Source organism: Dasypus novemcinctus, chromosome 25 (genome assembly GCF_030445035.2).
Source record: "Dasypus novemcinctus isolate mDasNov1 chromosome 25, mDasNov1.1.hap2, whole genome shotgun sequence".
NCBI classification, from domain to species: Eukaryota; Metazoa; Chordata; class Mammalia; order Cingulata; family Dasypodidae; genus Dasypus; species Dasypus novemcinctus.
In genome coordinates, this window is record NC_080697.1 from 56,993,946 (window position 1) to 57,066,034 (window position 72,089).

Below are 72,089 nucleotides of genomic sequence, written 5' to 3' on the forward strand. Positions count from 1 at the left end.
GAATGCAGGTACCAGAAACCTAAGTCATACTCTCTGACACAAAATATTGGCTTCAAATCATCAGAATTTCAAAGAGGAAAATGCTTTAGACACAATTTCTCATGAAAGCTCATATTACATCTATCATTAGACTGTGGATTGAAGAAGCATAAAGAAATGAAGTCCTCTGCTGAAGGTGATCATATGAATAATTATAAATGTTGGTAAAACTTTTTTGCATTGTTGCATATATAACTCCATTTTTCACTTCTTACACATTCTAAAATGCAAATATTAAAAAGTGTTGATAAACTTATGGATTTGTAAATGCAGTATTTAAAGATGTAATATGTGATAAGAACAACAAAATGTGAGGGAACAGATTGGTATAAGAACAAGAGTTGTGTATCCTATTGATTTAAGTTTGTATCAAGTCAAATGATATTGTTATAAATACAAGATGCTATATTTAAGCCTCCTCATAACTATTAAAGAAATATTTGAAATACAGACACAGAAGGAAATGAAAAGTGACCTAATCTGACTTACTACAAAAGATCAAACAGATACAAAAGAGGCTTAATGGAAAAATTGAGGGACAAAAATGGGATAACTTATGAAGACCCCATAGAAAAGTCAGAAGAAAGTCATACATTGTTATTAGTTATTTTAAATGTACATGGTTTGAATACGGGTAAAAAAGCAGTGATTGGTAGAATGAATAAAAGGCACAAACCAACTATGAGTTGCTGATAAGTGACTCACCCTAAATTCAAAGACACAAGTATGTTGAGAGTGAAAAGATGGAAAGAAATATCCCATGTACATAGTAATCAATTGAGAGCTGGGGTGTCTATTATAATGCCATATAAAATAGAATAGAAAACTATGACAAGAAACCAAGGAGGACATTATAAACTGATAAAGTGGTTATTTCCACAGGAGATACTGCTCCCTCTCCCTCTCCCTCTGTGTGTGTGTGTGTGTATATATATATGCACATACTTGTAAAGGCACAAATATGAAGGGAATTTTGACAGATTAGAAAGGAGAAATAGATGGCTCTATTGGATAAACAGGAAATAGAAGTCAAAAAAGTAAGAAACCACACAAAAAAAGTGTTCCTCAGAAAACATCAATAAAATTGACCAACATTTAGGTAGCCATAAAAAGCAGAAAAAAGAGAGGACACAAATTTTAAAAATTAGAAAATGAATAGAACTCTACTGCCAGGCTCACTGAAAGAAAAAGTATTATAAGAGGACACTATGAACTACTGTATGCCAACAAATTACAAAACTTGGTTGAAATGGACAAATTCTTAGAAATGCTCAACTACCTGCATTGACTCAAGAAGAAACAGATCAACAGACAAATAACAATAAAAGGCATTGAACCAGTTATGAAAAATTGGTGAAGACAGAAAAGCCTGGGGAATGGATGTGGCTCCAGTGGTTGAGCCTCTGCCTCTCACATGGGAGGCCCCTGGTTCAGTTCCCAGAACCTCCTGTACAAAGAAAAACAAAATAAATGAAAAAAACCAACCCAGGGAAGCTGATGTGACTCAGTGGTTGAGCACTGGATTATATGAGGTTCCAGATTCATTCCCCAGCCCCCAGTACATGAAAAAAAAAAAGAGAGAGAATAAAATGAAGATGTGGAACTCACCCAGCACCTGCCTCAGTAAAGAAAGAAAAGCCCAATTTTGATGGCTTCACTAGTGAATTTAACAAACATTCCAAGAAGAACTAGCTCTGCCAAAAGTCCTGACCCCTAGGTGACCTGGGATTAGGACTTGACATCTGCCAGCTGCCTTCACCCTCCACATCTAAGCCCCTGCCCCAGCCAAGCATCTCAGAAGACAATCTGTCTAGGCCAAGGGCTGGCTCTCTTTTCTTTTAGAAGTCATCCTAGAATGTTTCCAAGTTGCACTGTCCACAGTCATGAGACAGTGACCTAGTGGCCACATATATTCCCAGTAAAGTGGACCCTGCCCTAAGAGAAAATGGGAGGACAGCCTTCCAGTAACCCCTTCCAGCCAGCAGGAGGCAGCCTACACTTAGGAAAGTTGACTCAAGAGGAACAGCGCTGGGCTTCCCTGAGAAGTGGTGCTTCCTCATCAAATTTTTGTCCTTGCACTCCAGGGGCAAGCATTATAACATTAGTCCCAAATCAGGTGCTACTAAGGAAAAACCAAGGAGATTCCATAACCAATACAAGAGGTGAGCAGTTCACAAAAGTCTACTATCACCAGGAAGGTCAGAGTTGAGTTATCAGAGCACTTCAGTTCTTAGGTGACCTAGGAGGCCTCTGCTGACTCCAGATGCCAGACTTTGGAAAGTGCACATCTGCTCTCAGGCTCAAAATACTTCTTCATGAAATGTGAATAATAATATTCCATGGATTACCATGTGCCTTAGTTAGGATAATAAGTATAATGTTCTTAGCACATGGTAAGAAACAATATATAATTCATTTGATTTACCTATGTCAAGAACAGTAGGTTTGTGTTTTTCAACACCACACAAAATATGACAACAGTGCTGAAGCACACATACTTTATTTGTGAGAAAGCATATTTATGCAAAGCCATGTGTCTAGTGTGTGCGGGATATAGCACTGAAGTTCATGTCTCCTGATTCCAAATCCTCCAAAGAGCTTATAACATGAGGAACTTTAGTCTAAACAGCAGATAACAAATAAGAGGTGTCCCAAGGAGGTTTATAATGAATTAAATTGTGGCATCTTTTACGCTGAATGGATTTTGGGATTATCAACAACCTAAGTGTTCAAGAAACTTTAAGGTCTGAACCAAGGAAAGAACATGGCTTTCATGTTTGGAATAAAAAAGAAGAGATAAGAGATCCTCTCCCAGCCCTGTTTGTAGAGGGCAGACTTCTCTGGCCTGCACAAGAACCTCAGTGAACCAAAAGTGACAAAAGACCAACCAGGGAAAATTCCTGAGGAAATGCAATCCCTTCACTCCTCCAGCAAGCTGAGGGCTGCTGGGCTCAAAGATTTCCCCATATGCCTACATTTGCCATTGTAATGGAGAGGACAGCTGGTCACTAAAGAAAAACTTTTTCAACATTTTGATGTTAGCAAGGGCTGGGATGCCAAAGGAAGCCCATCAGCTCTTCAGCACAGGCATGGGGACCCCATGTTTACAAAGACAGCCCAGAGCCTTGAGGAATAAGGAGCTGTTCTTTTCTCCATGAGTTTTAATCTGATTTATCTCCTAGAAAAACTAGTATTTGTTTGTGGGAAGTGTGGCTGTGTCTACTTTAATTGATAGTAGACAAAGGAATGAACTGGCCTATTGATCTTCCTGGTGGAAATCTAGAAAAGGAAAGTCTACTTGAAAAGTGCACATTCAGCTTTATACATGCACCTGCGCCAGAGCCAGTGCATAGCTCAGGTTATGAGTCTGTGTTAGGGGAAGAGAAGGTTCCAGGGAGGGCAGAGCGCTAAGCTGAGAATCTTGAAGAAGGAATCTGGTGGGTTACAGCCTGGATAAGAGGGACCCAGGCTTGGTGGGTGCATGTGCTTGAGCGTCTTCTCACTGGAACGCCCTCCCTGTGTAGGCCCAGGACTTGTCTTATACGCCTTCCATCCTGAAATCAAGCAAAAAGTCCACTTTGTGAGACATTTATCCTTGTCCTTCTTGAGTTGTAATTCTATTTTGTAATTTTCCCAACCATATAGCACAAGAACCCAAATCAGAGCCTCTTCAAATTGAAATCTGAACCAGCTCCTGGGGGAGGTCACAGCTGCTGAAGCAATGCCCACAATTTGAGGAGCACGTACAGGGAGGATGGAAACTGCCTCTTTTTTCTCCTTTCTCACCAGCATCCATGCACACTCATCCACAGCTTCCTCCAGAGTGTTCATCTTGTCAAGACTCTTTTTTCTGAGGTACTGGGAGCAGGGATTGAATCTGGGGCCTCATGTGTGGGAGGCCAGTGCTCAAGCACTGAGCCACATCTTTTGTTTGCTTGCTGTTGGCTAGTTATTTGCTCATTTGTTTTAGCTCATTGTCTTCTCATTTATTAGGTTTCTTTTTGCTCATCGTTGGCTCATTTTTTTTTATCAGGCAAAGGGCTCTATGATGTCATGACTCTCATGCATGCTGAATGAGCTGCAATATTTTTTTCCCCAGGGTCATCATACCTGGCTCATCTAGGGTCCCTGAGAGCATGACAAAGTTTGGTTGTTGGACGGTGAGTAGATCATCATCCCAGTTAGCAGTGGTAATGCAGTTGGTAAGGTTACAGAGGGGGCATTCTACCACAGAGTAAGAACCCTGGAAGGAGATATCTACATGGCCCACTAAAACTGCACATGGGCTGGGGACACAGGCCTTCAATCCATGTCAAAACTGGAGACCATGGTCTGTGGTTCCAGCACCTGTGAAATTGACATGATGGGTCACAGCAACCAACTGCCACAGCCTATGTTGCAAAACAAACTTTGGAGAAGTGATGACATTAGCAACCAAAACTCCTGCTGACATATAATGAAAATTCAGATGCTGGTGGCCCACACGGTGGGCCCAAGTGCATAAAGTACCCACGCCTCCTGAGATGTTATGAGCACAGGCTGGGACATAAGCCCACGAGACCCAAGGAGAAAGCCCTTAAACTCTAAAGTTGTGCTTTTAGTGCAGAGTGGCAATGGGGGACATTGGTGTGTGGCCAGTGGGGTGTCATTACCAATTCCCCATTTGTTTACAGTTTGGATGTATTCTTAGAGACCCCATTGGCCAGTGACATTGGCTACACATCTGCCTCCATAGGCTGTCTGATTTTCCTGCTGGGTACATAAACAACCCACAGTTTCCTGGGGGGAAAAACAAAGAGGCACTTCAGCAGTGAGGCCACTGTGGATAAATGAGATAATAACATGAGGTTTGATATGATCCCTCAATGAGCCTCCTATCATGGCCATGTCATTGACAAACACAGCACAGGTGGGTCATACCAAGTGACTGGGTGCAATAGGGGAGGACTGGAAAAAACATCCAATAGGAATAAGATGCCTGGACCCAGGTTAACTGCAGCAACCACAGCCACCAGCCTCCTTACCCAGCATCCTGCTGGTCCCTTTCCTGGTTTTCAGAAACTTCTCCTTCAGCTCGGGGCAGGGTCACTGGTGTTTGGATTGGACTGCACAATCAGGAACCCATAGCAGCTGATCTGCTGTTTCAGGAAACACACAACAAGAACCTCGACCCCATAATAACACAGGTCAGGATCATGTCACAGGCCCGTAAGGAGATCCTTCCACAGAGTGAGCCCTTTTGTGCCCTGCTGGGTCCTAGTGAAATGCCGTTGAGCCGCAGAGGTCCCTGAAGCATCACAATTTAAAACATTAAGGGTAAAAAGGGCAGCAGCTAATGGATACTGTGAACTCTTTACTGCCTCCTCATTTCCCTCCTCTTTTTGTTTTAAGAGCTGCATTTTTAGGGTGTGATTAGTCCTCTCAATAATTGCTTGTCTGGTCAAATTGTATGGAATGCCCATTGAGTGGCAGATACCATAAGGAGTAAAAAAATTGTTGCAGTACACAGGTGCAATAAGCAGGAGCGTTATCAGTTTTCACGTGATGGGGCAAACCCATAACTGCAAATGTTGGCAAACAGTGGTGGATAATGCACTGTGCACTTTCTCCCGTTTGGCAGGTAGCATAGAGAAAATGGGAGTGAGTATCCATAGTTACATGAACCCACTGAACCCACCCAGAAGGGACAAAATAGGTGACATCCATTTGCCAGAGGTGATTGGGGCACAGGCCATGGGGATTAACACCAACAGTGAGAACAGAACTGACAGGAAGACATAACATTGCTTTTCAATCTGCCAGGCTTGTTCACAGGTTAGCTGAAATTGTTTCTGCAAACTATTTGCACTTTGATGGAACATCACATGTGAGCATTGGCCTTGTGAAACCTTGTCAAAGGTGGGGGCTACTAAATGATGGGCTCGGGCATGACCTTCCACTAGGGGTCCAGGTAAAGACATGTGTGCACGAAGATGACCTAAATATCAGGGAAGAGATCACTGGCAGATAAGAATTTGCAAATGAGAGAACAAAACAAAAAGTTCTCCAGACTGTATCATTTTTAAACAAGCAGTTTCCATTCATAGGACCACACCAATCTCATAGCAGCTGTCAGAATAAACGTTAAGGGGCTCATGCAAAAAATATTGCAGAGAATCACAAAGCACACAGAGCTCCACTCACTGGGCAGAAAGGTAAGGTGTTTGCCAGACACGAGAGAAGGAAGATGAAACAATGGAAGCCCGACCCAAACTGGAACCATCTGTAAAGACAGTATATATGCAAGTGGTATGGGACAGGCAGAAGTATGACTGGGAAACAGAAGAGGGTTTAACAAGAGAAACTGTAATAGAGGGTGTTTTGGATAATGATTGTTAATTTGTCCTGGGAATTGCACCAGTGTGCACTGCCAAGGGGTGTGCACTGCCAAGGGGTGGAGAACATTATCAATTGATGAAGCTGGGTTTTTTGAGTACAGAGCAACAATCTGCCGGGGTTCTGTGCCAAGTAACTGAACTGCATGAGCACAGCCCCTAGGGACAATAGTGGCAAGCTCTTCTGTGTAGGGCAACATTTTTTCGACTATGAGACAGATGAATCCACTCCAGGATGCCTATTGATTGCACAAAACACAAGTAGGGGGAAAAGTAGTGACAGAAATCGTAATTCAACAGGCAAGGTAGTATCAACTCGTGTTAGTTGGGTGTCTGCTCTTTTTTGCTCCATGAGATATAAAGTTCAGCTTCAAGTGACAGTGTCTGTGGGGACATGGGATCAGAGTCTTCTTGAAGAATGTCAAATAAAGGGGTTAAATCACCTGTGGTTAGTCCCAAAGAGGGTTGCAACCAATTAATGTCCCCTAACAATTTTTGGAAATCATTTAAAGTAGCTAAAGGTGAAAGAGAAATAGTCAGCCTTGTTGGCACTACTCACCGCTTTTCCACTAGATGACCTAAGTAAGCAAAAGGAAGGTCTTTTGACCTTTTTCTGAGGCAATTTGCAGTTCCCACTGGGTAAGCAACTGATGCATTTCTGGAAAAAATGAAAGCAGCTGTTCTTCTGTTGCACAAGCCAACAAGATACCATCCATATAGTGAAAAATATAGGCAGAAGGGTATTTTTCTCGCACTGGTGTCAGAGCCTTAGCTACACAAGCTTGGCAGAGAGCAGGACAGTTGGCCATGCCTTGAGGCAGTATGGTCCAACAGAACCAGTATAAAGGTTGTTGAAAATTAGGGCTCAGCAAGGAAAAGGCAAAATGGGAGTGGTCGGTAGTTTGCAAAGGAACAGTGAAAAAGGCAACCTTTAGGTCTACTGCAAAAAGGTGATATTGTGAAGGGATAGTGCCTGGAGACAGGAATACAGGCTGTAATGGACCCATAATTTGCCTGGCTTATTTACTACACACAGATCTTCTAGCAAATGCCAATTTCCTGATTTTTTTTTTATAACAAAAATGGGAGTATTCCATGGACTACAATTTCACAGAGATGCCCGTCAGCTCTCCGTTCATTCAGTAGCATTTCTGCAGCAACTAACTTCTCCTGTGTAAGGAGCCACTGATCCACCCAGCCAGGTTTGTTGTATATTCAAACTATGGGTGCTGCAGTTGACTGGATTGGAGTATCAGTGACCCCAGATAAAAATGTTGGTACCCTAACCCTTATCAAGGAGGATGAGTCTGAGTTTGCACAGGTTCCAACAAACCCTGTTGTTTTCCCAGGCCCTTTTTATGGTCATAGTCCTGTTCTAACACCATTTGTGTAACAGCAGATGATGGACTAACAAGCAAAAGACCCAGATTAGAAAGAATGTCTTGTCCTCATAAATTAATAGGTAATGCTGGCTGGACAAAAGACTGAAACCAGTCTTTATGTCCTTCTTCATCTTCTCATTGAATGAGTTGGGTGCTCTGGAAAGGGTGATGCATGATGCCCAACACTTGTAAGGTACCTGGTGCTGTTTCCACTGGCCAAGTTGCTGGCCAGTGCTGCTGGATGATGACAGGTACATCAGTCCTTAAAGCCATTTCCCAGTGGCTGTACAGGTTGTCCCAATGCAGTGGTCTTAGGCGCATTCACTTGCCCAATGCTTGCCTCAGTGCAAGGAGGGCAAGTGCTAGGTGCTTGCAGTCATGCATGCAAAGGCAATAGCGGAGAAGGATGCAAAGCCACAGAAGGGCAGTTGTGACAAAAATGTCCTGGTTGTTGGCACTGAAAAAAAAAAACAGCTGAGAATTTGGGTGGTCTTTTTAAGAGCAGCTGCTAAAACTTCAGAAGAACCAATATCTGCACAAAGCCAGATGTAGGCTGTGATGATGGCAGTTTTTTGGTAAGGTCTGATAGCATTTTTGCAAGCCGCATTAGCATTTTCAAATGCAAGCTCTTTCACCACAATGCCCCAGCTTCAGGATCCGGGATCACTCACCCTACCACCTTGAAAAACCAGGCCACAAAGTCAGCATAAGCCTTCTCCTGTCCCTGCAAAATTTTGGATAATTCTAAGGACTTCTATCCTTGTGAGGGCAATTGTCTCCACATGGATAAGGTGCAGAGACTGATTTGTTGGTAGGCCTGAAGCCCAAACAGCAACTGTTGTTGGAGAGGGTCATATGACCCATGCCAGTAGGTGTTTCCATGGAGATAGGCACACCATGCACTCGACTGTGGTCAGTCAGTGCTCTAGATTCCTCAAACCAGTGATGTTTCCACATTAAATAATGCCCCACAGAAAGACAGGATTTAGCAAGAGCTGTCCAGTCCTTTGGTCAAAGGGCATCAGTACCCATGGATTCCCAAAGGGACATAGTGAAAGGTTAAGTAGGACCGTAAGTACTACAAGTCATTTTTAAGTCTTCCAGCAATTTGAAAGGAATGGGGCCATGAGAGTGCAAGACCTGACCAGGATTATTAGGGTCTGGGTGCTCTCTCACAGGGAACAACCAGAACCCTGTGACATCTTCCCCAGCAAGACACACCATGTACCCTTGCTGCAGTGGGGACACCAAAGGAGCCTCTGCATTGTGTGCAGGCACTGCAAGGGCAGAAGGGAGAGCTACAGCTAACAAATTCTGATCCTGCACAGACAATTGTGGCATCTGGCATTGTAGTCCCCTAATCCAGAGCCCAAGGGCTTGGTAATCTTTTCCCCCTCTTCCTCAGAGTCCTCGGCAGCAGCTGGAGAGGACTCCTTTAACCCTTTATTAACTGTGGATGCTAAAGCTTCAACTGTATGTTTGCATTCCAGCTCCTCAGAGGATCCAGGGCGTCCCTTATTAAGCCCCACAAAGTAAACATGCACACTGGCATGCCCTGTCACCCTTTGGCAGTGTAACAGTCCTGAAAGCATTGACCAAACTTCTGCCACATCTCTTCATTTACGGTGCCTTCACTGGGAAACCAAGGGCAGGTATGTTGCACCAAATCTAAAAATGTTTCCAGTTGTGAGGTAGTCACTTTTGAACCTCTATCAGCTAACAAAACTTTCAATATTTGGACCTACAAACTAAACCATGATGAACCATGATTCCCCATTTTTTACACCCAGTGTATGAATTTACCACTCTTCACAGGGGATTCCTCACCTTCTCATGATATTCCTCCATAATCAGGTCCTTGTTCGAGTGTCACTTGCCACAATCTATGTGGGTGAACAGAGAAGCTGAGATGAGGAGATGGGAGCTTAAGAAAGACAGAGACAAAGACAAGTTTAGAGGAGACCAGGTGGGCCACGGCTAGCAGATGGCAAAGCCAAGGCCCTTGCTGGTACCACAAGCTTTACTTAAAACATTTAACTGGGTCACTGTTCTCAGAGCAGGGGCCTTCAGGCATGAAGTTCTTTGAGAAGGGTTTTTTTAGTTCCTTCTTATCAGAACATGAGCTCTTTCTGCTTAATCAAAGGTACAGACATGGTTGATCACACCCAACCTCTCTGCTCACATTGATCCTCACTAGCAACATGGCTTGAGCACTGCACATGACTTCAGGGACCCCTACAGTTCCCCTTGCTCTCTAACCCTTGTGAAGAAGACAAAGCAGACAGTTCCAGGGAAAAAAAACAGGTATGAAGGGACAAAACTATGGCTGTGGCTCTAGAAATTCATCAGTTACTTTGGGACTTTTTTACAGTTCAGATTTTACTCATGAAATAGCCTTTGAGAGCCTCCTTGGACAGGTGCCTTCTATACATGGCCACAGCCCAGCGTCCAGCTGTGGACTTGCTATGAGTACTCAAGCCAGTCACATCAGCAATCGACTTTAATCTCCACCTCTGCACAATAGGGTGACTGCTGCCTCAGTGCTCTCAATGATTAAGTGAATGAAGAGGCATGACCGTGCTTTGCATAATCTCCAGGTATCGAAGGGGGAATTAGGTGCAGATGGTTTGGAGCAGCACAACTGCCTGAGTTTGAGGTGAGGAGCTCCTGGGAATTCCTCAGGGCCCATGTGGTCTGCCTGATAAAGGCCTTTGTAATTTTTCCAAGTTGCATGTTAATCTTCTCACATTAGATTTAAGCAGATTTTAAGCCTTCAGGGCCAATGGGAGAATGGCGGCAGAGAGAGTGATGGCTCTCTCTGCCTAGTGGCTATGGGCCACCTGGATGTCAGTATCCTGTATAGGGGAACAGGAGCATGAGGAGATACCAGTTTTGCATTTATGAGTCAGAGCAGAGCAGGATCAGAGAGAAATAAACTACTGAGAAGGGTCTGTCCTCAGGATGTTTGATGTGCACTTTGCTGAGGGTGAAGGAGCCTGTGGGTTGGATGGCTCAAACCTCCAGTGCTCCTCTGGTCTAGGAATAGCTGCTCCACATAAACACCTGCTGTTTGTGTTTGCTAAAGGCCCATAAACTCTCCTTCCCTGTGAGCTTGACCATTAGCATCACAAGGGGCACAGCTGAGCATTCTTTGTTTTCTGACTTGCCTGGAATACAAATTTCTCCCAAAGCACCTTTTGTAGCTGACTAATCTCTCCTTTCACATGATATCCCATTCACTTTACTACTCAGCACAGCCACATTGATTTTCTTCCTATGTTTATAAGTCATGGGTGATTGGAATTCATGCCATCTGTAAGTAGGTTTCCAGACATGGGTGGGTGTGATACTTCTGTCCTGGCCCTGAATTAGGAGAGACAAGAGTAGGTCAAAGTAGAGGATGAGAAGCATGAGTCTCTAGGCTTTCTTTTAAGTGACCTCAAGCATGATATTGAGGACAGTAGGCCATGGATGCCCTGCTGACAAAGAGAGGTATTTTATTCTTATTTACTATTAATACGCACATTATAACACCAAACAATTTTCCAAATGCCACTAGAGATCCCTAGAAATACTTCTCCCAGAAAGAAGCTGAGGAGAGGGAGGTTCCAAGGCAGGGCTGTGTTTAAGGCTGAAAGGTGAGCTGAGAGTGTCCTGATCCCAAACACATGGGTTCACAGGCACCTTCTGGTTTGTGGGAATCCTAGATTCTACCTGTTAAAGGCCTGGAAGTTAAAAATTTTCAGTTATCCATTTTTCTTTCCAGATTATAGACTCACCAAATAAATTGGGTGAGGGAAGGATGAAGAAAGCTGAGATAAAATTATACCTACCAAAGAGGAATCTCGGTGATGAAGACTCACATGGTAGAAAGCATGGGGTACAATCATAACTGGGATAAATTCCCCTTATGCATGTCCTTCTCTCACCCACCCTCAACTCAGCTTGTGAAGACTCAGAAAATGGCAAAGAGATGCAGTTTGGGAAGCAATGTTAGCTGTGTATGCAGAGGTTAGAAATGGAGTAAAAGGAAGGGGAAGGCATGGTATTTTGAGACAGTGACAACTAGGTGTCCATGCCTAGTTGAGTAAGGGTAGAGTAAGGACCACACAACCAGACAGCAGGAGTTGAGATTACGGGCACTGAACCATGGTCATTGCTCTCCATTCATGATTTTAAATACGTATTCGAGGCATGGCTGTAGCTCTTCCTTGGTGCCAACCATTACCTTAGTGTTTACATTTCAGCAGATGATGCTGATGATGACAAAAAGAATAGCAATGATAGGAATATATTTTGAGTTATCAGGCACTTCTCTAAACACTTTACACAGTTTTAATTATTTAATGCTTGCAACAACAAAATGTGAATGAAGATAAGAATAAAAAGAAAGCTGAGGGGCAGAGCAGTACCTTCCAAAACTAACACAGATAAGCACAAAGATCTCAGGAGACAAGTTCCCTGCCCTCACAGAACTTTCAAGCCAATGAAGAGAAAGGGAATTGCACAGGCAGGTGGTGGGGTGAACAGCCTTCCTGGCATTTTGTTAGCTTTTTTATTATAATTCTTATCATTTTTCTTTCTTAGTTAAGGAGAATGAATTGATTTCCTTTTCCTTCCTTCATATCTTTTCTTCCTTCTACTGCATATTTTTATTTATTATATATCCTAGTTGGACAGACTTAAGTTCATCAACATTACAGCTTTTAACATATATTTGACTGTCTTCATATTGATTTCACCATTATCCATAATCCCCACTTTCTCTTTTTCTTGATAAATTTCCAAGTTTTGTTGAATATTTGGGGAATTATAATTCTAAGTGCCAATACATATATTATTTTAATTCATTCTAATTTTTAATATTTTTAACAACCATATTAAAATGTCCAATCTTATCAACCATTAGTGGAAAAATAATCTAAACAAAATATAAACAGTTTTAATGAATCTTTTTTAAACTCTATTTTGCTATTCCTATGTCTTCTTCTTACTTGGATTCTTCATTTTACTGAAGTATATCCTCTAGTAATTTCTATTTCAAAACTATTCATATACTGTGCATTTCCTGTATCTGTGAATATCCCAAAAAAGACCATTTGCTCCTATAAATATGAATTATACATTGTGTCAGCATTCAAGTTCTTTTTCCTCAGAAATGTAAAGAATGCCATCTAGTAACCAATATTACAAGTGAGAAGTCCAGTGCCAGTTTGATCATTGCCCCTTTGAAGCCATTTTTCTCTTTTTCTACAGTTTACAGGCATACACATGCAAATATTTTTCCTTGTAAATATTCAAACAGATGAGTTAGCAGGGAGGCATATCAAGTTCCTAACAAGTATCATTATCTGTGAAAAACAAACATGGACCCCAAGCAAATAGGTGTTTAATGTAAGTTGAGGGAAAGCTAGACAAGGAGAACATCAAAGTGACTTGGGTGACAGGAGGACCTTGGGCTGGCCATGCTACCCTTGAGTATTGACACATTTAGGTACTGACACATTTATAAATGCAGGATTGAACCTCTTCCCTCTCTACCACACTCAGCCACCTGCTCTCCTGTCCTGGTCTGACCCCAGGTGACTCTCAGCCATGAGGACCCTTGCTGTCCTCTCCACTGTTCTCCTGTTGACCTTTCTGACCCACGCTGAACCCCTCAGAGAAAGCACTGATGAGCTTCCAGCCCAGGAGCACCCTGAGACCCAAGATGAAGAAATGGCCATCTACTTTGTGAGGGACAAAAGGGCCACTCGAGAAGCTTCAGGTGAGAGCCTTGCAGTGCCACCAAGTCATGAAAGCATTAGGAAGTGAGGGTCTTCAAGCTAGAGACTCTTCTAGGGTTCTTGGAACACCAGAGGATTGGGTTCCAGGAGGTGTGAGTGGGAGCCTCAGCAGCTTCAGGGTCAGAGGCTAAACCAGCCTCTTCAAGTTGCTCCTTAGCATCTGCAGGCTGGGCTCAAAAGCTGGTGTGTTTGGATGGGTTGGAATGAGAGGTGAGTATTCCTGAAATGGGGAGCTGTATTTCAGGGGGCATCATAAGATTGTAAATGATAGACTAGAATGGTCAAAGAATGAAATCCTTAATGAGCAACTCACAGTAAGATTACTTCTGTTTTATGACAATTATGTGAATTCTCTCCATCCTTTTATGATTGGTTTATATTGGTTGATTAGTAACAGACACTTCATTTCTTAGAGTATCTTCCCTGCCCTGGCTTTGCCTCTCCTCTTTCCCTCCTTTCCCACTCTCTCTGACATACCCCTTCTTTTCCCAGACCCTCTGCAGGGAACCACCTGCCTCTGCAGAACAGATGTCTGCAAATTAGGTGAGATCGACTTCGGGACCTGTACTCTCAAGGGCACTCCTCACAAGCTTTGCTGTAGCTGAGCTGTGTCAACTGAGATGCAAAGCAGTGCAAGAACCAATATGAATATCTTGAAATGAGCGATTTTATTCTGTATACTTTGTGCTTTCTTTTACTTCTCTATCCAAAATAAAGTTAAAGCATTAGCCTCAGGATGTTTGGTCTTTTCTTATGTTTGTGTGAGTTGGCATATGGTGTATTTGTGCTGTCCAATTTTATTGTGAATTCATCCTGAATGGTTTACATTATGAGGAACCTGCCTTTCCTCCCCAATAATCCACAATTTGTACATTAGACATCAATTTTTAAAAAAGCAAACAGAAACTAATGCATTAATTGGTCCATTGGAATCTAAAGAAATCTACATGTTCATAATGCTATTCAAAAGAGGGCATCACTATAAAATTTACAAAAAGTTTGTTGTTGATTCAAAGAAAAAGTAGATACAATAGATTTAATTTTCATTAATTTTAATTAATAGCAAGTCATTTATACTTATGGATATTTTCCTTATTTTAAGCAAATGCATTTGATATATAAATTTTTTTCAATGTGTATAAATTGGACAGAGCAAACTGAAGCCTGTTGAATCACAGGCAAAGAAAAAATGAGACTCATTCTAAGTAGTAACAGCTGACCTGCCTAATAATTTCAATTATTAAGTGGAGAGGAGAGCCCAGAATCATGTCAATGAGGTGATATCAATGACTAGTGAAATAGAGGGTACCCTACACACAAAAAGATAAATGAGTGAGTTCAGTGCCCTAGAAACGATCTCATCTTATCCCTCCTTTTGAAGGTATTAATTCTATTAATTATAATAACCCTTACTAATTTTAATAATATGCTGGCAGGAAATATATATGTGTTTATAATGCCAGTGAACTAAGTCAGCATATCATAATGACAAGACAATTACTTATAAACTGACTGTCAAGCAAAACTTAAAGAACACCTTATTTATGGGAAAGGCATGTTTTCAATATTAAAATTTATATAAAAGGCAATAATTTAAGACTACCATGACATGAAAATGGAAAATATGTTTTATTTTGAAAATAATCTGTCCTTGGGGTTTGAATCATCTTAGAGACACAACCAAGCCCAGCAGTCAGCTATTTGACACCAAAAACTGCAACTTCATCTACTCTCCTCTTGGGTTTGGTAAGATTACAAAACCCTAGAAAGGAGAAAAATCAGGACAAATGAGAACACAGTTAACTTCACTTTTGTGCTGTTCTGATATAATGGTATTAATAAGGTTGTTATTGTTCTTGATTATGTTTTTCTGCCATTTAAAGTGTTAGAAATTTTCAAAATAAATCAAGCATAGTAAACTTATTATCTGATATAAGTTGCTTAAGAGAATTTAAATAATCAAATTTGTATCATATTTAATTCCCCAAATAAATACTTTTGGTTTTCAAAAGTATTGATTGATATCAGCTAAGAGGGAGGTGGGGATGGTCAACCACCACACCAGGGAATCAAGAGAGTCTACAACAGCAAGCAGGAGAATCCCATCCACCAGCCATGTGGGATCTAAGCCCCCTCTCAATTTAGTGGTATGTCATCATACCATGGTCCTCAGGACAGAGGAATAAAATATGGATTAGAGTGGACTTAGTGGTATTCCTCTATAGAATTACTGTGACTGGCATTGAATGAAGCTGTATCACTGATGTGGAGACAATGGCCATGGGACTTGCTGAGGGCAGGGAGAGGGGAAGAGATGTGATATGGGGACATTTTCAGGACTTGGAGTTGTCCTGAATGATATTGCAGGGACAGATGCAGGATATCATCTATCCTGCCATAACCCCTGAATGGACTGGAAGAGAGGGTAAACTACAATTAAACTCTAATCCATGCTATGTAGCAGTGCTCCAAAATGTGTTCATCAAGTGCAATGAATGTGCCACACTGATGAAAGGGTTTGTTGATGTGGGAGGAGGTGTGTTGGGGAGTGGGGGTATAGGGATCCTCCTAGATTTTTTAATGCAATATTTTGTATGATCTATGTATCTTTAAAACAATAAAATTTAAAAATCTATTTTTTTTAAAAAGTATTGATTGAGCATTAAATGGTGCTAATAGTGGCAAGTTTTTTTCACAGTGCACTAAAGTTCTTCCAAGATGTTAAAGAATCTACAATTGACTCCAGCCTGGTCCTTCTGGTCTCACAAATGTTCTCTCTTTCTAAGGTTTGTAATGGTTGCAGGGGCAGCCATGTCCAAAAAATAGAAATTGTGGGTCAGATTAATAGGCTTTGTGCTTCTGTCTGTGTCTGTCCTGTGCTGGTGTTTTCAAAGTTTCGTGTCTCCAGATGATAATGTTGGATTGTGCAATTGCATGAAATAGTGAACTCTAGTTAAGCTGGAGTCCTCCCTTGCCATTAGCAAAGGAGTGAAATGATTGTAGTTTATAAGACAAAACCACAGAGCCTGAATGTTGCACATGCTCTGCTGTCTTGTCTCTGGGCGCATTCCATTTGCAGGGGCTCAGGGGTCATCCATGTCCATGCTGCATGCTAAAGTTTATTGAAACTGAACCCAGTCAGGTTAGCTGGTGAAACCAGTAACTTAAATCACAGCCCTTCCAGGGTAGGGGTCCCCCAGGAATGCCCCAAGCATGGTAAGTTCTTTTTTTCAAGCCATTTTAGCAGCCTGGAACTTGCTACCATCACATTCTCCCCCTTCTCCCTTTAGCAGAAGTAGAGAGCTGGGGGAAGGGGGAGTGGCTTGCCCCTTCCAGTGAGTCCATGCCTTCAATTTGTAAGCCATATTCCTATCTAATCACTGATCCAGCCCAGCTGCCTGGAAGGGGGGAGGTGAAGTGGGAACCTTTATGAACCTCTCCTTGCAAGTCTATTTAAAATGTTTTAAAAACTGTAGAACTGATAAAGTACCTTTGTCTAAAGGAAGGAGGCTATTGCCTGAAACAATAAACCTCTAATCACTTGATAGCCCTTTTAATGGTTTAACTAAAAAAACTGTCAGTAGTAAGGGTCATAAAAACTGGAAAGAAAAAATCAGGTAAATCTAAAGCCCAGAAGCTTCATGCCATGTCTCCTTAAATATTAAGAAAATAAACTTCGAACTTTTCAGTTTAAACTCAATTTGCCTGTAAAAAGTGTAAATAGTAATCAAAATAAAACCTTATGAGGAGGGAAGCAGATTTGGTCCAATTCATAGGGTGTCTGCCTACCACATGAGAGGTCCAAGGTCCAAATCCAGGGCCCTCTCACCCATGTGGAGCTGTTCCATGCACAGTGCTCGTGTGTGCAAGGAGTGCTGTGCCACACAGTGGTGTCCCCCACAAAGGGGAGCCCCACACACAAGGAGTGTGCCCCGTAACGAGAGCCGACCACTGTAAAAAAAATGCAGCCTGCCCAGGAATGGAGCCACACACATGGAGATCTGACACTGCAAGATGACACAACAAAAAACAAGACACAGATTCTGAGTGCCACTGACAAGAATACAGGCAGGCACAGAAGAATGCACAGTGAATGGACACAAAGAGCAGACAAGGCTGGAAGGTGGGGAAGGGGAGAGAAATAAATAAACAAATAAATCTTTAAAAAATAAAATAAAAAACCCCTCATGTCCCATCAGTTAAGGTCAGGGAGTTCCTTGAAATGCTAAAGATATGAAATTCTTCTGTTTTAATCGCTGTTTAACTTTGTGTTCAACTTTAATATCTGTGTTTGGCTTTTGTCAGTTTACTTGTGCCTAAGAAATCATGGTGAAAGGTAACTTAAAAATGAATTTTAAATGCCATTGCTGTCTTGCTGGTGAATTGAATGCATAGCTCGCAGATAAAATTTGTTTAGATACTAGGGAAAAACAGGGAAGCCGAATGGGATTGTTACTAATAAAGTTCTTGTAGCTTAATTAATGAAGGTATCCAATTCATCTTAAAGTAAAAACATGCTAAGACCTGTAACTAAGAATTAAAATCATTTTATAACTACCTTTATAGATAGATAGATAGATAGATAGATAGATAGATAGATAGATAGATAGATATAAATTTATAACAAAGCTATTACAATGGAGTAAATGTGGCCTGGATTTTGGCTATTGTGATAGTAATATTAAATGTATTTGCCTCTGTTTATGGCTATCTTAAGTTTATCTAGTACCTATTATAATAACAGTAATTATTACTTGAACTTATCCTATAGTTATTTTATAACTAATTTCATCCCTGGTCTTCAACTATTGAAATAGTAATTATAAACTGCCTTTGCATTTGCTTATGATTCCTGTAAATCTGGCCCACCCTTTAACAATTCAACTTGATAACTGAACTTTAAAAACTTATAGTTAAATTTTAAAAAGGGGTAGAGGTTGTGCATACCATTTTTATGCCATTCTAAATAATTTTTATCTTCTCATTACTTCTTTACACTTTTTTTAAAAAAGCTTTTTCCTTAACCTTTCCAAATGATATAAATTAATTCTAATTGGCAATTTCCACCAGGAATCAGAAATAACTTTTGCCAGGTTTTCCAAGAGTAAGCAAAACTCGTCCCAGTGTACCAGGACTTACTAAGCAACCCCCATTATTCAGGCTGTCTCAGGAAGAAAAGTGATTCAAAGCTACCCAGCTTCTTCTTAGTCTAAGCAAAAGCCCAAATGCTTGCCAGGTTCCCTCCAAACAGCAATGTAACCAGGAAAGCCAACAAAGAAAAGATTTTAAATAACTAAATGGTGCTTCTGTATCAAACTATTCATGTCTGCCTATTTGCTCAAATTATTAAAGTTAAATATGCAGTTATATAAGTAATATATATTCCTAAAACCCAAATTAAACTAAATGGTAGAATAGGTCATGCAAAAATCAAAATAAAAATCTGTGGAAAAGTTATAAAATCCTTATTAAATTATAATTACAACAGGCTACATAATTACTTTATATTACAGAGCCTAAAAGGTAGTATGCTTTTGAAATTATTCATAGTTTAAAAATTATCAAAACAAAGGTTTTAAGCCCCTGTAAAAGGGTAAAACAACATTCTTTGTTTAATCAATAACAATTCAACTTGTTTAGCTTAAATATTATCTCTTGGGTTTATAAAATACCAGGTTAATAAGTTAACATTATATGTGTTAAATCTTTAAAATAACAAAAACTTATAATAATAAGCTTCTGTTTAATAAAATTAAAGTAAATCTAAAGCTCCTATCTCTTAAATGCATAAAGTAAATTCCATTGGTAACTACTTATAATCTAGAATAAATTTGCCAGTCTGTAACTGTGGTCAATTATAAAAAGTTCATAAGAGCATCTTCCAAACTGAAGCATTTCAATGGCACTAATTCTAAAAAACCATTATTAACTAAAAACCTGGATTAATATTAATAGCAAGATGTAATTTCATAACAATGAAACCTGTCTAAAAGTCACTGCAAGGTGCATATTTAAGTGATGGTAATAAAAAGTAGCTTAATTCCATTGGAAATCTTCCATTTTCACTTTAACAATGAAAAATAATGTTTCCTCTACTATTAAAGTAAAATACCTGCTAATATCTTCATAGTAAATGTGTAAAAATAAACAAAGTCATTTGATATGTAAGATATTGTATTGAAATGTTTAGAAATGTATAAAAATCAAGGGATAACCTTCAACATTGTCAAACATCTAGTGCATTCACACAGGCCTTGCATACATTGCAGGTTGCCTCTCCATCTGAGTTATTGGCTAATTTGGTCACTGACATTTAAAACAATAAAATATGTACTACTTTTCTGGTCATGCTCTTGAAGTGGATGAAAACTACTTTGCAGTTTCAAGCTCCTGCAGCAGTCAATTGTGGCTAAGGACAGCCAAATGTACAGTGAATATCATCCTCAGACTGGCATTGTCTCATTGTGCCAGAGAGTGCTATGAGCCAGGCTGGTAAAATGTACTCCCTAGTTTCTCTCTAGGATCAATGGTACTGCAGATTTTGTGAAGAATGTATGAAGTGGAGCAATAAATACCAGGATACTGTAAGTAGAATTTAAACACAATTGGCATTTTGGCCTGCTCCCATGTAGAGATAACATGTAAAGTATCACAAACCTGAAACTTAAAACTATTAATTGCAACTCAGAATCCTTATACATTAAATAATACATTCATTAATTGTATTGTACAATGGGCTGTACCTTTATCCTGTTCTAAATATATGCCTAATAATTATAATGTTATTTTTTCTATTCTAAATCATGTACAAATGTACATTAGGCATGTTAAAATCCTGGTAAATTTCATTTTCTAAATAGTCAATAAACATGTCTATAAAATAGAATAGCCATCTTAACTAGAAACAATGGGGCCAACAAGGCTTTTATCTAAAGGCCACTGAACTAACTTAAAGGCCACCTCTCAGAGTCTTCATCCCAATTCAGGTAAAGAATGTGCTTAAGGCCAGGGGCCACCAATGGTTTACTGGTAACTGGTTAATTAATTCCAGGTTCAGCCACCATACTAATCTACTATACTCTGCCATGTAGCAAAGTGAGGCTTGCTTGCTAGCAATGAGTCACCTATTAAAGAGTCAAAATTACCAGAAATTATTCAATTAAAACCAAAATGTAAAAAAAAATTATTCTGTAGTTCTGATCACTCCCACAACTAAAAGAGTTTCCAACATTTTGCACTAATTCTGAATGAAACCAACTGCCCAAGAAAGTGCCAGTTCACCAGAAGCACCTTATGAAGCACATGAGCGCCAATCATTAACAGTCTGAAATGTGTCTGCAAAACAAAGCTAAGTACCTATTGCTGTTATCTATTATAATATCTCTCTGAACATAAAACCACTTAAAAATAAATGAAAATATATATATATATATATACAAACACACACTGTTTCACACCAACTTTTAAAAGGAGTGCCATCTTTGCCAGCACCTATCTCTATAATCCAGTGTCCTCTTTTAAAAAAACAAGTATTCCAAAATTCTAATTAAATATGTTTCTTAAAGAATGGACACCTTATTAGACATATGAAAACTTCATCCAGCTTCATACAGAATACCAGATCCATCTTCCTCCATTCAAAATAAAATAACAAAGTTTTTACACCTTGATAGGTAGGGACTATAATCCATGGCAAGCAGGAAGTAGTTACAGAAAAGAGATCATCTCCCTTCAGCACCCCTTTAAGATTAAAGGTATAAACTCTCTAAGGGTAAAATAAAATTAGTAGATGGATCTAGAGCTTGGCAAGAAATCCATGTAAACACCAGTAACCCCCATGATGGCTGTGAGTGCCCCCCGCCCCCCCAGGATTCTGCTGTCCAAAATAAGAACTTCTTATGAGAACAGGAAAAGCCCCAGATGTTACCCAGAGACTCTGTCTTTAGGCCCTCACTGAGAAATTGATAAGTGGGGTAATCAATCAAGACCACAAACAGCCATCCACCTCATAACTCCAACAATGTGCCAAAGTTAAGCAACTTAAGCTTGCATAAAGGGTGGAAATGATGTAGGCTATGGATGGGAGGCTATGCATCTCTTCATGGATAACCTAACCTGTGTGTATCTGACAGTGGGAGCTGCAGCACAGCCCTACTGTTTATAACCATGGCAACCACTCCAGTCCTGAAAGGGGAGAATTAAACAATGTTAGCTCTATAAACTTTAAATATTCAGGAAAGGTGTGAACCAAATGTGTTAAAAACTTACTTGGAATGCATAAGGTCCATGTTAAAAGCCTACTTGGAATGTATAAGGTTTGTGTTAAAAGCTTACCCAGAATATGGGGAATAAGTGTTAATTCAAATTTATTGAGCACTGAAACAAAGAATCTTTTAACTCTTCCTCTGTATAAAAAGAACTCAAAAATCTTATTTGGGGCTTGGATATTGGACAGAAAGCTCCCAAGCCTGGCTGGTCATAAATAAATTCATTTTTTTCCTTCCCAAAATTATTACTGGGTCCAGGCCTTTCCATATGCAATAATTGAAACTCTCTCAACATTTACAACAAGTACTTGACATTCATGATTCTCAACTTCTCAGGTATTCTGGGTCTAATTGATCATTGGGTACTTCCTGGCTTCTGTTATAAAACAAATGATGACCTTGGGTTTATTGTGGCAAAGTACCCCCCAAATATACTTTTTTCACTCAACTCAGTACTACCTCATATAATTGCTACTGTCAGGAAAAATTTTATGTTTTGTCAGCTCATATATAAACAACCAGTCAACCAACAGACTGACCTTAGGAAAAGGCTGCTCCTACTGCGGACAATGTAACAAGGTAGGTAGGGTCACAGCACTCTGAGCACATAAACAGAGCTAAAGACACTGCTTAGAAAGCAAGGCTCCAGAGGATTCCCAGAATTAGGCAGAAGAGCTATCAAATAGCTTGCTTTATGGTTCTTGGGAAGTTCAAGGATATAGATCTTAATAAAATATTTTCACCCTGAATTTTGCCCAACCTCAGGCTAATTTGCCCTTCACTTAATTCTTCCTTAACTGCAGACTATGCAACATCGGCATACTCTCCCTTCACCTTGTAAAACATGGGGATCACCCCTTTCTATGATCCTAACAATATGTTGGAGTTTCATCACTTTAGGGAAGGGGTGTTTCCCAAGGACTCAGATATTCAAATAATTGCAGAGGAAGAAAGGCTATCATCACTTATTGTTATCATACTAAATCAACAATAAATGAAGATATCAGGCAGCTAGAGATGTGTGATAAATGGAACTGTTAGTCCAGAGAGCCATCAAAGTGACATTGAAGGCAACAAATCAATGAGTCTTCCCAGTGCTCTCTACACTTGTATTCTGACAACACAGGTTGTCTAATTCTCCTAATAGACCAGTATAAACATGGACATAAGACACTTCCATTCTTCAGAGACTGTGCTAGGCATCCACTACTTCCCAACCTGGACTCTGTCATTTTGCAAACTCAGCACTTCCACATTTTTCTTTCATTACAGGAGACCCTAAATGTTCTCAATACTTCTTTGCTCTGTATTTTAGTTTCTCCCTTAGTGGCTTCTCTGATTTTATTCTGTCTTCTGATCCCTGCCTTTGCAAACAACTGATGATTCTTCCTGTACTGTTCAAGTGAAAAGTACCTGCAGCAGTGAATTTCATATATTTATCTAATCAACATGTGCTATTTTGTGCCCTGTTGGATAAAAATTGTGCATCATGTCACCTTCTATGTAACTGGTAGACCTTTGACACAGATGGCTATTGGGACAAAAACACCAATCCCTGCTGCAGACAATGTGACCAAGGAGATAAGGGAAAATATTTCTGAATAGGTAAAATGAGATGGAGCTTTCCAAGAGGAGCTGTGCTCAAGGAAAACATGCTGAGCTCACCTGCAAGCAGTAATTAAACCTATCAAATATGGGATGCTTCCAGTGCAACTCAGAAAAATTGTGATATGATAAAATGGTTTTGCCTTTGATCTTTTGTGGTTTTACCCTGATTGTCACCTAACCACAAATCAGGATTCATTTTAAAGATGTGTGCCATTATTCTAATATCTTTAGATGAAGAAAGAACCTCCTATTCCCATCACCTGGAGTGTCAATTTCTAGGGGCTGACACCTCCACCAAATCAAGGTTTCATCCTCTTGGGGAAGATCTGGAACAGGGAATAATTTCATAGTGTAATGTTTGCATCCTAAGCAAGCAGAGGTTTTAGTGTTTCTGACATTTCTTTATGGAAACAATGGTTTCTTGTTTGGAAAGAGGGAGAAGGAGAGTGCAACAGAGATTCAGGCAGATGGGAATAAGAAGGATTCTAGTTTCCATTAGTGAGGACACCAGGCAAATAGACCCATATAATCAGTAGACACATTAGGTCAGAGACCTATGAAAGATACTGCTCATTAAAGCAGCAGGAAGATTTCATATGGCTTAGCTCACCCACCAGACCCTGCCTCTATTCCAGGTAATTATAGGATGTACAATGACAATTTATCAAATGATTGATATGTCATTGGTGTACCTGCAAATAGACATATTAAAAATAGGGATCCCTTCATGCCTAAGAGATACATTGAATGCTATGGCCCCTCAGGGACCCTCATCTCCAGAAGCCTCACAGACATGCAGATCCTCATCAACCTCAATGTAAGTGGATTAAACTTCCCAGGTAACAGGCAGAAATTGCCAGAATGGATGGAGAAATATGACCAAACTTTACACTACTTATAATAGACTAACCACATAATGAAAGACACGATTAGGTTGAAAGTGAACAGATGCAAAAAAAAAAAAAATACACAAATACGTTTATATGGCTATGAGTCTCCAAAAACAGCTGGGAGGTTATCAGAGGGGTTGCCCTTATGCACACCTCAGCAGAGTCCCAGAGACAGATAAAGTAGATACAACCCCGGGTATTGGTTCTTCTGAGGGCTACAGAGGCCCACAGGTTCTAAGGTCATGGCAGATGGAGTTCAGTGCCATGTCAGTTGGCCCTACTTTGTAGTTGTTTCTGTGTGATGGAGCTGGACTTAGATGTGATCTTTGTTCACAAGCCTCTCCCCTTACTTTTACCGGAGCTGTAGTTGGTGCTGGGGTTTAATGTATACCCAGGGGACATAATTCTCTGGGATTACCATGTGATAGCCAGGCCCTGAGCCTCAGTGGACTTGCAACTCCTACACTCTGGTTTACTGGACTTACCCAACTCAGCTAACATGGAGGTGAAAATGGTCAACCACCACACCAGGGAGCCAAGAGTGCCTACAACTGAAAGCAGAAGAATTTCATCCATCATCCATGTGGAATCTAAGCCCCCTCTTGATATAGATGTGGAGTGGACACAACCATTCCAAGGTCCACAGGATGGAGGAATAGAGTATGGATTAGAATGGACTTACTGATATTCTATTCATGAAATATTGTGATAAGTAATCGAAGAAAATGTGACATTATTGCAGAGAAAGTGGACATGGTGGCTGCTGGGGGTAGGGAGTAGGAGGAAGAGATGTGATGTGGGGGCATTTTGGGGGGTTGGAGTTGTCCTGGGTGGTGCTGCAGGGACAGTTACTGGACATTGTATGTCCTCCCATGGCCCACTGGGTGGAACATGGGAGAGTGTGGGCTATGATGTGGACCATTGACCATGAGGTGCAGTGGTGCTCAGAGATGTATTTACCAAATGCAATAAATGTCTCATGATGATGGAGGAGATTGTTGTTTGGGGGGAGGAGTTGGGTGAGGGGGGTGGGGTTTATGGGGACTTCATATTTTTTTAATGTAATATTAAAAAAAATAAATAAAGACAAAAATTTTAAAAACCCTGCAAGTAGTAACTAAAAGAGTGTTGTGTAGTTATACTAAAGTCAAATCAAATAGACTTTACATTTAAAAAATTGTTATGTGAGACTAAGATCAGTGCGTAGTGATGGAAGTGACATGACATCATAATTACAAAAATATATGCAACTAATGGCAGAACTCCAAAAATATATGAAGCAAATTTGACAAATTTGAAGGGAGAAATGATTGTTCTACATTAATAGTAGTAGACTTCAATATACCACTTTTGATAACAGATAGAATATTTAAACAGAAGATCAATAAGTAAATAGAAGAGTTCAATGATATGTTGAATCAAGTAGAACTAAAAGACATGTATAGAACACTTAATCCAAAATCAGCAGAATAAACCCTCTTCTTTAGAAAGTCTATCTCCAGATTAGAACCCGTTTGGTCTCAAAACAAGTCTCAATAAAATTAAATACACAGAAGCATACCATACACCATAGATTTTCTCTGACCACATTATAATGAAGCAAAAAATTAAGTGTGTTACTCAGCATCCACACATTTGTGAATTTACTTTTTCCAGTCTATTATTGACTTCCAGCTTCATTCCATTATGATCTGAGACGGTACTTTGTATACTTCTCAATTCATTGAGAGTTGCATTGTGCCCTAACATGTCACCTATTGTGGGAAAAAAAGGCATGCTATTTCCATGATAGCAACTTACTTTCTGTCCACTGGGTCATGGTGTCCCTAGAGATATATGTGCAGGTGGCTAATCTCTCTGGGAAACATAACATACCAGCAGAACCCAGACTTGATATCTCAAGTAACCTGGGCAACAAGATTTATGAGTATATTTGTTTCAATAATATAATAGAGCATTATGAGCTTTGGTAACTATCTTATCCACTGTGCACTGTGTTTTCAAGAATGAGGTAATGGGAATAGATAGCTAGAATAGTTGCTGGTTCTCACGACTGCTTGAGGTATATAAAGAAGCCCCTGATATTAATAAACTTGTCTGATGAGCATAAGAAATCAATGCTCTCAGATCCCCTGATCCCAATCTCTCTTTGTCTTTCATTCCTGATACCCTTCGGGTCCATGACTCTGACATCTGGCACCCAACATGGGGCCCAAAGGAGTGACTGCAGCAGAGATTCTTCCACAATAGTATTGGGAACGTGGAGATGAAAACCTTCCTGAAAGGTTGAAGTGTCCATCAAAGGTGACTCAAGTCTAACCATATAGTGGTAAGAATTTTAATTAATCCTGTTTTCCACTAGCATCAGGGTATGGGTAATCAACCAGGATGGCTGGAAGAATATTCACAGGTACTGAAAACTCTTTTAAATACTGTCTGAGTCTGAGTTAAAACTGCTAATTTACTTCAACTTTTTGCTCTAATACAAAAACACTGTTATTGGTTTCAGTCGCAAGGGGAAAATCTTTTAAATCTTAAACAGTGGAAACAAGTAATAAAGGTGCAACTTAGAGCATACCAAAAATGAAAAGCTATACCCCTGTCGGTGTGGGCTTTAGGACAACAAATTGCAGCAGCCTTAGATCCTTTACAGTCTAAAGAAGGAAAGAAGGAAGAAATTACTACATTTTCTAAGCCCATAAGTAAATTTGAAATGAAAGAAAGTAAATTGGAACAAGAAAAGGAGCTTGAGGCGAATGGGGAACCATCAGGTTTTTTCCCTCATCCTGATATTAACCCTTTCATCAATAAAAGCTCAGTGAAGTGTCCTAATGAAATATCTTCTGTGTATCCAGTACAATCTTCTGCACCTACCGAATTGCCTTCTGTTACTAAGATTAAATTAGAAATGTTTTCAGATGTTGCCAATGCTTTGCCTTATGTTAAACAATTATTATCTGCTTTCCCTGTAACATTATATGTGATACCACCAGATACAAAGAATCTGCAAGGGAGTGTCGAGTTTCATCCTGAGCCAATACCTCTTAAACTATTGAAAGTTTTGAAACAGGTAAAGATACTAAATAAAGTCCTTGTTAGTGAAATTAGGCTTGTAAGAAAACTCTCTGTTAAAGTGTTAACTAAGATAAGAAAACTGTTCTGGCAGCAACTCTGCAAACCCCCTGCTGTCTACATGACAATGTAGCTGTGGGCTAGTGGGGGTTAATAGAGTTAAGCTACTGAAAAAAGAGAAAAACATGGCAACATTGGTGTTCTGCTTTGTTTCTATGCTAATTCTAATTGGGCTTATTTAACCAAGATAATAAAATTAGTACAAAATTTTTATCAAGGTTTAAAAAGGAATTTTCAGTTTTAAATAAATAGTTTACCCCTGAACCTCAAGTCTCAGTATAGTCTTACAGAATAATAATCCAAAAATGTGGGTTAACGGTCTGTCTAAACTGCTAAATTAGAGCTTAACTACATTTATGCTGCTCAAGTTATCTTAACTGATTGCTAATAACTAATAAAAATGTTTCAATGCACAAGCTTGTATGTTACAGGCAACATGGATTCCAGAAGAACTCTTAAAAAGTAATTTTAAGATGTGATATAATGGAGAACTTAAAAATAGCTATACCAAGAAAGTTAGAATTATGGGTTAATTGTAAACTGTATGCTTCTGTTAATGGGTGGTGATTGTTCTGTGTCTGTTTGTTTGTTCAATGTCAGTATGTATTTTGATACCTCCAGATGGTAATATTAATTAATAATTTTTTAAAAAAGAGCTCTATTCAAATGGCCAAAAATTAAATAGGTGCTTATATTAATACTTAAGTTTAAATGCTAATAAGATCTCTACAATGATAAAATTTGTAAGTCTTGATTAACAAATTACTATAAGTCTTTTTATAAAAAGTTGTTCTTGCCTAGATTGAAATGAATAGTTTATTTTTCTTCACAGGATAAAATGAAGGATGTAAAACTTAAATGAATATTAAAGAAGGTTAAAATTTTGTGGAAATGCTGACTGAAATTTAATATGTTTTCTCTAAAAAGTGTGTTTTATCCTAAAGTAGGATGGTTAATTTTCATAAACTCTTGGAACTTAAATTCATGTGGCAAGTTATAGAAAGTATTGTGGTAACTTTAAGTAAGGAAATGTGTTCTGTGAAGGTAAAATTTGTCTTAAAATAATATAATTATAGACTATATGGTTATACATAATTATAAGAAGCTTTATGAAGCATTGTTTAAATTAGTGTTTAAATGGCTAATTCCAAAAAGTCATTATTAAACAAACCTGAATTAATAATAATAATAAAAGGTAATTTTATAACAGGAAAACATGTCAGCTGCTAAACTCCCCTGCCAACTTGCTTCTAGGAGACTATTTCTAATATTGCATGCTACTAAGTATTTAAAGTTAAGAAAAGTTTATTATTTTAACAAGCTTGTTTAGTGTTGATGGTATTATATGTTGTAAAAAGTTTGCCTGATAACTTAGTATGTGGGCTATATGGAATGTGTTTTTATTATTAAAGAAACAGGAGATGATTTTGTCCTAAGATAAAACGATTGATTATTGGGAAAAAGTAGAGTGTGAAACAAAACCTAAGTGAATACTAAAGTGTAGAAGGTTCGTAGAAAAGAAATTTTTATGATTAAAGTTAAATAAAACTTAATGGGTCTATCTATAAAATTTTAAAAGTTTTAGTATTAAGTAGTATACTAATGCAAAGTTAAAATTTTGTTCTTTTTCAAAGTCTCTCAAATCATTAATCTGTTTTGGTAAAAATTTTTATCCTGAATAATCAGTATAAAAAGAAAGTCTGTTTTATCAAAATAGCTTCTTGTGCTTTAACCTTATCATTTCCTCAGTGTTCAAAAAAGAAAAAGTCAGAAACGTACTTGGCCAGTAGTTAGGGCATCCGTCTACCACATTGGAGGTCCGCGGTTCAAACCCTGGGCCTCCTTGACCCGTATGCAGCTGGCCTAATTGCAGTGCTGATGCACGCAAGGAATGCCATGCCATGCAGGGGTGTCCCCTGTGTAGGGGAGCCCCACACGCAAGGAGTGTGCCCCATAAGGAGAGCCACCCAGTGTGAAAGAAAGTGAGGCCTGCCCAGGAATGGCACCGCCCACACTTCCCGTGCTGCTGATGACAACAGAAGCTGACAAAGAAACAAGACACAGTAAATAGACACAGAGAACAGACAACCGAGGGAGGGGGGATTAAATAAATAAATAAATCTTTAAAAAAAAGAAAAAAAGAGAAAAGGTCTTATCTTTTTTAAAGGAACATAATGTTCTAAACTGCTTTCTCAAAACCAAATCCTGAAAAGTAGACTTTTATTCCAAACTAATTATAAGAGATTTATTCTTTTACCTTAAAAGAAAAATTAAAGTAATAGTTAAGTTCATTTAATATGATATAAGTCGAATAGAAGGTGTTTTAAAGTGTTATAAAATTAACAAGTTTCTTCTTTCCTTTCCCCCTCTCTTAATTAAAGTTGCATGAGTAAAAGGTTCCTATGAGTGCTTAAGAGTATATAAAGTTACCAATATTTCAGTGTAATATTAAAGAGAAGTACAATGTGGTTAATTATGGTTTTAATTATTATAAAAGAGTATGTGCCACAAAACAACCTCTTATAGATTAAAGTAACAACACTGTAGTATGCAGCCATCCCAAACACTGCTAGTTTGTTGCAAGAAGTTAATGTCCAGCTGTGCTGCTATAACTTTCTTTTAAAACTTGCTAAAACTTTCTTTAGTGTCATCTTAAACATGTCAAGCCAGCTGCATTTCTCTATCTCTAAGAAACCCAACAAAATACTTTTGCAGTGCTTTTCAGGGCTATGTGCATAGCCCAACCATCTTGTACAGTATTTACTGATAGTAATAGTAATAAAACAGCAGCATAAGTTACTTCTCAAAAAGAACAGATTTGGCAAACTCCTTATTCATCTGCTCAACACCCAGAGCTTTCCACCATCATTAAGGTTTTACAAATGTTTCAAGAGCCCTTGAAAATTGTCTCTGACTCTGAATGTTTGTTTAAGTGTAGCTCATATTGAAACAGCTCATATTTTTATTACTGATGAATTATCTCAACTTTTTGCCAACCTTCAAGCTCTCATTCGGCAAAGAAGTCAGCCCATATATATTACTCATATCTGGTCTCATTCTTCCCTTCCTGGTCCTCTAGCTACCCAAAATGCAAGAGCTGATTTATTAGTAGGATGTTTGTAGGATGCCAAAAAATATCATGAATTAACTCATATTAATACTACGGGACTTAGACATAAATTTCCTCAATTAACAAAACATCAAGCCCAAGAAATTATTTGCACCTGTCCCACCTGTGGACCCTTAACTACAGTGCCTTTTCAGGCTGGGACTAATCCCAGATGCCTGGCTCATAATCAACTGTGGCAGATGGATGTTAATCACATACAATCATTTGGTAAATTACAATATGTCCATGTTTGCATTGATACTTACTTTCATTTTTTGTAGGCTACTGCACAAATAGTGAACGTTATCATCATGTTCATTCACATTTATGGTCTGCTTTTGCTGTAATAGAATGCCCCTTAAAAATTAAAACTGATCCCAACCAGGTAACCCTCCTACTTATACTTTGATACATTTTACTCAACATTTAGTTCTCAACGAACTTCTGACACTCTCCCATGTTCGTATGTTGCCCCTCCCTCCCACCTATTTCTTGGACAATATTACCCCTCTTCCCATCCCCAGCCCCCCTCAAACCCAGAAAACCCCACCCGGAGGTAACCCCTTGCCCCCATTTTGTCCCTTCTTTGTGCTCATACTTACCGCCAGCTCATCACAGATTCCACCCCTGCAGACATTAACTCACATCCTTCCTCCACCCCCCAATTTCCTGTAAGCCACTTTTCCAGACTCTAGCTCTCTGAGGCAGTTAACTTATTTCATAATGGCCCTTCTTATACTAGTAAGTCTTTTGCTTCTTTTTGTTCTACATATGCTATAGAACATGCTACTGGTATTCCTTACAATCCTACAGGTCAAGCCATAGTTGAACGCTGCCATCATACCCTAAAAACTATGCTTTTAAAACAAAAAGGGGGAGATGATGGTATTATAACACCAAAAGATCAATTGGCTAAAGCTTTATTTACTTCAAATTTTCTTAATGTTTATAATTCATGGACACCTGTGGAATGTCACTTTGGAAAACATCAAATATCTACAGTGGATGCAGGAAATGAAGATCAATCAATATTCTGGAAAGATATTTTAAGCAATGAATGGGAAAAAGGCAGGATTAAAGTATGGGGGGGGGGAGGCTATGCTCTTGTCATTTCAGAAAATGGAGAACAAATTTGGTTACCTGCGAAGAGAATTAAACCTCAGAATGAAAAGATGGGATCCCCTGCAACTTCTGATGATGGTGATTGTAAGTAATGAGGAAGCTGCAGGTAATTACAATTATTGGGCCTATACACCTAACCACCCATTACTTAAAGTGTTAACCTGGAAAGATCCATTCTTTCATATATATCTGAATAAAACCCATATATTCCCTGGACCAACTGATGACCAATTGCCAATTAAACTCTATGAGGAAGGACAAAGAATCTATAATCTCATATTACCATTTGATTATCGACCCTTATGCATTGGTGACCATCCTTCCTGTATGTATGTTAAAAATCGGACCGTAATTATCTTCAAAAATAATAATACTCAGTTTATTGTGGCTTTATTTCCCTCTTACAATTTAATTATGACCAAAAATCTTACTTATGATTGTCCGCAAAAAGACAGTAGGGATGAAGAAGGATGGCAAGAGTGTCATATAGGAAGAAGATCTGTCGTTTTTAATGATTCCTATGGAATAGTGTGGGAGAGTGCCCCTATGGGGAGTCCCATTGAATATAATGACATTTATTTGGCATGGTCTAAAAAGTAAAGGCAACAAAAATAATTTTTACTAAAAATAATAGTGTTTTGAAACAGAAAGGGAAATGGATCCCTTCTCCATGCTGTAATATTACATCTATACACAAGCAGAAGAATCTGTGGAAAGTTTTTCTAGGAATAGCTCCTACTATAGAATGGATTGGGAATAATAGTAAGAAGGGTCAATATCTGCATTTAAATCAAATTCATCATCTTCAGGTGTGTGTAAAAGATCCTTATGTGTTTGTGGTTTGAAAACTAATTATAACTGTGAATGTTCTATTTTATAAAAGTGGGGCTTTGCATACCTGTTTGAGAACATTTTACAGAATGGAGAGTTCATTACAATGCCTCAAAGGCAGCGGGGAGTGTGGATTCCAGTGCTACTGAACCAAATTTGGCAATTGTAACCTGAGAGTCAACTGCTGTTCCATATGGCTCAAGAAATCCTGAAGTGCTCGAAGTGATTTGTGGGACTGATAATAGCTGGCATAATAGGACTGATTGGTTTCATTCCTGCTGCTACTACAGCTACAGTGGCCTTGCATGAGTTGGTGCAGACTCAACAATACATTCATGAATGGCATAAGAATGCTAGTGACTTATGGCATAATCAAGAACATATTGATGGAGAATTAAACAGTAGAGTTATTGATTTAGAATCAGCAGTTGTACATCTTGGAGATCAAGTATATAACTTAAACTTAGGGGATTGAAATGTGATTGGAATGAAAGTAACTTCTGTATTACTCCACTTGCTTATAATAATTCTGTGTTTGATTGGGAAAAGATTAAAAATCATTTGATAGGTCATAAAGGTAATGTCATTAGAAATAGAAGAATTGCAGAAAAAGATATTAGAAATGTCTCATAATCAGATTTATGTAGCTGAAGATAAGGATATCTTTAATGATTTGATTTCTCATTTCAGTAAGTTTATTCCAGTAGATTGGTGGAAGTCTCAACTTTTTTTGTCAGCATTAGGAATAGGACTTTGTGTGCTAATCTTGTTGCTCATTGTTGTTGCTTGCCTGGGATGAGAAGTATGCCGAAGACTGCACTATGTTGATGCGATGGGACAAACTAATAATTTGGTACTTGCAAAAAACCTGATATAGTTCCCCATGGCCAGAATGCTTGGCTGGTAGTCAATGATGGGTAAGACTCTCAGAGGAGGGCAACCTAAGACAGGCACAGCCACCCTGACTAAAACAAAAAGGGGGAAATGTGGGAAACAAAGGCATGCTGTTTCCATGGTAGCAAGCTACTTTCTGACCACTGGGTCACGCTGTCCCTAGAGATATACATGCAGGTGGCTAATCTCTCTGGGAAGCATAACATCCCAGCAGAATCCAGACTTGATATCTCAAGTAACCTTGGCAACAAGATTTATGAGTATATTTGTTTCAATAATATAATAGAACATTATGAGCTTTGGTAACTATCTTATCCATTGTGCACTGTGTTTTCAAGAATGAGGTAATGGGAATAGATAGCTAGAATAGTTGTTGGTTCTCACGACTGCTTGAGGTATATAAAGAAGCCCCTGATATTAATAAACTTGTCTGATGAGCTTGAGAAATCAATGCTCTCAGATCCCCTGATCCCAATCTCTCTTTGTCTTTCATTCCTGATACCCTTCAGGTCCACGACTCTGACAACCTATCCTGGAGAAAGATCCATGGACCTTTGAGAAAAATGTATAACCTACTGAGTTTGGATGTAGTGTTCTGTAATGTCTGTTAGGTCTAAGTCATTTATCATATTGCTCAAGTTCTCTGTTTCCTTGTTGATCTTCTGTCTAACTGTTCTATCTAATGATGTGAGTGGGGTGTTGATTTCTCCAATGATTATTGTAGAGATGTCTATTTCTCCCTTCATTTTGCCAGTTTGTCTCATGTAGTTTTGGGCACCCTTGTTAGGCACATAGATATTTATTTATGACTGCTTTATCTTCTTGGTGTGTTGTGTCTTTTAGTAATACACAATGTCCTTCTGTAACTCATAATTTTTTTTTGCATTTTAAGACTGTTTTGTCTGATATTAGTATTTCTACCACTGCTCATCTTTTGCTACAATTTCATGGAGTATCTTCTTCCAAACTTTAAGCCACTTTGTTTCCCTGAGTCTAAGGTGAGTTTCTTGTAAGCATCATGTGGATGGCTCACTTTTTTTTTATCCTTTCTCTCAGCCTGTATTTTTTTGATTGGGGAGTTTAATCCATTGACATTCAATGAAATTACTTCAAATGCATTATTTACTTCCACCTTTTTATTCTTTAGTTTTCTTATGTTGTATAATATTTTTGTCTGTCTTTTTACTCTTTTGGTTATTCTTTCCCTATTCTGTCTTCTATACTCTCTTCCAGGTCTCTCTCACCTAGCTTTGTACATGATGGCTTGCTTCTTCCTTGTTGCTCTGAGAATTTTCTCTTGACAATTCACATTCTGAGTAGTACATCTTGGAGTAGGTCTATTTTGATTTATTCTGATTGGGGTATGGTGCACTTCTTGGACATGTAAGTTCATTTCTTTCATGAGCATTGGGAAATTTTCAGCTATTATTTCCTAAAATATTCTTTATGCCCCCTCTCCATTCTCTTCAATACTGGATATCCCAGGACATGTATCTTTTTGCATTTCATGTTGTCATTAAATCTCTGAGCCCCTGCTCAATTTTTTTTCCCATTCTTTTCTCTCTTTGTTCTTTTCTTTCTTAAACTTTATCTGTTCTGTCTTTGGAATCATTTATTCCTTCCTTTATCATTTGGAATCTGCTCTTGTATGCCTCAAATGTGTTTTTATTCTCACCTATAGTGTCTTTCATTCCCATGAGCTCTGTTACTTTTCTATTCATTATTTCAAATTCTTTTCTTCATTCAATGTCTTATGATACCATTTATTTCTTTAGTATATTGTCTTTCAACTCATTAATTGATTTTTGAAATTTGTGTGCATCTTGCTAATTAGTTCTCTCAAATCCTCTGTCTCTTCTGGGGCTTTGATATATTCCTTCTCTTGAGTCATGCCTTCTATTTTTTTTTAAGATTTATTTTTTATTTATTTCTCTCCCCTTCCCCCCCCCATTGTCTGCTCTCTTTGTCCGTTCATTGTATGTTCTTCTGTGACCACTTCTATCCTTATCAGTGGCACCAGGAATCTGTGTTCCTTTTTGTTGCATCATCTTGTTGTGTCAGCACTCTGTGTGTGTGGCACCATTCTTGGGCATGCTGCACTTTCATTTACACTGGGCAGCTCTCCTTTCAGGGCAAACTCCTTATGTGTGGGGCTTCCCTACACAGGGGACACACCTGCATGGCACAGCACTCCTTATGTGCACCAGCACTGCACATGGGTAAGCTCCACATGGGGCAAGAAGGCCTGAGGTTTGAACTGTGGACCTCCCATGTGGTAGGCAGATGCCCCATCCATTGGGCAAAGTCTGGTTCCCTCTATTTTTTTTATGACTCATAGTTGTTTGCTGATGTCTAGGCATCTGATTAGGATGTATTAATAGTTTACTCAGATGCTAAATTGTTTTCTCTTTTGTAGGGATTTAGTAGTGGGAGTCTCTGTGTTAGCCTTGCTGTTTGAGTCTTGGGTTGACCTGGATTGTCAGAATTGTCCCTGCTAATTTCTCAAAACTAGGCTCCTGACCCAGTAAGTAGTTTCAAACTGGCCTTGGGGAGGGGAATTATAGATGCTGGAAAAGACCTCTGTTACTTAATTTTAGTTTTCTCATATGTGCTTCTTTGTCTACCAACAAGCATTGCTCTTTGGCTGCTTTGTTCAATGCCTGGTCTGAGTGTATTTGTTGCAACACAGACAGGTTCAATGTGGTAGAGCTTCCTATCTGGAGGCTAAGAGCCTTGTGATTCAAACTTTCTCAGTGACAGTTCTCCAGCCTTCTCTGGCAGCCCCCTCCTTTTTCTGGGATTGGAAATATTTCCCCTCCCCTCTGAGTCCTCAGCAGTCAGTTCCTGTTAGTGGAGGAGGAGATTGGGAGGGTTGTATATCTTTAGAGTCTTGCAAACTCTAAGGCAAAAAATGGTGCAATCCACCTGGCCTGGAAGGGCTCCTGGGACACAGCAGGTCAGAAGATGAGACATCCTTAGGTTGTGTCCATCTCTCTGCTCTTACCTGGGGTGGTGGATCCTTGGAGATCCCTTTTCTGTAGTCAACTTGGATCACATGACTTTAAAGTAAAACCCATATGTACATACACACAGACAAACTAGGACTGAAAATGAAACAGAGGAAAAGAAATTTGCTGTTTATATATCAGTAAGTGGTCAATGCCAACTATCTTCATAAAAGTTAGAAACTGCATATCAAGAAAAAGCAGAAGGAAGTGGATATGGTTAATGTGATGGAGCTTTTGCCGACCATGTGGAGGACTTGGGCTTGATTCCTGGTATGTCTGGTGAAAAAGAAGAAGAAAAAGTGTGCCCATGTAGTGAGCCAGTGTCCACATGAATGCCCACATCATGAGCCAGTGCCCATGCAAGTGAGTCACACAGCAATTAGATGACAGATCAAGACAGAGACAATGGGAGATCCAAGGTGACATGCAGCAGAAACCATGCACTGAGGTAGCACAGTTGATAGGGAAACTTTCTCCCCATCAGATGTCTCTAGGATCAAATCCTGGTGAATCCTAGAGGAGAGAAAATGAGAAGACAACACAGATAACAAAAACCACCAGGGCAGAAGGAGGGGAAAGGGGAAAATTTTTAAAATCAATAAATCTTAAAAAAAAAAAGAAAGAAAAAGGCAAACATTACTAAAACAGACAAAGATAGGATTAGGTAGGGCACAATAGACTATTGTGAAATCATAGGCTTCAGCCTGATCTCCTTCCCTTTGCTCTCTAACCCTCATGAAGAAGACAAATCAGACAGTTCTGGAAAAGATCAGGTATGAAGGGACAAAATTATGGCTGTGCTTTGTAGAAATCTATCGTTCATTTTGGGGACTTTTTCACAGTTCAGATCTTGCTCATGAAGTAGCCTTTGAAAGCCTCCTTGGACAGGTGCCTTCTACTCATGGCCAGAGAGCAGCGTCCAGCATTCTACTTGCTGTGAGACCTCAAGCCAGTCAGGTAGGCTCTCAACTTTAGCCTCCACCTCTGCACAATGGGGTGACCTCTGCCTTGGTGCTCTGAATGATTAAGTGATGTAGAGGTGTGGCCCTGCTTTGCAGAACCTCCAAGTATTGCACAGGGAATTTGGTACAGATGGCTTGGAGTGTCACAACTGAATGAATGTGGAGTTGAGGAACTCCTGGGAATTACTTAGAGTCCACTTGGCCTGTCCAGGCCTTATAAAGGGCCTTGGTAATTTTTCCAAGCTGCACATAAATCTTCTCACATCAGATTTTAAGTAACAGGTTTAAGCAGATTTTAAGCCATTCTACCTGAGGCAAGTGAAGTTTAGAAGCCGGGTCCCTGTTAAAGGAAAAAATGCAGAATAGACATAAGAACTCAAAAAGCCAAATATTGTGTGACTATTTTTTATAGGGACAAATGCCCCTGTATCAGCAGAACAATAATATATAAGTAAAATGAATATTTTAGTGTATAGGAAAAAGTTGAATTAAAATGCAATGGGGGAAGTGTATTTGGCTTATGGAATTGTGCTCCCATGTACCATATAATAGATCTAGGGTTTGATTTTCATTGTCTCCCCATGAAGGCAAGCTGGTCCACATGCAGATTTGGTCCATGAGGAGTTCTGGTGCAACAAGATGAGGCAACCAAAAGAGACACAGAAGAGAGATAGTAAGAGACACAGCAGACCAGGAAGCTGAGGTGGTGGAAGAGATTTAGTACCTCTCTCCCACTCCAGAAGGTCACAGAATCAGTTCACAGAGCCACCTAAAAAAGAAGACAAGCAGACACAGAAAAACACACAGCAAATGGACACAGAAAGCAGAAAGTGAGGCCAAAACAAGGGGGGGGGGGAATAAATTTATTAAAAATTTTTAATTATTATGTTTTTTAAAGATGTCACACAAAGTGTTACATTAAACAATATAAGAGGTTCCTATATACCCCACTCCCCACACACCCCACTCCTCCCACATCAACAACTTCTTTCATTAGTGTGGTACATTCATTGCCTTTGATGAGTACATTTTGGAACATTGCTGCCCATAATGGATTATAATTTACACTGTAGTTTACATTCTTTCTGAGTCCATTCAGTGGGTTATGGCTGGATATATAGTATCCTGCATCTGTCATGCAATATCATTAAGGACAACTCCAAAATCCTGAAAATGCCCAAATATCACACTGTTATTTTCGTCTCTCTGCCTTCAGCAACTCCCATGGCCATTGTCTCCACATCAATGATATGACGTCTTCCATTGCTAGAGTCCCAATGTTTCTATAGTAGATTACCAGTCAGTCCACTCTAATCCATATTTTATTCTTCCATCCTTAGTACCCTGGGATGGTGATGTCCACTCAACCTCTAAATCAAAAGGGGGCTTAGATCTCACATGGCTGATGAATGGAATTCTCCTGTTTATAGCTATAGATTCTCTCAGTTCCCTGGTGTGGTGGTTGACCTTCTTGATGTCCCTGTTAGCTGACCTGGGTAAATTCAATGAACCAGAGAGTAGGTGTTGCCACTCTCTGAGGCTCAGAGCCCAGCTGGCACATAGAGAGTCCAAAGATTCAAGTCTCCCAGCACCAACCACACATTCAGTCAAATTGACAGAAGAGGTAAGCATAGAGAGGTCACATCTGAGTCCAACTCCATCACACACACAGAACAACGAATTCCAAAGAAGGGCCCACTGGCAAGGCACTGAGCTCCAGAGCCATCTGTCATGACTGTAGGACATGGATGTCTCTGTAGCCCTCAGGAGTACCTGTACCTGGTGTTGTAGCCACTTCCACTGTCTGTGAGGTCCTGCTGAGATGTGCATAAGTGCAAACACCTCTGATGACTTCCCAACTCATTTTGAAGTCTCTTAGCCATATAAACTCATTTGTCTTTACCATCTCCCCCTTTTAATCAAGGTCTTTTTTTTTTTAATCCCCGCCCCTTGTGGCTTTTTGCATGCTGTCTGCTCTCTGTATCCATTCGCTTCACATTCTTCTGTGTCTAATTTATTTAATTTCCCCTCCCCGCTAGCAGCTTGCTTGCTGTCTGCTCTCAGTGTGCATTCACTGAGGACTCTTCTGTGTTCTCACTTGTTTCCCTTCTTTTCATTGTGTCACCTTGCTGAGTTGGCTATCTGTTGTGCATGTGGACCAGGTGGTGTTCCATGGGGTATGTGGGCTGGGTCATTGTGCAGGCAAGCCTATGTTCACAAGGAGGCCCCAGGAGTGAACCAAGGGCCTCCCATATGGTAGATGGGAGTTCATGTGATTGAGCCACAGTCTCTTCCCTCAAGGTCTTTTTTTATTTGCATCACCAGCTGGTGTTTGGTATTAATCCCTCAGACCCATGGAGACTCATCCTGGGGAGTCATGACCCACCCTGAGGGGAAGGTAATGCATTTACATGCTGAGTTTGGCTTAGAGAGCAGCCACAATTGAGCAACATGGAGGCTCCCAGGAGGTAACTCTTAGGCACCCTGCAGATCCAGGCCTAGTTGAAATTTCAAGCACACTGGCTCATAAGATAGTCATCAGTGTCAAGGACCAAACTGGACCTTCCTTCTTTACTGATTTTTGTCCCTGTATTTGGGGGATTGTTGCTGCCCCATTGAGGAGTCAGACAGAGTTTCCTGGAATGGGAACTCAGCACTCACTCAGTTGTGTGAAACTCTACCTCCTATGTCAGTACACACAATGAACATATGAACATATCTGTGTACCCTATATGCATGCCTTGGAGAACTCCCACCCATGCATTTACTCTTAAAAATAAATTTAAAATCATATACAGCTGTATTAATTTATATTTGCATTGGAGTTGTAGGTTTTATTTAAGAAAAAATGGCATGTAAACTCTCTAGTCTATCTAAAGACAAAGTTTTACCTTAAAAGGTTTTGTCTTATTTTGATACACTTTGATTATCCTTCAATAAGTTTCTTCTTTTAAATCCTGAATATTTTATAACTTTATTTCTACGTATTTTATGGTGTCTTTAATTGTATTTTTCTTTCATTATATTGTATAATTTGCTATTGTTTACATAGAGAAAACAATTGACTTCCAATTTTCTCACTAGCCCATTGTTGAACTCTTTCGGATTTTAACTTTTGTGTCCAAATTCCTAACAGTTTTTCAATCATACAGTATAAATGATAAATAACTATAACATACCCCTTTGAATCCAGTGCATATGTATGCTATTTTATTCTCTCATCTAATTGCATTGACTAAAATTAATGAAGCTTTCAGAGTTCATCTAGCCCAATCTACTCACTTTACAGATGGTGAAACTATGACCAACTAGGAGTGTTGAAAAACCTTCATGGAGCAAGTCTGTGGTATATGTCTCTTAATTTTGCAGAATACTTCTCAGTTACCACAGTGCAATATTGCCTTATTTCTCCCCCAAATATTTCACTTTTCCCAATTTCTTCTTTCTTCATTGTTTCTCTTAACCCCCCCTTCTCATGCAGAGGTCAAAATCCCTTAGTTAAAACAAACAAACAAACAAACAAGAGATAATTAGGTTTTAAAATACAGATGCCACAGTAGTTTTTTGTTACATGGTATTTCTTCCATGAAAGTCTTTGATTTTTCTTCCAGGACATGATTAAGAATCTCAACTTGTGCATTAAGCAGAGATTGTAGTTTTCACTCACATACCCTCAAGCAACAGAACTAAAGCTGTTTCTGATAAAGGAATTGAGAGAATTTTAATGGCAACACAAAATCCCAGTGTCTTTGTGACTCTTGTGTTTAGCCTACTGCTCTTTTAGGGTCTGAAATCAAGTTGATTTAGTTCAAGTCTAGAGTTCAGAATGACAGGTTAGAGCCAGAAAAACACCCACTTTGGGTCTGGAAATATTGAAGGCTTTTTGTTTATAAATCCTGAGAGAAATCAATGGAGGATGTAGAGAATGAGAAAAGTTAATCCATATATAATGAGGGTATAAAAGCAAAATAGAAAAAAAAATAACAGAAAGAAGGAGAGAGAAAAGGACAAGAAAAAGAGAGACACAGAGAAGAAGGAAGGAAGGAAGGAAGGAAGGAAGGAAGGAAGGAAGGAAGGAAGGAAGGAAGGAAGGAAGGGAGGGAGGGAGGGAGGGAGGGAGGGAGGGAGGGAGGGAGGGAGGGAGGGAGGGAGGGAGGGAGGGAAGGAGGGAGAGAAAAAGAGAGAGAACCTTTTCTCATAAATTCTTCTTTTTGATGAGCTGAGTCAGGAAGGCTCAGGGTTGCTCCCTGCCAATGGGCTCTAGGAGGGTGGGTCATTTGCTGAGGACACTCCAACTGCATGCCTGCTGCTCCTATCTCTCCAATGAGAAAACAAAATGCTGGTTGTTCTCTACTCTCTACTTAACCCCAACCCCCTTGCCCAAGCTCTTGGACTTAGGGAGGCTGAGCTTACCAACACCATCTCTGACAAGACAGGTCTCATGGAGTCAGTACAAAAAGCATCATAATTTAATTTGATCCTCTATTATTTGTTAACCCATATTTCACCTATCAGTCTGTGAGTTTAGACTCAATTTGTTTACCTTATGTTTCCTCAGCATTGACCTCCTCAGAGTGAACCAGATAGAGAAAAACTTTCACTTAGAAATATGAAGCACTGTTCACAAAACAGAAACTGGAAATTCATCTATCTTCTGTGTGATAACTCTTGAACTATCTGAAGATGTCTATCATGTTCTCCCTGAGCCTTCCCTACTTTGCACTGAAGAACTTCAGATCTTGTGACTGCTCCTCAGACATGGGTTTTGAATCCTTCACCAGCCTGGATGTCCACTTCTGGGTACACTCCAGTTTACCCACATCCTTCTTAAAATGAGAACACAAGAAGTTGCCTTTTCACACTTTCAGTCCATTTAAATGAACTACATAGTCTTAACTATGTAGATACAGAGTGTTCAGTGTTTTAGAAACCAGAAAATAGGCATCAAATGTGGCTAATATAGTCCTTACCACGTGCAAAGCCTTGTGCTATGTACAGTACATAACCATTTCTCTACATTCTCACAGCAACTCTTGGAGGTAGGTTCTATTAAAAATGCTCTTCTATAGATGAGGCAACGAAGTCAAAGAGGAATTCAATTCATGCTTCATTCACACCTCTGCTTATAGCCTCCATACATATTGCTTCATGTATCCCAGACCCTTCCTTAGCAATAGCTTCAGGTATCTAGAGAATATTATGCAGAAAAAATAAAAAAATACCTTAAAATTTTGGACACTTAGTTTCCTGTTCTGGCTTTGACACTAATTTGCAGGTAAATACCTTATCTGGACCTTGGATCCATCATGAACATAAAGATGGGTTTAGGTCACATGGTCTCCTGAGGGTTCCTCTTCAGTTCTGAGATGTGTGGTTCTATAAGCTCTAGTAGTTGTGAGTGTGCCAATGGAAAGGGTGAGTGAAATCTGAGTTAGAATGAAATGGTCACCTCAGTTTATTGAATCTTCTTCCTAGGAAGAAAAAATAAAAACTGCTTGTCTGATACATACAAGTCTGTCCCAGGTTCCCCACAAATCTGCAAATTCTTGAGTACTCACTCACAAATTTGAGGTCCTATGGGCATCAGGGAAGCTTGCTCAGTCTCTTTCTCATTCTTGAGGAGTCTTGTCTGGATGTTTCATTAATGACCTGACCATGTTCTGATCATGATGGTACTAGTGAGCCAGAGAAACCACTGAGCTGGCAATTTCCAGCCAAGCAGCATTCTCCTAGAGTTGCCCAAGCATTCATGTCAGACACCTCTATTAGTATTGGTAAATGTGTTTCCCTGGGCCAGGCTTGTCAAATAATGGAAGATTTTAGGGTACTGGAGACTACTAAATTGCCTGAGTACTTAACACAGTCCCTGCTTCTCCAGAAGGTAATGGGAAAGCTACCCTTCCACCACAAAATCTAAGTGGGCCTACAAATGGATAAGGGCAGTGGAGGGTACTGGAGAATCAAAGATTGTTACCTCAAGTTATCTGCCTCCAAAAAACAATGGAGAGATAAGAATAGGATAAATATTCCCATTCCAAAAGGGAGAGATTGGAAGGAAAACAGAAGTTCTAGGTACCAAACATAGCAGGGCAAACTCCATTAGATCTCAAATCTGAAACACCCCTGTGGAGGATGTTTTGTCCACCAGGCCTGAGGGAGAAGCAGTCCCACCCATTCCAAGTCCTGCACTACAGCCACGCTCTCCCCAAACACTGGGGTGTATGTTGTACCATCTCCAAGCATAGGGTAGCTGCCCTCTCCTTGAACATCACGTGCAAGGCCACGTACTCTGAGCACCAAGGCAGATGGTCTGCTCCATGCAAACACAGGGGTGGGTCTGCTCTGTCCACACACTTGGATGAGCCCACTCTCTTGGCCCAAGGAGATCTCTTCAGTCTAGACCTCAGTCTGCATTGTTCTGCTCTTGAAGCCATTCTTTCTTCTACTCGTCCCTTCTCTGTCCCTTTCTGGAATTATTTCCATTCATACAAATTTTGTTAATATCAGTTGGTTTCATTCACAGTTCCAGGGGCTTCTAATTATAGACATCAGAACTTCCCACAGATCCTTCCTGTTAGCTGCATTTCCAATCCTGACTTCCACTGAAATGGCTGACAGGATCCATGTTCAGCGACACCTTCTTTACAAAGGGTTGTTCAGCCCTCACATAGAAACCTGCTCTCTGGGAAGTCACACCCCAAAAGCTCAGGGCTGTCCCCTAATAGAGCTGCTTCTAGGCCTACTCTCAGAGTAAGCTATCTGGATATACTGAGAATTTTCAAATTCCTTAATTCCTCCTTTCTTTGTGTTTAAAGTTTAATTCTTAGCTTTCCCCTTTCCTCTCACATTTTATTAAAAGCTGCAAGAAGCCAGGCTGCACCTTAAACACTTAGCTTGAAATTGTCGTCTGCTAAATATCCGAGTTCCTTGCTTACAAGTTCCACTTTCAATCCAACATCAGAAATCAATTTCGCCAAGTTTTCTGCTACTTCATAACATGGGCCTCCTTTCTTCTATTTTCCAATAACACACTCATCACTTCCTTCTAAGGCCTCATGGGAAGTGCCTTTAAAATCCTTATTTCTACCAATAGTGTCTTCAAAGCAAACTAGGTTTGTTTTCTTTTTTTTATCAAGCACCTCACAATTATTCCAGCCTCCACTCATTACCCAATTCTAAAGCTATTTCCAACTTTTTAGGTATTTGTCATCATTATACCCACATTCTGGTAACAAATAATTTTCCTTCCTATATCCTCTCAATGAAGAGATTACAAATTGATCTACAAAGCAATAAAAATATTTATTTTTTAGGAGTATTATCATTGCAATTCAGGGAACATAAATTCAAGTAACAACCTAAATTCTATTTAATTTTAGGGCTTTCAAGCAAGGATTTTTAAAGAAAAAGACTACATAATTTGTAAAGACAACTGGTGGCTATTTGAGGCTTTCCATATATCCTTCAAGTTAGACAGTTTACTGATTTATTGATCTTGTTGTTAGGTCATGGTGTCCAGATGTCCTCAGAAATAGTGATTTTGGTTTTACATACTTTGACAGTTTGTAATATCTAAGACATGCATAAGATAACTTCCTAAATGGTCTCCCAACTCCATTTTAAATTTCTAGCCACAGTAATTTTGTTTTGTTTTTATTTTATTTTTTTCACACTGCTAAAAGAAATATCATCCAGTGGGGTGGCTTAATGATGACAATTTATTTGTCTTATGGTTTTGGAGCTCAGAGAAGTCCAAAAACAAGGCAATAGGCGGCCCAGGCTTTATTCTCAAAAATTGTGGCACTCTGGGGCTGGCTGCTGGTGTCTCTTGGTCCCTGGCTTTTCTGTCACATGGCAGTGCACATGATTGCATCTTCTCCTTTTTTTTTTCTCATTCTGTTGACTCCCAACTTCTGGTTGCTCCCTGCAGCTTCTCTTTGTGTCCAATATTCTCAAAAGGACTTCAGCCACATTCTATTAAGGGCCATCCTCATTTGTTTTGGGCACCTCTTCACTGAAAACATCTTCAAAGCTCCTATTTACAAATGGGCTCACACCCACAGGACCAGGGATTGGGACCTGAACATGGACTCTCTGAGGACATGATTAATCCCCAGCAAATGGGAAAGGAAACCTCTCTGGAAGTGTAAAACTTAGGAATAATATTGTAAACAAGTGAAAAATGTAAGATCTCTTTACAGAGGGTGTAAATCAAAAGGAAAGAGTGTAATATTCTAGAAACAATAATAAACAAGGCACTTGTCTCCTTACAGCAGACATTGAGTCAAAGTAGTGAAATACAACTGGATCTATGCTGTGATCTACTGAATGGGCAGGTTAGTAGGAGAGCAGTGACGAGGGATGCAATTAATTCTGCTGAGAAGAGGTGATGACTTTGATATCTTCAGGGCCTATGATAGTTCACACTATCTAGTGGGTCTCCATAAAAATGCACTTGAAATAAATTGATAAAAAATACTTTGGGTTGGAAACCACAAATATCACTTGATATTACTATTTAAAAGTGTTCATATAAGTGAGTTCTCTCTTTCAAGTCTTCAATCCTGTGGAATGCTGTGTGAGTGGAGATGGATCCTCATCCTCTGTTTTCCTGTGCTGCTCTAGCCTGGTGCTGGGTGGTCTCTCTCCCAGACTTTTCAGGGCACCCATGCTGCACACCTTTACAGGAACCAGGAGGGACTCCCATCTCTACTTCCTCTGAGGCCAGGTCTGCAGGGACAGGGTCTCTTCACAGTCATGATATGATAGAGGGCATTTCTAGCTCTGCCAGGGCTCCAGAAGTTAGAGTGGACTCAATGGTTACTTCTTGAAGAAGGCCAAACTTTCCTAGAACATGGATCTGTTCTTTAAAAAAACAAAGGAAAATTCTCATTCAAAAACCAACATCAGCAGTGTTGGCTGTTAGCTGAATGTATTATTCGAGAAATGGATGAGAGGTAGGATAACAGAGACATTTGCTCAGTCTCTAAGGCAGTCTCCCATTGTTGTAGACTGGAGGGTGGCTTTGTTTTTTTAAAGATTTATTTTCTTTATTTCTCTCTGCCCCCCCCCACCCATTGTCTGATCTCTGTGTTCATTTGTTCTGTGTTCTTCTGTGTCCAGTTTTATTCTTGGTGGCACTGGGAATCTGTGTCTCTTTTTTACTGTGTCATCTTGCTGCATCAGCTCTGTGTGTGTGGTGCTACTCCTGGGGGGGCGGGCAGCACTTTTTTCACACAGGGTGGCTCTCCTTGGGGGCACACTCCTTGCATGTGGGGCTCCCCTACATGGGGGATGCCCCTGCATCACACAGCACTCCTTGTGTGTGGCAGTGCTATATGTGTGCCAGCCCACCACACTGGCCAGGAGGTCCTGGGTTTGAACCCTGGACCTCCCATATGGTAGGCAGATGCTGTAGCATTTGAGCCACATCCACTTCATGATTTTCATTTATGAAGCTGGAGGGCCTTCCCTGGAAATTTTACATAAATAAATATTTTCTATTTATTAAAAAAAAAAAGAAACACTGTGACCAAATTCAATTTGATTTAAAGTGAAAAATTGGTCAGCAATTCATAATCCTCAGCCACTAGTGTTGCCAGACTTGGTAATTTTATCTTAACACTGACTGATTTTTACTATTGTATATGGGCCTTCAAACATTTTTTTGCTCTTTTTACAAATTTTGATGCATTTTTCTGTTTGTTCTCTTTTTTATTTCTAGTTCATTGGACTGGTAGACAGTTTTTCTTGTGCTAGCTGTATTAACAGTCAAAAATATTAAAACAAAAACAAAAAAGCAGGAAACAAAGCTAGTATCCAAATATCCAATAACAGAAAATGTAATGAGTAAATTATCATTGGTAATAAAAGAGCACACATTGTGTGGCACCAGTTTTACTTAAATGTAATGACATATGAAACAGAACCAAAAAGAATCTACATGAAACACTTGTTCTAATGGGAAGACTAAGTTCAATTTGCTTAATAGGCTCCTCTGTCAATCTGTATTTTGATTTATTTTCTATATTAAGCATGAATTACTATTGGAAAAAAGAAGCAATAAAACAGAGAAAAATGAAAAATTAAAAGGTGGATCTGGAATGGATATTAGGATATGTTAATATTTTTCAAACCCATATTTGGTCAGCTATGCCTACTCTGACAATTTTTTTTTTTAATTTCAACTTTGGAAATCAGTTAAAAAATGAAAGTATCAAAAAACCAATTCATATGACTTTTGCATAAACTGCACATATAATTTATAAAGTTACATATTTCATAAATCTCATGTTGCCAGATATTAAGGTTGTTTTCAAATAAACAGAGCAGAAATAATTGACTGAAAATGAAGTTAAAATGGAAGCAAAAATGTAGAGAAAGAGCATGTAGGATGGCATTTGGAGTAAATGTCTTTGTTCAGGCTGGCTGTGCCATATACTAGCTAGGTGGTCCTTGACAAATTGTTTAGCCTCTTTAAGTCCCCATAAAATGGGGACAATATAATGCCTAATGCATAAGTTGATGAGGATCACTTAAGATAGTTCAACTAAAGTCTTTGGCATGTTGCCTAGCAAAAATAGTTTTAAACAAAAGCTGTTTTGGTTAGAAAAATACCAGAAAATTGTGTTCTCAAGGAATATTCATTATGACTTAAATGTTCTTTTAACCAAATTGTCATTTCCTGCACTTTGCTTTAGGACACATTACCATATTTTTTATTTTTCATTGTATTTTACAGTGACAGGCTTAATTTTGTGTGTGGGAGGAAGGGGTATTAAAATGATTCATGGCCATTTTTAATAAAAATTTCAGGTGATGAAGAAACACCACTGTTCCTCTGGTAATATAATATTGTCCTTCAAGTTGACTGACCTTTTTCACTTTAATTATTTTTGAAGGTAAAATTCAAAGTACCATAAGTGGAAAACCACTATCAATTGATAAGCAGAATGCACACAATGAAAACAAAGCAGTATAATTCAATTTTCAAAAAAGTAGGAGAGTATGTAAAAAAGAGTATAAATATCCTGAAATACCAATACTTAGTAAGGATAAAACAATATTTAATATCTTTTCAGATATTGAATGTACTTGTGTATGCATTGGCTCTATAATAAAGCAATTTAAAAGTGTGATTATACCATAATAGCTGTTCAATAATCTGTTTATTCACTCAAATATTTAAGGACAACTCTCCATATCAAGATGTAAATAAATATGCATGCATTACAAACATCAATATTTTTATAACTGCATGCAATTCCATTCTAAGAGTATATCTTGATTTATTTAACAAATCTCCAGTTGATGTACAATCTAAATTGTTTCCAAATTTTCACTATTAGGAACATTAACATGATAAATATCTTCATATATATTATTTCAAATTTGTCCCTTTAAATTCTTAAATTCTTAGAGTAGGAATTACTCACTCAAAAGTTATGTGTATTACATATATATATATACACACATATATGTAGTCAAATTGCTCAGCAGGAAAATTTGCACTAGTAGTCACACCAAGAGGACATTTAGATTTGAATTTCTGCATAGTCTCACCAATTTTAGGCCTCATTAACTTTTAAAACTCAACCAATCTAAGCCTAACAATGTTGAAATTTTCATAGATTGAATATTGAAATTTCATATGTGTATGTGTACAAAATCTCTTCCCATACACAAAAGATCAAAGTCACAACAATAACTTAAAACCAAATCAGATAAACTACCACACCACATCTAAGCATAGCAAAAACCACAAAATACCTAGAAAAATCATAAAATATATTTGCATTACTTAGATGAAGGAAAAGATAAAAATATACTAATAACAATAAAGAATACTTATATGTCTATATCAGGCACACAATTTGCTCTGTTATGGGAGAGCATATTATTATCAACTATCTATTCTCTATATGGATATACAAATTCAATCCAACTAAATCAAAAGCCAAATAAGCTTAAAATTTTTTTTTAGTTCTTTGGGAAGTATAAACTGTGAAACTAGCAAGGAAAATAATCAATAAAGAAGGTAATGAGGATATTGCTCTAACAGGTTTTAGAAGAATAGTTATAGTACATAAGTTAAATAAAGAGAAACTGGCACAGAATTAGACATATTATTTAAAATGAAAAGAAATAGAATCAAGTATGTGATAATGTAGCATTTTAAAATAATGAGGAAATTTTCAAGTTTTAGTAAGTAAACTGGATAAACACTTGTTAGGAGAGAAAAAAGTGAATCCCTTACTGACTTCTTATATCACAATATATATTTTTTTCAAATTTTATTTGGTACATTTAGTAGTTGAAAATATAAACAATTATTAAAAAGGAAAAAAATGATTTTTAATAAATGCATACATTTTTCAATGTAATGTATGCTGTATACATACAAAAATTTTTTTTGAATCACAATTTGTTATACAATATATTTGTGTATACAGTATTTGTCCATTTGCATCTGGCTTGCTTCGCTCAAGTAATGTCCTCCAGATTCATCCATGTTGTCACATGCTTTATGACTTCATTTCTTCTTACAGCTGCATAATCCCATTGTGTGAATATACCACGGTTTGTTTATCCATTCCTCATTTGATGACACCTGGGTTGTTTCCAACTTCTGACAATTGTGAATATTGCCTCTATGAACATTGGTGTGCAGATGTCTGTTTGTGTCACTGCTCTCAGTTCTTCTGGGTACATACCCAGTAGTGGTATTGCAGGGTCACGTGGCAAGTCTATATTCAACTTCTTTAGGAACTGCCAAACAGTCCTCCACAATGACTGCACCATTCTGCATTCCCACCAACAGTGAATAAGTGTTCCTTTCTCTCCACATCCTCTCCAACACTTGCAGTTCTCTGTCTTTTTAATAGTAGCCACTCTATTAGGTGTGAAATGATAGCTCATTGTAGTTTTAATTTGTATTTCCCTTATTAGTGATATTGAGCCTTTTTTTAAAATTTTTTTATTTTTTATTGACTTAGTAATAATATTACATTAAAAAATATATGTGAGGTCCCATTCAACCCCACCCCCCCACCCACCCTCTCCCCCCCCCCCCCCAACAACACTCATTCCCATCATCATGACACATCCATTGGATTTGGTAAGTACATCTTTGGGCACCTCTGCACCTCATATACATTGGTTCACATCATGGCCCATACTCTCCTCTATTCCATCAAGTGGGCCCTGTGAGGATTTACAATGTCCGGTGATTACCTCTGAAGCACCATCCAGGGCAGCTCCATGTCCCGAAGATGCCTCCACCTCTCATCTCTTCCTGCCTTTCCCCATACCCTTTGTCCATTATGTCCACTTTTCCCAATCCAATGCCACCTCTTCTATGTGGACATTGGATTGGTTGTGTCCATTGCACCTCTATGTCAAGAGGAGGCTCAGATTCCACCTGGATGCTGGATGCAATCCTCCCATTTTCAGTTGTAATCACTCTAGGCTCCATGGTGTGGTGGTTGTCCTTCTTCAACTCCATCTTAGCTGAGTGTGGTAAGTCCAATAAATCAGATTGTAGGTGCTGGAGCCTGTTGAGGCTCAGGATCTAGCTAGATATTGAGCCTTTTTTTCACGTGTTTTTTCTTTTTGCCATTTGTATTTCTTCTTTGGACAGATAACTATATAAACCTTTTGCCCATTTTTTAATTGGGTTGTTTGTCTCTTTATTGTTGAGATGTAATATCTCTTTATACATCGTGGATATTAAACCCTTATCAGATATGTGACTTCCAAATATTTTCTCCCATTGAGTCAGTTGCCTTCTCAGCCTTTTGACAAAGTCCTGGGAGGTGCAAAAGTGTTTAATTTTGAGGAAGTTCCATTTATCTATTTTTTCTTTTGTTGCTTGTGCTTTGGGTGTAAGGTCCAAGAAACCACCACCTACCACAAGATCTTTGCAACGTTTCTTTACATTCTATTCTGGTACTTTTATCATCCTGGATTTATATATAGGTCTTTGATCCTTTTTGAGCTGATTCTTGTGTATAGCGAGTGAGATAGGGGTTTCTCTTTCATTCTTTAGGTTATAGATATCCAGTTCTCCCAGCACCCTTTGTTGAAGAGACTGTTTTGTCCCATTAACATGGACTTGGTAGGTTTGTCAAAAACCAATTGGCTGTATAGGTGAGGGTTTATTTCTGGATTCTCAATTCTATTCCACTGATTGATGTGTCTATCTTTATGCCAGTACCATGCTGTTTTGACCATAGTAGCTTTGGAATATGTTGCAAGGTCAGACAGCACAATTCCTCCCATATTGCTCTTCTTTTTCAGAATGCTTTTGGCTATTTGGGTGCACTTTCCCTCTCAAATGAATTTGGTAATTAGCTTTTCTAAATTTGTAAAATAGGCTATTGGAAGTTTGATTGGTATTGCATTGAATCTATAAATCAGTTTGGGTAAGATTGACATCTTCTTGATATTTATTCTTCCAATCCATGAACACAGAATGTCTTTCCATTTGTTTAGGGCCTTTATATTTCTTTTAACATTGTTTTGTAGTTTTCTGCATATAGGTCCTGTACTTCTTTCATTAAATTAATTCCAAGGTATTTGAGTCTTTTTGTTGCTATTGTAAATGGAATTTCCCCACTTATTTCCTCCTCAGAATGTTTGGTACTAGTGTACAAAACCATTACTGATTTTTTGTGTGGATCTTGTAGCCTGCCACTATGCTGAACTCATTTATTAGCTCGAGTGACTTTGTCACGGATGCTTCAGAAATTTCCAAACACAGGATCATGTCATCTGCAAACAGTGAGTTTTACTTTCTTTTTTCCTATTTGGATGACTTTATTCATTTTTGTCTTGTCTAATTGCCCTAGTTAGAACTTCTAGTACAATATTGAATAACAATGGTGAGAGTGGGCATCCTTGTCTTGTTCCTGATGTTAGAGGGAAAGCTTTCAGCCTTTCCCCATTGAGTATGATAATGACTGTGGGTTTTATCCTTTTATCATATTGATGAATTTTCCTCCTATTCCTATCTTTTTAAGTGTTTTTATCAAGAAAGCATGTTGAATTTTGTTGAATGCTTTTCTGTGTCAATTGAGATGATCATGAATTTTTTTCCCTTCATTTTGTTAATGTGGTATATTATGCTGATAGATTTTCTTATGTTAAATCAGTCTTGCATACCAGGAATAACTCCCAATTCATCGTGATGTATAAGTCTTTTGATATGCTGTTGCATTCTATTTTCAACTATTTTGTTGAGAATTTTTGCATCAAAGTTCATTAGAGAGATTTGTCTGTAATTTTCTTTTCTTATACTCTCTTTATATGGCTTTGGTATTAGGGTGATGTTGGCTTCATAAGTGTGTTGTGTAATTTTCCTTCCTCTTGGATTTTTTGGAAGACTTTAAACAGTATTGTTGTTAGTTCATTTCAAAATGTTTGGTAGAAGTCACCTGTGAAGCCATCTGGCACTGGACTTTCCTTTGCTGGCAGATTTTTGATGATGGTTTCAATCCCCTTAAATGTGACAGGTTTGGTAAATTCTTATATTTCTTGTACTGTCAGTGTAGGTTGTTTGTGTATTTCTAGGAATTTGTCTATTTCATCTAGGTGGTCTAGTTTATTCATATATGGTTTCTCATAGTATCCTCTAATGTTCCTTTTTATTTCTGTGGGGTAGTTAAAACTTCCCCACTTTAATTTCTGTTTGCATTTATTTGCATCTTATCTCTTTTTTTCTTTGTTGTTCTAGCTAGGGGTTTGCCAATTTTATTAATCTTCTCAAAGAAACAATTTTTGGTTTTATTGATTTTCTCTATTTTTTGTTGTTGCTGTTGTTCTCAATTTCATTTAGTTCTGTAATCTTTATTATTTCTTTCCTTCAGCTGGCTTTGGTATTTGTTTGCTCTTCTTTTTCTAGTTTCTCTAGTTGTTCAGTTAAATCTTTGAGTTTTGCTCTTTCCTTTTAAAAATATAGGTGTTTAGGGCTATAAACTTCCCTCTCCAGACTGCCTTCGCTGTATCCCATAAGTTTTGATAAGTTGTGTTTTCATTTTCATTTGTCTTAATATATTTACTGATTTCACTTGCAACCTATTCTTTGACCCATTGATTATTTAAGAGTGTGTTGGTCAGCTTCCACATTTTTGTGAATTTACTCTATTATTGATTTGCAGTTTCATTCCATTATGATCTGAGAAATTGCTGTGTATAATTTCAGTCTTTTTATATTCATTCAGTGTTGCCTTGTGCCTTAACATGTGGTCTACCCTGGAGAAAGATCCATGAGCACTTGAGAAAAATGTATAATCCACTAAGTTTGGATGCAGCATTCTGTATATGTCTGTCAGGTCTAAGTGATTTATCATATTGCTTAAGTTCTCTATTTCCTTGTTGATCTTCTGTCTAGTTGTTCTATCTAATGATGTGAGTGGGACATTGAAGTCTCCAATGATTATTGTAGAGATGTCAATTTCTCCCTTCAGTTTTGCCAGAGTTTGTCTCATGTACTTTGGGGCACCTTAGATAGGTGCATAGATATTTATGACTGTTATATCTTCCTGGTGGGTTGTCCCTATTATTATTGTATAATGGCTTTCTGTATCTCATAAATTTTTGTATTAAAGTCTGTTTTGTCCAGTAGTAATATAGCTACCCCTGCTCATTTCTGGTTACTATTTGTGTGGAGCATCTTTTTCCAACCTTTCACTTTAAGCCAGTTTGTATCCCTGGGTCTAAGGTGAGTTTCTTGTAAGCAGCATATGGATGGCCCTTTTTTTTTTTTTAATCCTTTCTGTCAGCCTGTATGTTTGGATTGGGGGATTTATCCATTCACATTCAATGAAATTACTATGAATGCATTATTTGCTTCCACCATTTTATTTTTTGGTTTTCTTATGTTGTATCATATTTTTGTCTGTCTTTTTACTCTTTTGGTTATCCTTTCTCTATTCTTTCTTCTATACTCTCCTCCAGGTCTCTCTCCCTTTTCTTTATATTTCAGTTTCCAAAGCTTCCTTTAATATTTCCTGCAAAGTTAGATTTTTTTTCAAACTCCTTTAGTTTCTGTTTGTTTGTGAATATATTATTCTCACCTTCATTACTGAAGTGCAGTTTTCCTGGATAAAGAATTCTCAGCTGACAGTTTTCCTCTTTCAGTTTCTTAATTGTATCATACCACTGTGTTCTCATCTCCATGGTTTGTTAAAAGAAATCTGTGCTAAGTCTCACTGGATGTTCCTTATACATGATGGTTTGCTTCTCTCTTGTTGTTCTGAGAATCTTCTCTTTGACAGTTGACATTCTTAGTAGGTCTATTTGGATTTATACTGATGGGGAAATGCTGTACTTCTTGGACATGTAAGTTCATTTCTTTCATGAGAATTGGGAAAGTTTCAGCTCTTATTTTCTCAGATACTCTTTCTGCCCTTTTCCCTTCTCTTCTCATTCTGGAACTCTTTTGATATGTATGTTTTTGTGTTTCATGTTGTCATTCAACTCTCTGAGGCCCTGCTCAATTTTTTTCCATTCTTTTCTCTCTCTGTTTTTTCCTTTCTTCAATTTTAGCTGTTCTGTCTTTGGTATCATTTATTCTTTCTTCTATCATTTTGAGTTACTTGTTGTATGTCTCAAATGTGTTTTTGTTCTCTCCTATGGTGTCTTTCATTCCCATGAGCTCTTTTACTTTTCTGTTCATGATTTCAAGTTCTTCTTTGTGCTTGCTCAATGTCTTATTATGCCATTTATCTCTTTAGTCATATTGTCTTTGAACTCATTAATCTTATTTTGGAAATTTGTGTGCATCTCACTGTACAGTTCTCTCAAATCCTGTGTCTCTTTTGGAGCTTTGATATATTCCTTTTCTTGGACCATGTCTTATATTTTCTTAGTATGGCTCATAGTTTTTTGCTGATGTCTAGACATCTGATTAGGATGTATTAATAGTTCACACAGATGCTCAATTTCTTTCTCTTTTGTAGGGATTTAGTGGCAGAAGTCTGTGTGTTACCACTGCTCTTTGATTCTTGGGTTTACCTGGATTGTCAGAATTACCCCTGCTAATTGTCAATAAAGGGCTCATGACCCAGTAATTGGTTGCAGCTCAGCTTCCTAAGCCCTTGGGGAGGGGAGCTATAGATGTCTGAAAAGGACTCTCTTACTTATTTTTAGTTTTCTCACATGTGCTGCTTTGACTACCAGCAGGCAGTCCCCTTTGACAGCTCTTACTTCAGTGCCTGGTCTGAGTGTATTTGTTGCAACACAGACAGGATCAGTGTGATAGAGCTTCCTTCATGGATGCTAAGAGTCTTGTGATTCAAACTTTCTCAGTGACAGTTCTCCTTCCTTTTCTTGCAGCCCTGTCCCTTTTCCCAGGTTGGAAATATTTCCACTCCCCTCTGAGTCCTCCCTTTTAGTAGAAGAGGAAATTGGGAGGGTTGTATATCTTTAGCCCCTTGCAGACTCTAAGGCAAACAATGGTGTGGCACCACCATGCCTGGAAGGGCTCCTGGGACACAGCACACTGAATCTGTTTGTCAGATGGTGAGTCAGCCTTAGGCTGTGTCCCTCTCTCTCCCCTTTCCTGGGGTGGTGGATCCCTGGAGCCCCCTATATCTGTAGTCAACTTGGATAACATAACTTTAAAATAAAACCCATATGTACACACACACAGATGAACTAGGATTGGAAAAAGAAACAGAAGAAAGGAAACCTGCTATTTATATATCAGAAATTGGTTAATACCACCTGTCTTCATAAAAGTTAGAAACTGCAAATCAAGAAAAAGGCAGAGATCCCTAAAATGGACAAAGATAGGATTAAGTAATGTATAATAGACTGTTGTGAAAATCATAGGCTTCAGCCTGCTTTCCTTCCCTTTGCTCTCTAACCCTCATGGAGAAGACAAAGCAGACAGTTCCAGGAAAAAAACCGGGTATGAAGGGACAAAACTACAGCTGTGACTCATGGAAATCCATCAGTTACTTGGGACTTTTTCACAGTCCAGTTCTTGCTCATGAAATAGTCTTGAAAGCCTCCTTGGACAGGTGCCTTCTATGCATGGCCACAGCCAAGTGTCCAGCCTTGGACTTGCTGTGAGGCCTCAAACCAGTCGTTAGCCTCCACCTCTGCACAATGGGGTGACCTCTGCCTCAGTGCTCTGAATGATTAAGTGAACTAAGAGGTGTGACCATGTTTTGCAGAACCTCTGGGTATTGCACAAGGAATATGATGCTCATAGCTTGGAGTGGCACAACTGCCTGAGCCTGGAGCTGAGGAGTTCCTGGGAATATTTTAGGGCCCATGTGTTCTGCCCAGGACTGATAAAGGCCTTTGTATTTTAGGCCAAGTTACATGTTAATCTTCTCACATCAAATTTTAATTAACAGATTTAAGCAGACTTTAAGTCATTCTAACTGAGGCAAGTGAAGCCTAGAAGCCTGGTCCTGAAGAATGAGATAAAAAAAAAAAAAAAAAAGCAGGATGGACATAAGAACTCAAAAAGGCCAATATTGTGGGACTATTTTTATAGGAAAAATGGTCTGTGTATCAGCAGAACAATAATATATAATTAAAATGAATTATTTAATAGTGTAAGAAAAAGTTGAGTTAAGATGCAATGGTGTGGGGAATGGGAGGAAGAGAAGAGACGTGGAGGCATTCTTGGGACTTGGAGTTGTCCTGGGTGGTGCCCCACGGACAACTGCTGGATGTTGTATGTCCTCCCATGGTCCACTGGATGGAACATGGGAAAGTGTGGGCCATGGTGTGGAACACGGGACATGGGGTGCAGCGATGCCCGGAGATGTACTCACCAGATGCAATGGATGTGACATGATGATGGGGGAGAGTGTTATTGTGGGGGGAGTGGTAGGGTGAGGGCAGTGGGGGAGACTGGGAACCTCATATTTTTTTAATGTAATATCTTTTAAAAAATGAATAAATTGAGTAGAATTTGAAAAAAAAAAAGATACAATGGTAACTGTACAGGAAGAAATTGAAATGAAATTTGTAATCTAACCAGGAAAGCACTTTGCATGCAAAAATATTTCAAATACATTTTTAAACTTTCATGCTTGTAGAAAGACTCATGTATCCAAAAAGTGTTGGCATGCTGAGTGATTTAGTTCCTAAGGTTTTTGGGAAAAAGGAAGCAGAGACAGTATGTTCTTTTCTATCGTATCATCCTTAGTGCAGTTCAGAACCCTGGTATTACAATAAATATTTGTTGAGGTTATAGAAATACTATTGAAAATCTTTAGCCTCAACTCTTCCTTACTTTAAAATGGCACACCATGACTGCCACCCTGTGCCAGGAAGTGCACTTAGATTACATAAATGTTACTTAAAAAATAGAGGGGCCACTTTTTCCACATCAGTGCTACAATTTCTTCCATTACTAATCACAATAGTTCTGTAGTAGAATATCAGTAAGTCTACTCTAATCCATACTCTATTCCTCCATCCTGTGGACCCTGCGATGGTGATGTCCACTCCACCTCTATATTGAGAGTGGGCTTAGATTCCACATGGATGATGGATGCAATTCTCCTGCTTGCATTGTAGGCACTCTTGGCTCACAAGTGTGGTGGTTATCTTCTTGACCTCCCTGTTAGCTGGCTGGGGTAAGTCCAATAAACCAGAGGGTAGGAGTTGCAAGTCTACTGAGACTCAGGGTCTGGCTGTCACATAGACAGCCCAGAGATTCAGGTCTCCTGAGTATACACCAACTCCAGCACCAACCACAGGTCTGGTAAAAGTGACAGAAAAGGCATGTATAGAAAGATCACAACTGAGTCCAACTCCATCACACTCAGGAATACAAATTTCAAAAGACGTGAAGAAAGTGGCCATGGTAGCTGCTGAGGGTAGGGAAAGGGAATAAGAGAAATGAGGCGGGGTCATTTTCAGGACTTGGAGTTGTCCTGGGTGGTACGGCAGGGACAGATGCTGGACATTGTATGTTCTGCCATGGCTCCCTGGGTGGACGGGGGGGAGTGTAAACTACAATGTAAACCATTATCCATGCGGTGTAGCAGTGCTCCAAAATGTATTCACCAAATGCAGTGGATGTCCCATGATGATGAAAGAGGTTGTTGATGTGGGAGGAGTGGGGTGAGGGGGTGGGAGGTATATGGGAACTTCTTGTATTTTTTGAATGTAACATTTAAAAAAATAGAGAAAAAAATAGAGGGGATTCCCATATGCCCCATTTCTTAGGCTTCTCCCAATTCCTACATCATCAGCCTCCTTCATTCGTGTGATACATTTGCCACCTTTGATGAACACATCTTGAATCATTGCCACCAGGCAATGATAATAGTTTACATTGGGATTACACTCTCTCCTGCATATTTTTGGAAGATATTACAAATATGCAGTGGCCTGTATCTGTCATGACTTCCCTGGCAGGTGCCCCCTTCTCTGAGCTTCAAGCCTCAAGGCACTTGCAGGAAATAGCTCCTGATGTTGTCCAAAGGGAGGGGGTTTGCACCCTGCTGACATCCTGCTCAGAGGCCCAGCTAGAGCACACCCCAGCATGAAGGCTGTGCTACCAGGGGTGGGGGCATGGGAAGCACCTCCCTGCTTCTCAGATCTTTGCCATCCAGCAGAAATGAGAACAAGTTCTAACCCACCAGGGACAAAGCACTTACCTTTCTGCTGTTTCTCTCCCTAAGGAAAAAAGCAGGGAACTGCTCAGATAGGCAGCCTGGAAATGCTGGAGAAATGCCTGGCAATTAGTGAGTTCCAGGGTCTGACTAATTCACTTGTGGAAGTATTAATTTGCAAAGGATTCTAGGATTTAGAGTTCTGCCCTTGTTTCACCTAGGTCAGAATTTTCTAGGGACAAGTTCTAATCATTCAGAAATAGAGTGCTAGTAATGTGTTAAAAGACAGCTGTCCCCACTGGAATGAACTGATGCAACAGTTATGAGGCAACAAATGATACAAAAAAAAACCAAAAAACAAAAAAACTGATGCCAGAAATGATGCAAAAAAAAAAAAAAAAAACCTGATGCAAGCTGTCCCCATTGGAATAAACTGATGCAACAAAATGATGCAAACAAACTGATACAACAAACTGGGCACCAAAATGACAACCATTTGAGGCTTTCTCAGCCTACACCATTCCTCTAAACACCTTGTCAGAACTTCTCCAGGCTCTTCAGTGCCTTTCAGTACTATGTTGTTAATACCAAAGTCCATGCAATTCATTCAGGCACTGATGACATATTATTCAAATTTAATCCCTCTACCAAAGCTCATTCCCTAGGTCATCATTTGCAAGTCTGTGGAGGTAAATACTGTTGATTTTGGCACTAACCCATGGATGCTCGCTAGCCTGTAACTTTCAGTAGAATTGTTTGCCCCTGACTACTTTGGTTGCTCCCATGGTATTGCACATGCCTTCTTACTGTCTCACCCAATCTCAAGCAAAATATATCCCCATGCTCTGACATCAATTTCAGAGAAGTTTCCATACTTATGCTTTGATTTGGTGTGTCATTCTAAATTACAGCACAGCCTATGACTTGCCAGTTTGCACTCTACGTTACCATTAACCTAACAAAGTTGTGGGCACGGAGAGGACAGCATGGCTCAAATCTAGGATAGAGCTTAGTTGGAGGAGCATGTGGGTGCCTCACAAGGATCCAAAATGCTCCTACACAGGAAACCAAAATGTAAGCCCAAGTATCTGCAAGTCTTCCTACTTCATAGCATTTTTAGTCAGAACTCTTACTATTGAATAACCCAAAGCAATGGAACAAGAACAAAAAGGAGTTAATGACATGAAAAGAATGTACTAGAGTCTTTTCAGCTCCATTTTCCTCCTATTGTTTTCAATTCATTTTCCAAATGGTTGTCCCTTTGTCAGAGAAAACTATCGCCCTCTTGGAGAGGAATTCCTACCTCAGCACCCTTATAATAAGAGTCCTACTGGCCCTGGGTGCCCACACCTGGACCAATCACTATGCTCATAGGTTGAGGGTTTTCTGATTGGTAATTTTGAGCCAGATGCTTCCTCCTACAGCAAAGAACATTTGATTAACAACCCCTCCCCCATCCAAGACTGACACTGAGTAAAACGGATATTTTCCAAAAGAAACAGATAGGGGATCAGGTAAAATTGTGGACATCTATTGCAAGAGATTGGTCTTTTTTAGTAATCAAAATTGAACAACTCCCCCCTCCATATCACACAGGAGAAGCACTACTTGCCCAGATACGTCCAAGGAGTCTTCTGCAGAACACATTCCTCCAATTCAATCTTTCTATAATTTTTTCTTTACTGAGTTCTTTACACCATTCTTTGACTCACTCAGCACATTTCCCCTATTATTCTCCCCTTTCCCTTCTGAAGAGAACAAGTAACTCAGAGCAGTTATGTGTAACAGATTTTTTAAACTGAAGCTTTTATATAATAGGTGGGAATTACATAGGACCACAATATAGACAACAAGATAAATACTGATTGATCCTATCATTTGATAACACTCCATCAGCATTTCCAGCCTGGGATATTGCTCTCTTTTCATGACCAATCTAGGCCCAAATTTACAACCATTCCCGCCCCTCTAGTGGTCATCTTACTACCTCAAGTTCTTCATAAGAGTAAATTATGTCCCAGTCCTCTCCTAAGCTAGTTTGGGATGGTACTTCCAGTAGTTAATGACAGGCCTCTGAACTAGCAAAATTGCCCTGGTTTTCATTGAAAATACATATGAGATCATTGCACTTCCAATTCAGGATGTGAGGATATGGACGAACTTTTTCGCAGGTAGCAGCAAGAAAAATCAAAATGAACTATTTAGATAACATAAAATCACACATATCTACTGAATTACTGAACAATAGTGGGCAATACCAGGCCTTGGTGGAGTGGTTTCCTGAGAACTGTGCCCTTCCCTGTGAGCAGCACATTGCAGTGATTTCCAAAGTCCTTTAAGTACAGATGGACAGAAGAGGAGGTGGCTGAAATGAGAGAAACTTGACCTGGTCAAGGGAAAACAGCAAGGCTGTCCTTTTGGTGCTGTCATATGGGATTGACCAGGGTCTTGAGAACCCTCATGGGAAACACTTCGTTTAGCCTAACAATTCTTCCCTACCCACCCTTCCCTGTGAGGATGAGAAAACCTTTGCAAAAAACACGGCTGGGTCAATAGGATATCTATCTAAAAAAAACACAGATAATGAACATCAACTCCTACCACACACCATACATAAAATGTATACCAGAGGTAGAGTATAGTCCTAAGTTTAAAAGCTTTTAACCAGCAAAATTGTCATGATTTTTATTCAAGATACTGAGATGGTATGAAATAAAGTGCCTAGGTGATAACACAGGAGAAAAATCTTCACAATCTGAAAAAGGCAAATATTTCTTAGTAGGAACACACACAAAAAAATAATATTAAAAGGAAAACATCATGACCTTCATCAAAATTTAAAACCTCTGCTCCTGAAAATAAAAGGCAAGCCATGGAGTGAGAAAAAAATATTCTTAATATAGGTATCAGAGAAAGGATTTTTACCTAGAATATATATTATATATGAACTAATACAAAAAAGTCTTAGACTTCTAATTTGGGGGGAAAAAAAGACAAAAGATTTGGACAGACATGCACAAAAGAGGATAAACTAATATGAAATATATCCTGATCTATTATGACAGAGTGACAAAGTAATTCACACTATTATTAGGGAGCAGCAAATATTAAAACCAAAATGAGATGCCACTACAACACCTAAACTTCTAAGAGTAACTTCAACTGTGGGGGAAAAGAGATGCAGAGAATGGACCTCTTGCTCCTGTGATGAAGTGGCATAACTATTGTATCAGACATGAAAAGCAGAGGGTTATTTCATGAGTCAACTTGGCTGGGTTATGGTAGCCAGTTGTTTGGTCAAGCAAGCCTTGACTTGACAGTTACTATGAATATTTAACAGATGGACTTCAATCATTGGTCAGTTGATTGCATCTGTGGCTGATTACATCTGCCATTGACAAAGGAATTAGAGATCTTAAAGGATTTCAGCAGTCAGAAAGGAGACTCTTTATCTCTACTTCACACAGCTTTTCCTGGGGAATACAACATCATCTTCATCAAGTTTCCAATTAGTAGCCTGACCTACAGTTTCAGATTTATCAATCCCCTTGGATGCATGAACCAATTCAATTAAATAAAAATGCATACCTACCTTATATCCAGTAATTCCAACGCTGGATATTTCTCCAAAATAATGACAACCTATATCCACAGAAAGACCTATGCAAGATGTTCCTTGTAGCTCCACCAGGGGACAGAGACAATATCACAAATGCTCTGCAGCACAGGTTTTGGAATTACAGGGCCTCAGACAATACCTCAAGGCTACTTCTAAGCAGCAGACTGTAAGCAAAATCCTTTATGTATTATCAGCCAAAGAGGTGCTGATGCAAATTACCATAAATTGGTTGGTTTTCATAAAGGGTATTTATTTGGGGCAGGAGCTTACAGATAAACCAGGCCATGAAATATAAGTTACTTCCCTTACCAAAGTTTATTTGGAGTGAGATGGCTGCTGATATCTGTGAGGGTTCTGGCTTCCTGGGTTCCTATGTTCCTGGGGCTTGCTTTTCTCTGGGTTCAAGGTTCCTTCCTTCCAGGTGCTGGTTTCTCTTTCCTCTGTGTGCTGACTTCCTGGGTCTTCAGCATCAAACTCTAACATGAGAAATCCTGAACTCTGTCCTTTGCCATGCCTTTTATCTGTGAGTCCCCACCTACCAAGTGGGGATGCAATGCCTTAATCATAACTCAGTCATGCCCAGGTACAGATCAGATTACAAGCATAATCCAATATTTCTGTTTGGAATTCAACAATTATATCAAACTGCTACAAGTGACCATCCTGTGTTCCATTTCCTTCATTTGTAAGATAAGTAATAGAAGCTATTTTCACAGGTGGTGGTGAGAGTAACTGAGTGGTGCTCAGGAATAGGTGATGGAAAGAGGAGGTTCTTAAAAAGCATTAGTCATATGTTGATGTTGCTGATGATGGTGAGGGAGACCAGCTCAGGGTGATGTCAGTGTGTGGGAAGGAGGCTGAGCAATGGAAAAGTCTTACCCATCATTTTTCAAGTGTCCCCAGTGTCACCACCACTGCTGCCACTCAATTCATGCTGATATCTCCCACCCTCAAAGGCAGATCACTGCATTCCTTACCTTTTGCTCACACAAGACCTCAAGCTCCCACAGGGAGACTTGACCCTGCTCCCACTTTCTTGTAGCTACACCCAGAATAAGTGAGGATACAGCCACCCATGGACCACCACTGGGCTATAGGTGAGCATCATCAAGGGTCAAACAATATCATGGATGTTACAGCATTGACCTTGCTCTATCACTGACTAGAAGAATATAAACTTACCATATCATGTAAAAATTAATTTTCAAAAGATCCACACACACTGAGCTCATGACTAAACCTTGATTTGGAGAGAGAAATTCACGAAGTAAAACTGCTATTTTCTCACCTTCAGGTGGAACTTGCACTGCTTTGGTTCTCAGCTGGCAGAGCTCAGAGCAGCAGAGCCTGCAGGGGCTGCTCCCTGAGTCAGGGGCTCAGGCCATTGCACTCAGGGTCTGAAGAAGGGCCATATCAGGGCTCACCACAGGGTGTGGCAGCAGGGGCAAGCAGGAGGGTCATTGGCATGGAGCAGCCCATGGAAGGAATCACTGCTCCCAGGATACCTGGGTCACAGTTCTTTTAGAGCAGGAAGAGGACACTTAACTGGCCATAGGCTGGTCACTCAGGATGTGGGTCTTTCTCTCATTTGGTCTCTCATTTGTTTCCTGTAACACCCACACACACTCACTCAGAGACACACATACTTATACGTACAACAGCCCAAGGTTTCCATCTTACCAACCACCACCCCACCATACACACTTATAAACACACACAGTTGAGTGTGCACACACCACCCTGCACACACTCAGACACGGATGCCCTGAAATGCCGACCCCAGTGCCCATGCGTGCCTCTCCTAGACCTGCCTCAGTCTCTGTGCTGCAGTTACTCAGCCTCACATGCACAGCCTGGAGCCAGTGCCTTTAGGGCCCCAAAGGCTGCTGGGAGCCTCTGCTCCACCACACTCAGCCTACAGAAAAGAGCAGTGGCTGGAGGGGCCGGTCACTTCCTAATGATGCCATGGCCTGTTAAGGGCACATCTGGGCCTGGAACCCCCCACATGGGGTCTGGTCCCTCTCTGGAAGCATCCAGAGCTGAGGAGCTGCCACACTCTGCCCTCTGTCCCAGGGCCCTCCTGGTGGGAACCTCAGCTTTCTTCCTGGTGGCTCAGCTGGCCTCAGGACCATGGGAGAATGGGGGAGAGAGTGAGGGTCCTTGTGGCTGTGGGCCACCTGGACACCAGCATCCTGGATGGGGAGCAGGAGCTGAGCAGATACCAGCTCTGCCTTTATACAGGTCAGGGCAGAGCACGATCAGAAAGGAATAAACTCCTGAGAAGGCTCTGCCCTAGGATGTTTGATGTGCGCATTGCTGAGTGTGAAGGAGCCTGTGGGGTTGAATGGCTCAAACCTCCAGTGCTCCTCTGGTCTAGGAATAGCAGCTCCATGTACACACCTGCTGTTCCTGTTTGCTAAAGGCCCGTAAACTCTCCTTCCCTGTGACCTTAACCATTAACATCACAAGGGGCACAGGTGAGCATCATTTGTTTTCTGAACTAGCCTGGAATACAAACTTCTCCAAAAGCACCTTCTGTACCTGTTCATCTCTCCTTTCACACCATGTCCCTTTTACCATACTTCTCAGCACAGCCACATTCATTTTCTTCCTGAATTCCTAAGTCACAGGTCATGGGAATTCATGCCACCTGTAAGAAGTTTTCCAGATGGGGGTGGCTGTGCTGCTTCTCTGTCCTTTCCCTGGATTAGGAGAGGCAAGACTAGGTCAAAGTGGAGGATGAGAAGTGTGAGACCTCAGGCTTTCTTTTAAATGATGGGAGGCTTGATGTTGAGGATGGTAGGCCACAGATGCCCTGCTGCAAGAAGAAAGGTATTTTATTCTTAATTATTATTCACAAGCACATTGAAACTCTAAACACTTTTCCCAAATGGCACTAGAGAGCCCTAGAAATACTTCTCCCAGAAAGAAGCCAAGTAGAGGGAGGTTCTGAGGCAGGGCTGTGTTTAAGGCTGAAAGGTGAGCTGAGAGTCTCCTCATCCCAAACAGATGGGTTCACAGCACCTTCTCATTCATGGGGAATGTTAGATTCTACCTGTTAAAAATCTAGAAGTTAAAATTTTTAGCCATTCATTTTTCTTTCCAGAATTTAGACCCACCAAAATAAATTGTGGACAAGGGAAGAATGAAGAAAAGCTGAGGTAAATTTTTTCCCTTGAAAGAGGAATCTGGCTGATGAATACACACATGATGGAAACCATGGGGTATGGTCATAACTGGAATAAACTTCTCTTATGGACATCCTTCTCCCACCCAGCCTTGGCTCAGCTCATGAAGCAATGGTAGCTGTGTACACAGAGCTCAGGAATGGTGTAAAAGGAAGGGGAAGGCATGGTGAACTGAGACAGCATCAACTAGGTGACCACAGTCAGCAGGGTAGAGCGAGGACCTCACAACCAGACAGCAAGAACTGAGATTACGGGTTCTGGAGTGCAGTCATTGCTGTCCATTTCCCAGTTCAAATGCATATTCCAGGCATGGCTGTGACTCTTCTTGGTGCCAACCACTACCTTAGTGTTTACATTTCAGCAGGTGATGCTGATGATGACAAAAACAATAACTACAACAGGAATATTACTTGAGTTGCCAGGTACGTCTCTAAACTATACACTGTTTTTATAATTTTATCCTTGCAACCACAAAATGAAATGAAGATAAGAAAAAAAGGAAAGCTGAGGGCAGAGCAGTACCTTCCCAAACTCACACAGACAAGCACGAAGATCTCAGCAGACAAGGTCCCTGCCCTCATGGAACTTTCAATCCAATGAGGAGAAAGGGAATCACATAAGCAGGTGGTGGGGTGAATGGCCTTCTTGGCACTTGTTTGCATTTCTATTATAATTCCTGACATTTTCTCTCTTAGTTAAGGAGAATGAATTGATTTCTTTTTTCCTTCCTTCTTATCTTTTCCTCCTTCCACTGCATCTTTTTATCTATTATATATCCTAGTTATACAATCTCCCATTGGTCAACATTACACCATTTAAACATATATTTGAGAATGTTCATATAGAGTTCATCATTATCTATAATCCTCACTCTCTCTTCTTGATAAATTCCCATGTTTTGTTGAATTTTTGGGGAATTCTAATTCCAAATGGCAATTCATAAATTGTTTTAGTACAATCTACTTTGTTTAATAATGTTTCCTAACAATAGTATTAATATATCCAACCTTATTATCAACCAGTAATGGAATAATAATCTAAACAAAATATAAACAATTTTAATGAATCTTTTTTCAACTCTGTTTCTCTATTTCTATATCTTCTTACTTGGATTCTTCTTTATTTTATTGTAATATATTCTTGAGCAATTTCAAATATTTGGATACTGTACATTTCCTTTGTCTGTGAATATCCAAAAGAAAAAACATTTGCCCCCATAAATCTGAATCATATACTGTCTCAAAAAAGAATTCTACATTCAAGTTGTTTTTCCTCAGAAAGGAAAAAAATGGCCCCTGGTAACCAATATTGCAAGGGAAAAATCCAATGTCATTTTTATCATTGCCCACTTGTAGTCATTTTCTTTTACTAAGTGAATCACTAAGTGAATTGCCTAAATGAATCACAGGCAATGAAAAAATGAGAAGCATTCTAAGTAGGAACAACTTACCAGCCTAATGGGTTCAATTACTAACTAGAGAGGAGAGCTCAGAAGCTGGTCAATGAGGTGATACCTAATAACTAGTGAAATAGAGGGTCCCCCTAGACACAGAAAGATAAATGAGTGAGTCTAAGTCATATAAAGGATCTGGTCTAAATCCTCCATCCTTTTGATGGTATTAATTCTATAAATTATAATAACCCCTAGTAATTTTAATAAAATGCTGATGGGAAATATGTATGTGTTTATAATACCAATGAACTAAGACAGCATATCATAATGACAAGACAATTACTTATAAACCAACTGCCAAGCAAAACTTAAAGAGCACCCTATCTGTGGGAAAGGAATGTTTTCAAGATTAGAAGTTAAATAAAAGGGAAGCAGCTATGGCTTAATCAGTTGGGCTCCCATCTACCATATGGGAGGACCTAGGTTTGTGTCCCAAGGTCTCCTTGTGAAGGCAGTCTTGCCCACACACTGTAAAGCATCACCCAGCCCACAAACACTGTGGAGAGCCAATTCAGCAAAGTGACACAAGAACAAAAAGGGAGACAAGCAAGAACACAGAGGAGCATGCAACAAATGGACACAGAGAGCAGACAGCAAGCAAACTGCAAGGGGGGAGGGGTAATAACAAATAAATAAATACAGACACAGAAGAATGCACAGTGAATGGACACAGAGAGCAGACAGCATGCAAAGAGCCACAAGGGGGGGGTGGATAAAAAAAGTTAAATAAAAGGTAGTAGTTTAAGAGTGCCATGACATGACAAATGAAAAGATATTTGTTATTGAAATTAATAATCTGTTCTTGGGGATTGAATCATCTTAGAGATACAACCAAGCTCCAGAGCCAGCTATTTGACAACAAAAACTGCAATCTTATCTCACCTTCTCTTGTGTCTGGTAAGATTACAAAAAACTAGAAAGGAGGAAATTCAGGACAAATGAGAAAAAAATCAAGTTCACTTCTGTACAGATTTGATATAATGGTATTAATAAATTTGTTCTTGTTCTTGAGTTTGTTTATCTGATATTTAAGGTGTTAGAAGCTTTCACAAAACAAATCAGACATACTACATTTATTATCTAATATAAGTTTCTTAGGAGAATTTAAATATCAAATTTTATTAATATTTATTCCCAAAATAAATACTTTTGGCTTTCATAAGTATTGATTCAGCATTAAACTGTGCAAATAGTGGCTAGTGTTCTTTGCAGTGCACTGACATCCTTTCATGTTAAAGAATCTAGAATGGACTCCAGCCTGGTCCTTCTGCTCTCACCAGAAGCCCCTTGATCAGAGCTCCCTTCCACACCAGGAGCCTGGTTTTCTGCCTTTACTTTCCCATATTCTAAGTATCAAGTGTCCCTAAGTGACATTTTTCCCATTCTTCAGAGGCTATAATCATGTCCCAGTTCCTCCATTTTATACCACCTTCCACCACATTTAATGTTTCTGAAATTCTACATGCATCTTCTGTTTACATGCAAATGCAATGCAATAGTGGTTTTACTTTATTTTGTTCAATTTCTATAATTGTATAATACATACTATTTTAGGATCAAGGGCATACGATGATACAGTGAATATCCATTAATCACCTATATCGTGTCAGGCATGGAACTGTCTTATAGCTGCCTATGAAACAACTTCATGTGGTTATCTGGATTTGGTAGTGAGGAGATGGAGATGGGGTAAGATTTGGGCTTTCACCCTTAGGTCCATCTGCCTCCACAGCCAGTGGTCTTAGCATCTACCCACCATCACATCCAAACCACACCAACACATCTATATTCTTGCACCTTCATTTTTTTTAGGAGCTCCTGGGGGTTGAATATAGGACCTTGTACATGGGGAGCAGGCGCTCAACAACTTGAGCTACATCTCCCCCACATTCTACTTCTTCACCTTGAAACTTACTTTCAACTGATGATCTTGCCATCTAAGTCTCAGAGAAATGAAGTCATCAGATGGGAATTTCACAGACTTCAGGCTGCAAAACCAACTAAATATATAAATATTTGCCACCTTGTTCATTCCTGTAAAGTCATATTCCTCTTCTCCAACACTGATATTACCCTCCCCCATCTGGGTTTTGGGCCTTGCCCATTACCAAAGCTCCAGGAACCTCTGCAATCTACTGATTATCCATTTTTTCCTGTATTTTCAAGCATGTCCATCTCCTCATAACTACTATTTAAATGTCTAAATCTTTTTTTTTCAGTATGTTTTCTTTGATATTTTACCACCTGCAGCTATCACCCTGTCTTTCTTCCTCTTCATAGATAAAGGAAACTTCCTGGAGAGTGCCTATATTCACTATTTCATTTTTACTCCCCTTTACTCCCTGACCATAGCAATGTGGCTTCTACCTCAAGCTCTCCCCTGAAACTGCTCTTGCCAAAGTCTCTGTGGCTGACATTTGTTTGCTGGCCAATAGCTGCTCCATCCCTTACCTAGAATTTCAGAGGGCCATAGTCCTGCCTTCCTGGCCTTCTACACAATGAGGGCATGTGTCTGTGATCCATTTCTAGGTAAGTGGAGCAGAGAAGTCTGCTGGTGGGTGACTTGGAGAAGACTTTCATCTATGGTAGAAATGCAGACAAGCCCAAGTAACATACGTGTTTGTGGTTCCAGGACAATGTGATGCTTGTCATGACATGGCTATCTCAAAAACCTAGAAAAGGTCAAAAGCCTCTCATAAGAGTATCTACTCCTTGGGCAACAATCACCATGTGTCAGATCCTGAACAGCAGATCTTCATTTACTACGCATGTGTTTCTCTGGAGCTCCAATCCTGGAGAAATCTGCAATATGGAACCTGGCAGCTAAGGATTAGAAAACCCAGGGTTTCATGCCAGGGCTCTACATCTCCAAAATACATACCCTCAGAGGATGCCAGGGTTTCTCAGCATGTGGGGGTTCCAGAGTGTGGAGATGAAGTGGGCTGAGCATTTTGTCAGGTTCAGAAGAAAGTATATTGAAATAACATTGATCTCAATTATATTTGAAATATCAGATCTATTAGATCACCAGAGAAATCTGGCTACTTTCTTCATAAGCACTGCATTCAGAAAGTCTGCACATACAGTAAAGCACTGTGTGGTTGACGCAATTGCAAATGTAGTCTCAAATCACCTTGATAGTATTGAATATATGAGTTGAATTAGTTTGTTTCATAGTCACTTCTCCTTAGTGATATATCCTCAATGTCTAAAAAAAAAAGAATATGAATACATAAGTATTTCATAAGGTGTTAAATTTGTGATGAAAATATAACAAATTCTACAGTTCCAAATAGCATCATAGGTAACATAGTAAACAAGACTTCAGTTTGAATTTTAACAATGGGAGCATGTAGTTACAGGCACCATAAATCTTACCAAGTCTGGAAAAACACACATGGCCTGAAGTAGCATAGTGAAATATCTGAAAGTTATATTTGTGAACACAAAGCAATGACCATTATCCCAAACAAATTGTCCCCAGTATAGCTGTATCCAAAAGTGCCATGAAGCCATTGAAAGGCTGTGGGTTTCTCCCACTCTCATCCATCTGGGAGTTTGTTCTACAATCATTCTCTCTCTTTCATGCACCATCAATTTCCTCTCCACTTACTTGCTCTTGCCAGCATCAAAATATGCTCTAGTAAATAACATCTTACATGCAACGTCCTCTCCTACATGCAACTACAACAGCATAACCTCCCAAAGAGATTATCTGTCCTGTCTTCACCCCCTACCTCACTGCTTCTTCTCTCCCCAGCCTACTGTTTTCAGGCTTCTGTCTACTCCAGGTCCTGGAAGACTTGTCAATCATGCCCTCCACACTGCTGAAGTCTACTGTCAGTCCTCGACATTCACGTTTCTCCACTTCTTAGCTATATTGGCTCTAAGGGATCATTCCATCCATCCTGGCTCCTGCACCAAAACATGACAAACTTCTTTGGGTTTAGTGAGGCAAAATTGCCCAAAAAGAGACTTCTTTCACTCAACTCAGTGCTACCTGATATAATAGCTACTGTTGGGCAAAATTTTGTGTTTTATCAGCTTATATATAACCAACCAGTCAACCAACAGACTGCCCTTAGGAAAAGGCTGCTCCTATTGCAGTAAATGTAACAGGGGAGGTAGGGCCACAGCACTCTGAGCAGGCAAATGGAGCTAAAGACTCTGCTCAGAGAAGGAAAGTCTCCAGAGGATTTCCAGAACTAGGAAGAACAGCTATCTAATAGCTTGCTTAGAGAATCTTGGGAAGTTCAAGTAAATAGATCATAATAAAATATTTTCTCCCTGATCTTTGCCAAACCTCAGCCTGATTTGCCCTTCATTTAATTCCTCTTTTACTCCAGACTATGCTTCATTTCACTTGGGGCATGAAAATGATATTGTGCTGACCCCTACACTCAAGCATGAGCACTCCCTTCCCATCACCTTGTAAAATATGGGGATCGCCCTTTTCTATGACCCTAACAATATGTTGGTGTTTCATCACTTTAGGGACAGGTTGTAGTCCAGGATGCAGATATTCAATAACTGATGAGTAACAAGGGCTATCATCACTTATTGTTATCATCATTAACTCAACAATAAATGCAGATATCAGGTGATAGAGATTTGTGATAACTGGAACTGTTATACCAGAGAGCTATCAAAGTGACACTGAAGGCAACAAATATATTAGCTTTCCCAGTGAAATCTATACCTGTATTCTATCTCCAGATGTGGCTAATTATCCTAACACACCAATATAAACATGGGCATAAGACACTTCCATTCTCCAGAGAGAGTAATAGGCATCCACTCCTTCCCAACCTGGGCTTTGCCATTTTGTAAACTCAGCA